The sequence below is a fragment of the Tympanuchus pallidicinctus genome, unplaced genomic scaffold (genome assembly GCF_026119805.1).
Source record: "Tympanuchus pallidicinctus isolate F22 unplaced genomic scaffold, pur_lepc_1.0 scaffold20, whole genome shotgun sequence".
In the NCBI taxonomy this organism is placed as follows: domain Eukaryota; kingdom Metazoa; phylum Chordata; class Aves; order Galliformes; family Phasianidae; genus Tympanuchus; species Tympanuchus pallidicinctus.
Genome location: NW_026294722.1, coordinates 9493099 through 9562600, shown reverse-complemented (window position 1 = coordinate 9562600; position 69502 = coordinate 9493099). Strand labels below are relative to the sequence as shown.

The 69502-nt window shown below is 47.2% G+C and overlaps 6 protein-coding genes and 2 long non-coding RNA genes across 9 annotated transcripts in view; 2 read left to right on the top strand and 6 right to left on the bottom strand.

Annotated features, from left to right (window-relative positions):
- Positions 1-3512, top strand: part of LOC128081151 (perilipin-3-like) — a 4866-nt gene extending 1354 nt beyond the window's left edge. For both annotated transcript variants that reach the window (XM_052684147.1, XM_052684145.1), the window contains exons 3-8: positions 109-304; positions 1109-1191; positions 1372-1630; positions 1803-2002; positions 2140-2271; positions 2390-3512. In XM_052684147.1, coding sequence (XP_052540107.1) covers positions 109-304; positions 1109-1191; positions 1372-1630; positions 1803-2002; positions 2140-2271; positions 2390-2749 — 1230 coding nt within the window. In that variant the 3' untranslated portion in view covers positions 2750-3512. The remainder of the gene's footprint in view (positions 1-108; positions 305-1108; positions 1192-1371; positions 1631-1802; positions 2003-2139; positions 2272-2389) is intronic.
- Positions 3513-8920: 5408 nt separating this feature from the next.
- LOC128081178 (uncharacterized) lies at positions 8921-13046 on the top strand. Its single transcript, XR_008207020.1, has 4 exons — positions 8921-9024; positions 9188-9444; positions 12396-12489; positions 12638-13046. It is a non-coding gene; the product is annotated as an uncharacterized LOC128081178 (long non-coding RNA).
- Positions 13047-31164: 18118 nt separating this feature from the next.
- On the bottom strand, positions 31165-31677 carry LOC128081171 (ubiquitin-conjugating enzyme E2 D2-like). Its single transcript, XM_052684179.1, is given in 4 exon segments — positions 31165-31278; positions 31281-31344; positions 31346-31576; positions 31579-31677. Coding segments are annotated over 4 exon segments (438 nt in total). The 5' UTR covers positions 31666-31677; the 3' UTR covers positions 31165-31222.
- A 1380-nt stretch (positions 31678-33057) lies between these two features.
- On the bottom strand, positions 33058-33571 carry LOC128081167 (ubiquitin-conjugating enzyme E2 D2-like). Its single transcript, XM_052684176.1, is given in 4 exon segments — positions 33058-33171; positions 33174-33237; positions 33239-33469; positions 33472-33571. Coding segments are annotated over 4 exon segments (438 nt in total). The 5' UTR covers positions 33559-33571; the 3' UTR covers positions 33058-33115.
- Positions 33572-34745: 1174 nt separating this feature from the next.
- Positions 34746-35446, bottom strand: LOC128081169 (ubiquitin-conjugating enzyme E2 D2-like). Its single transcript, XM_052684177.1, is given in 4 exon segments — positions 34746-35046; positions 35049-35112; positions 35114-35344; positions 35347-35446. Coding segments are annotated over 4 exon segments (438 nt in total). The 5' UTR covers positions 35434-35446; the 3' UTR covers positions 34746-34990.
- Positions 35447-36851: 1405 nt separating this feature from the next.
- On the bottom strand, positions 36852-37322 carry LOC128081170 (ubiquitin-conjugating enzyme E2 D2-like). Its single transcript, XM_052684178.1, is given in 4 exon segments — positions 36852-36922; positions 36925-36988; positions 36990-37220; positions 37223-37322. Coding segments are annotated over 4 exon segments (438 nt in total). The 5' UTR covers positions 37310-37322; the 3' UTR covers positions 36852-36866.
- A 1423-nt stretch (positions 37323-38745) lies between these two features.
- Positions 38746-39216, bottom strand: LOC128081172 (ubiquitin-conjugating enzyme E2 D2-like). Its single transcript, XM_052684180.1, is given in 4 exon segments — positions 38746-38816; positions 38819-38882; positions 38884-39114; positions 39117-39216. Coding segments are annotated over 4 exon segments (438 nt in total). The 5' UTR covers positions 39204-39216; the 3' UTR covers positions 38746-38760.
- A 3599-nt stretch (positions 39217-42815) lies between these two features.
- Positions 42816-46527, bottom strand: LOC128081176 (uncharacterized). The gene is made up of 2 exons (XR_008207018.1): positions 46311-46527; positions 42816-43230 (listed from the first exon to the last, which is right to left on the bottom strand). It is a non-coding gene; the product is annotated as an uncharacterized LOC128081176 (long non-coding RNA).
- Positions 46528-69502: the final 22975 nt, after the last annotated feature.

Sequence of the window (69502 nt, the reverse complement as noted above, 5' to 3'; positions counted from 1 at the left end):
TCACAGCTAGGTGTTTCAAAAAGATATCTGGGAAGAAGCTTTGTCAGAACATTGAAAGCTCAATGTTGTGTTTTCATGCTTAATGGCCTTTTTTTCCCCCCCACTTAGGATACAGTAAATCAGTTGGCTAACCTGGCACTGATCAGCTCTGCCTGTGACATGGTTTCTACGGTTTATGCCTCCATGAAGGAGAGCCACCCCTACATCAGAACAGTGTGTGACACAGCAGAGAAAGGAGTGAAGAGCATGACTGAAGCCACAGCCAGCTGTGTGCAGCCACTACTGGTTACCCTGGAGCCTCAAGGTAATTCCCTGTGGAAGGGGTGGCCTCATGTCCCTCTGAAGGGAACTGGAGTGTGGAAATGCACAGTTACTGTACTAAAATAACCACTGTGCATGAGGCAGAAAAACTGAGTCCTAATCCAAGTAATGTGACAAAGGGATGCTCTGAGAAGGACTGGGATGGACTTTATTGATGTTGGTTACTTGAAGAATGATCTTGCCAGGTCCAGCGCCTTTAGTTATAATTGCTCATAGTTTAGTTCTTGCCAGTTAATAATTGCTGAAGGAAAAAGCCTGCTCTTGGGCTGCCACATCTACTGGCCTTGTTTGCTATGATCCTTAATTACATGGATGGTTGTCTTCCGTGAAGAAGCTCTAAACCCCTGCATAGAAGAGGGGTTAATTACTGATGTGAAGTGTCTGGTAGAATGTGTGACTGGCCTAGGTTCAGATAGAGTCCAGAGTAGGCATCTCTCTTGTTGGTAACTACTTGATCCTGGATCCTCGTTGTACGGATTACGTAACGGTTATATTATATGGTTATATGGATGTTTGGGCAGAAAGGATGGCTGTCCAACTGTTTCATCAAGAAACCTGGGTAGGGGCACCACGTAGATGGCTGTGTCTGTTAAAGCTTGCTGCAGTCAAAGTAAACAGGTCTACATGGTGATGAAGGCAAACTGCTCTATGAATTCAGCTTGCAGCAGAGCACACCTGGCCTGGATGGAGACCTTCACCTGGGCTCCCTGCAGAACAACATACTTGATCTCTTATATTCCTGAGCGTTAGGAAAAATAAGCTTGAATTTCTTTCTTTTTCTTAACAGTGGCTGCAGCAAACGACTGTGCCTCTAGGAGTTTGGATAAACTAGGGGAGAAGCTTCCAATTCTTCAAAAGCCAGTGGATCAGGTGGGAAATAAAGGCTGCCCTGTTCCTTGGAGGTTTTCTTACTTTGGGAGTAACGTAGGCTCTCGAGGAATGAAAAGCCCCCAGAGGAACAGTGCAAGCTCTTACAGGAGCAGGTAGTGCACAGAGTACTTTCAGTGCATTATATGACCCACTCTCCTTCCTGACATTTCTCTTCAACAGGTTATCTCTGAAACAAAAGAGCTGGTGTCATCCACAGTGGCTGATGCAAAGGATGTTATGAGCAGCAGAGTGGCAGAGGTGGTAGATGCAACAAAGGAGGCCCTTCACAGTGGTGTGGGGGCTGCCAGATCTGCAGTGACCAGCAGCGTGGGGATGGTTAAGGACTTCAGAGTGGGCCAGATGGCTGTAAGCAGAGCAGAAGCTGTGCTGGGGAGAACAGGAGAAGATGACTCTTTCCCCATGGGAAATGAAGAACTAGGTCAGGCACTACGTGTGTAAGAGGATCATAAAATGGGGGACAGCTGGCACTGTTTCTTGCTCTGCTGGTGTGGACTGGGGCAGTGGGAAGTGCCATGTGGGAGACAACTTGGCTCCTGACAAATCTTGGCTCTGCTTGGCAAAAACCATTGGTTTACTGTCTCTTTCCTCAGCCAAACTTGCAGCATCTGGGGAGGGTGCAGATATAATGTCTGTGGAGCTGCAGCAGCAGAAGAGGAGTTATTTTGTGCGGTTGGGGTCTCTCTCTGATGAACTTCTCCAGCTTGCCTACCTGCACTCAAAGGATAAAGTTAAGCAGATCTGGCAGGGCTTGCGGGAGGCCCTTGGACAGCTTCACAGCATCATTGAGCTGGTAGGTAGAGCTTGGTGTTCCTGCTGGAGGGCAGGAGTTGACCAAAAGTTTGGCTTGGCCTCATCTTTGTTGCTTTGATAAGAACCTGTGTTGATTACCAGCTGACCTATCTTGGCACCTTTCCTTACCTCCCTCAGATTGAGGTGTTCAAGCAAGAATTTAATGAAAAGCTTCAGGAGGAGTTGCAAGAGCAATTGTGCCTGATGTGGGTGGACTATACTAGGAAGCTTCCTGATGAGAGTGGAGATAACAGCTTTGCAAAGTCAGAGGTATCTACCTGGGAAGGAAAGCAAAAGGGTTCTGGGCATCTCCTTGTTTATTTTTTTCTTCATATATATTTTTTCTTTTTCTCTTGAAGTAACGCTTCTCATCATCTTCCTGTCTTAGGAGATGGAGTCTCTGGCCCTACTCCTGGCAAAAAGCATCACACAACAGCTGCAAATCACCTGCTCTAAAGTTGTGTCTGCAATCCAAGGCCTTCCCTCAAGCCTTCAGGATAGATTGAAACGCTCTTTTAATACCATAGAGGAGCTTCATGCTGTCTTCTTGGCAGCAAATTCCCTCCAGGACTTGTCCAGCACCGTCTTGGGCCATAGTAAAGAGAAACTGGCTGTAATCTATGAATACATGGAGGAGTTGCTGGACTACCTGTCGGACAACAAGCCTCTGTCCTGGCTGGTGGGACCATTCTCCCCTAGGAAGGAGGAGGAAGCCTTGCAGGAGAAAGAAGTGAGCATAAGCTGCTGAGAACCTTGAAGCTCCACAGGCCTGGCTGTTGCCTAGCACTTGGTCTTGGCCTTACGTACTCAACTTTCTAGCTGAAAGTGGGGTTGACACACTTTGGATTTTTTTTTATTTTTTTTTTTTTTAACACTAGTGAGAGTAAGCCTTTAGCAGCTTCAAAGGGAGGTGGTGGAATTAGCAATGTCACTATGTGGAGCCCAAGGCTGGAAGTATAGACCTAAAGATCTCCAATGCTCTCGCCTCCCTTGGAAGCTGTTCATGGTATGTCTCCATCAGTGTATCCAGATGGTGCCTATATGCAAAGCAATAATTGCATCTTTCAGATGGTATGCAATTTAAAGAATTCCTCCTAGAAAATGCTTGTACTCAGTACCCTGCTTAAAATAAAACTGTCACAAGCAGAAACTCATACAGTATCTCTTATCTTATGATGAGACCCTGCAAGAGTGAGTATTGCTCATCAAATGTGATCTACTTTTCTCTCCTTCAAGAATTTGTGTGCAGCTAAAACAGGACTGCTTTGCTGCTTTAATTTAATTGGAGGGGACAGGTCTGGGTTCAGTGAACTTGCTTCAAAACCTTTAAGCAGTGGTGTTCAGCCTTGTAGGCTGTGCTTCCAGATGGATTACATGGATCATTTATTCTGTAAAGAACCAAGAGAGTAGGTGGCTTGTCCTTATGGTGGCTTCAGCTTGCTAGACATTAACTGTGAACACCACACAGCTGATAGAGGCAGGTGCAGGAGACTTCTAAAACACCTTGATGACAGTAAGTTCTTGCTACACATACTATGGGTAATGACAAGGAATGGTGCTTCTAGATATTTTGCTTTTAAAAAGAAAGACTCCTGTGGGCGATGTGGTGATTGGAGGCTGTCTTGGCCATGGTGGGCATGAAGTAATTGAGTTTAAAACCTTTGATCTGCTGCTATGTGGTGAGCATATCCCAGCCTGCAGCAGGATAGTGGGTTGCAGTGACTTCTCAGAAGGACATCAATAGGCAGGCATTCAGTGGCTTCTCAGACATGGATCTCCAGGTGCCCAGTCCATAGGGGCAGAACCTGTGAGAACCTTACTGGTGCTGGTCCTGCCAGTTCTGACCTGTTCTGGCCAAGAGATGCTGCAGTGGAGCTAGGAGCTCTCTGCACACCATGTATATACATGACTCTCTTTCAAAGAGTGAGAAGAACACACTGCTTTCAGACTTGCTGGACAGTAACGTCATTGAAGTTGATCTTCCAAAAGCCTCTGGAACAGGCAGCTCCACTTGTTACTTCTTGTACTCAATTCTGTGCTCCTTAAATACCAACTGGTTCATGCTGAAAGCAGAAGGGTAAGCCCATTGTGACAGGCCAAGCTATGCTGCAGTCAGAGGAACTGCAGTATCATCTCTCCAATGCGTGTTCTTTGATTACTGCTGTTTGGTTCCTCTCTGGTGAGGAGCTCTGGGAAAGGCATGCTCAGACTGTGTAATGTAATTACAGCTACACTTGTAGGGAGGGAAGGGGGTGCTGACTGCAGGTAGTACCAAGAGCTAGCCCTGATGCTTGGTAGGATGCATGTTGTCTCCTTCAGTATCAAAGCTGTGTCCAACTACCAACTACCTAGGTGCTAAACTTACCAGGAGGAAAGTAAATGACTTTTGTACTCCGCATTAATTTATCAGTGCAGCAGATCAAATCTATATTAATTTAGTGCTTGCCCTAGCAAATCATGCGTGTTCTGCTTATGGATTGCTGGGGCATAGCCTTGCTTACTGCTTAAATCCACTTCCTGCAGTCACTATTGACAGCTCTTGCCTCGGGAACCTGGTGTGCAGTGGGAGGAGGAGGGAAATCACTCAGATGTTCTCCTGAAAAGTTGCTTCCAAGTGTTTTGGTTCATAAGGGAAAGCTATGGGCCATTAGGCTGCTCAGGACTGTGAGTGTCAGGATCTGTCCTCTCTGGGCTCAGTAGAGCAACTCCTTCCCTCCAGCAGGTTCCAGAAAAATATCAGGCATGTCTTAAATGTACTAACTGTTCAAAATTCAAGGGCTAAAAAGAAAACCAACTCGTGACTTATTTTGGAGTTCTATAATTCTACTTTCTACTAGCCAGGGGTTTGTCTGAATGGTGAGAAGTCCTCTGACTGTATTTTGAGGGCCTGTGGCTGCTGGGTAGCAACAAATGAATGGATTTCCTGCAAATGGTTGAAGTGTAAACTCTTCTGAGCTCTGAGAGTAACCAGAACATTCTCAGTTCTGTCCAGACCAGTTTGTCTCTGCTTACTTTTCTTCACTTTGGGTAGGAGTAAGAAATGTTAGTAATCTGACAAGCCTAGACAAGTAGGGAAAGCATGCCTTGAGATGTCTTTTCTGGCTCTCAGTAGCCCTTGGAAACTATGTGGTATTCCTTGATTCAGATAATGATAGCCCAAGTGATTGTCTTACCCTCCTCTACTGCTGTTCATGCCTGCTTAGGCTGTGGCCATGTATGACAGCTCAGTTGCAGGCAGATTTGAATTTTAAATGCAATCACAGGGGCACCTGCTCCTTGTTCCCCTCTTGCTAGATGCCACCTCATTTCCCTCTAGGAGTTTGCTTAGCATATTAATTATTTAATTCTCCGCTCACATTCATGCACTTGTGCCTCTTTCTATTCAGTCCCTGCTGTTGTCCCTTCATTGTTTGATGCCTGACTTCCAGGTCAGTGAATGTGCTGTCATCTTCCCCAGGTTGAGTTAGGAGGCATTAGCCAACATGCTGCTGTGACCTCTACCTGGCAAGGGAAACTGCTGATGGAGGGTTTCCCAAGCAGCTTTGTTGGGAAGGCAATAGATTGGGAAACCAGAAATAGTAGCAAGTGCTGAAAGGCAAAAGCCCTCTAGTTGCTTGCAAAAAGCCTAATTCCACTCTACGTTTCCATGTTTCTGTACATATTAGTACACTGACAGCCTTTACACAATATCTCCACTTACTGCCTGCTGTAAAATAATACATGTATATATTTTTTTTAAAGTTTGTGACTGCCATGAAAGGCTGCTTGTGTAGCTGGGGTCCTCACAGGTGTTCTGAATTGCCTTTTTTATGTGACTTTAAGCTTCTATGTGGAGAAATGTAAGATCCCCAAAGCTGACTGGAGTTAATCTGCAGTGGAAACTGGATGAAGCTTTTGCCGTCTGCTAGAAAATGATGGTGCTGTGCCTGGCCTCTGCTGGAGCAGAATTGGGTGGTGGGAACTCCTCTGCTGCTGCATGATGTAGGCAGAGACTGTGTTCTGTAGCTTGGTTCCTTGCTTTCTAGCCATCTGCACTTGTCCTCTCTCTCTCCTATTACATCTCCTTTGCTTGCATCAGAGGAGCTGGGGAGAGGGAAATGTGGAGAGGATTCCCTGTGCTCTGAGTTGGGTGCTGCCCTGCTCAACATGGGTACAGGAGCAGCTGAAGAAGGACAGCTGCTCTTGGCAGCACTTTGCAGAGCTCCCATGTGCAGCACGTGGGTGCTTTTCTGCCTGAAATCTTTGCAGAAGTCAGCACTCAGCTCTTCCTCCATCCCTCCTCAGGGTCTCTTCTGGCAGCTCCTGGTGAGGCTTAGAGCTGGACAGCTCTGCTGTCCTCCACCCCCTGTGGACGGCAAGGAAGGGAGTCAATAAATCTGCTTCAAATTGGCTTACAAACCAAGCATGTACTTGTGACAATTCCAATACTGCCTTCGTGTGCCTTGTTAAAGCCCCTGGTGCCTCTAAGAGTGACAGGAGCTGACCTGATCGATAGCTCTGCTGCCCTTCACTGCTGCAAAGCAGCTTCTGTGAATACAGAGCACTGCCAGCATATAATTGCCTGCACTGTGGTGCGTTCTGGACACCAGTGCCTGCCCCTATGGTAATGAAAATCCATTTGCAGAAGGAGTTGGTTTGCAGTATTGACTTCCTCACCTCCCTCTGATTCTCGTATTTATTTAGATTCAACGTGAGATGCTCCAGCGGTGGATCTGGGAGGTGATCTGGAGGATAATTAATGGAGTGAGTGCTGACACAGTTGGATTTCAAGCTATTCTGATGACTGATCCTCACTTTTTGTCCATTTGCATTAAGCTCACTTTGTAAACTGCAGCTTGCTATGGGTGGTTGTGCTCCTGCTCAGCTCTTTCCATGGGCATCTCTGCAAGCCCTCTCCACCTCTCTTCATTGTGGATTGCTTCAAATATTTGTTTGTACCCAACTCTTGGGCACCCAAGAGCAGACTCCACCTTTGATACTCCGAAGTACCATCTCCTTGATGAGCTGAGTTGGAGCAGAAATACTTCTGGAGTTCAGCAAATTGGCAGCTTGAGGTGACCCACCAAGAGCCCTGCAGCTGCTTATTTTCCTTGTAGTGCTGGTGGGCAGGAGATGGGATGGTACTGCTCAGCTCTCCCAGCCCCTGTGCCCCCCTCCTACTGCCTTGGATGGGGGGAGGAGGAAAGTTGGCATTGGGTGTGTAAGAGGGGATTAACTGGGAAAGTTAAGTGTGGGCAAGGAACTGTGGGAAGGGGATGGAGATTCAGACAGGAGAGAGCTGGGATGGGAAAACATGAGGGATGTGAGGAGCAGAGGAGAGGCTGGATTAAGAAGAGTGGGTTGGGGTTAATAGTGAGAATTCAGTGCATGTTGGGAAGGAGGGATAGATGGAGCATCCTTAAACTTCAGAGCAGAAAAGCAGGAGTGCTTCACAGGGAGAGGGGTTCAGCTCAGGCAGTGGTCAGGCAAAGCAGAGGGTGCTGAGAACTGGGGAGGAACTGGGCAGAAGGAGGGGTGGCTGGGGATGATGTAGGTGCAGGGTGGGCTGCACAAGCCTGGGAACTGAGCGTGGGGAAGGGGTGGTGGTGTGCTCAGGAGGGACAGACCTGCGGCAGGGAAATCCAGAGGTTCACCCTCACGCGTGCTGTGCTTGCTGAAGCACTGCTCCAGCCCCAGAGCACATCTGTTGGTGCCTTTGCTGCACCCTTCCCATGGGATGGTTACTGCAGCTGCAAGCTGAAGGTCACCATAAATGTCATGTCTATCCAGCTGCCTTCACTGGGTAATTACAGCTGCAGATACAAGATTTACCAACCAAATTACAAACCAAGTGGGTGTTTACCCTATAAGAGGCTGATTAGAAACACCTGCCATTCTGTAGAACAGAGAAAAGAGACTTTGCGAGGTGCTTTTGGTCCCATCACCCAAGAATCACAGTAGTGTGGGCAGCTCGGATGCATCTCTACATCCAAAGCTTGAAAGCTGTGGAATGGAACACCACAGAAGGTGAGGAGACCCCTGCAAACAGCACACAGCACTTACAGGCCTGCTGGTTCTCCAGCATCCCTGCTGTCCAGCATTGCTTGGCTCAAATGAGAGACTGCACTGAATGAAGGAGTAAAGGATAAAGGCCTTGCAAAGGTGCTTTAATTTCCTCAGGTTTGAACTGGCTGTTCCCCCCCCCCCCCCCCCCCCCCCAAGGATCCCATTCACTGATGTATCTACATGAAAAAAATCAGAGAAAGCAAATTCCAAGATCTGGTTTTGTGTTGGCTTTTATTACTTGGTTGACTGATTGCAAAACCATCCTGCCTTGTGACTGCCCACAGAGTGTAGCTGCTGGGACAAACCCTCAGTGCTGATTATTTACCCTGCTGTGAGATGGGCTGGGGAGCCCAGCACAGAGCCAGGTGCAATCAGCACAGCCCTCACCTGCAGAGCCTGTGAGCAGTGGCTTTGCTTCCAGCTGAGCTTTTTGATGCTTATTGCTGCTGGTGGATGGGGGACACAGTGCAAAACCACCATGCTGGGTTTTTGTGCCCATCATTGGCTTTGCTTTTGCACACTGCTTGCTGTGGCTGGGATGCTGTGCTTGGCCAGCCCGTGCTCCAGGAGGAAGCCTGTGGTATTGAGCACTGAGCATGTGTGGATGGCCTGTAGCACAAAAGCACCACACTCGAGATAATTGTTATCTTTTCTGCGTGAAATTGGTGCCTTTACACTCATTTTAATTATTTTCTGGATTTAATTCCTAGAAGAAGGGGCATGAGGGCTGATACCAGCTACATTATTCCCCTCCCACCCAACTGTGCTGTTATTGGGGGGTGGGCTCATCAGGAGGGGAGGGATCTATGAATCACCCACTTGGGTACCTTCCTTCTCTTTGATATCCAAGGGCTGCAAGGCCACGGGGAAAAAAAACAACCCACAAACTCAAAGCCCTGATATATTGTATGATGTTCTGTGCGTTTAACATTGGGAAATGTGTGGCAGATCCAGAAAGAAGCTCCCAGGGCATGCTTGGTATGTGGCACACAAAGTGCTGATGGCACCTCACTGCTTGGCTTGGAGAGAAACTGCAACAATGCTTTTATTTCGTTTTCTTTTTGTTCTTCTCTTTGGATTTTTGGGAAGGGAGTGAGAAAATGAAGCTGCTTATGTTGGATAATGGCTTCTGGCTTTACAGGGCTGCAATTTTGGTGACTTCAGGAGGTGCTTGGCAGCTGTTATGGGAAATCTTGGAGTTTCTTTGCCCTCATTAGGGGTTTATCTGCAACACCTGCTGGCAGGCAGTGGCTACAATGAGCTGGGTTGTGTGATGAGCTCAGAGAAGAGAGCTCCTCACTGATGGAGCAAAATGCAAACAGCAGCATCAATTGGCCTGGGGCTGGCACATCGGGGAAGGGGTCCTATCCCAGCTGGAGTCCATGTGTGCACATACAGGTATGCATAACACAGGTGTTCTGTCTTTTTCCTTGTTCTTCTTGCTTTGGGTTCCTGCACAAAATATTGGCATTATGTGCCCTAGCAGGTGTCATTTTGTCCCCATGGCTCTGTGAACAGGTGGAGGAGCTCAGTCTTTGCCCTGTGTTCTCCTAACACAGCCAAGTCTCTCAGCTCCCTTCCTTGGGAAACTCTTACAATGACATCCAGAGGTCAGTATTAGTACAAGAAAAGAATTCTCTGAACATTTCATTTTTTCATCTAGCCTTCTATGTGATGTGTTATGAGTGCTGCAGGAAATGCACCTCAGTAGGCTTGCAGACAAGCTTTGCTTTTTCTCACTTGATTGCAAGCTGTTTGATTCTGGATGTTGCACTGTTGGAAGGAGGAAGGATGCACCCAGGCTCAGTCGCTGCTCAGCATGGATCCTGAGCTCCTTTCCTACTCAGGTGTTCACTGCAGTCCCATTGGTAAAACAAGGAGAGCCCCAGGGCTGCAAGCCTCTTCTTGAGAGGTGCTACCAAACATTCAGCTACTGCCTCCATCCCTCTGGCCACAGCAGTGATAAGGATAAGCAATGTCTCAGCATCTTGCTTTTAATTAGGAGAGAGCTGGCAAGTGGGCAGCCTGAATAGTGGTCCATGTCCTAAGGAGGAGGTTCCAGCATTTCATAGCGCTTGGCAGGAAACACTTCTGGAAAAGATCTCCCTATGGACACAGGCTTGAGGTTGGTCTCTGCCTTGGTGCCATACCTAATGCACAATGCATGCACACTAAGTGCTGGAGATGTCCTCTCACCTGCCAGGACAGCTTTTGTGTGCTGGGGATCCTCATGTGCACAGTGCTGTTCCACAGCTCCCAGATGCATGGGGATGTAAGAAATGACCCAGACGTGTCCAAACCGCAAGTTTTCCTTTTTTTGTTGCCCTCTTTTTTTTTTTTTTTTTTTTGTACATTTTATTTGTATATAAATAAATAAACTTTTATTACTTCCATACCTTAAATATACTGTATATTTTATATGTGGTCCATGACCATTCCTCTTCAGTGAACATGGCCTAGGCAAGCCAACAGGTTGGACACCCATGGCACTGTGAATGATTAAGACCTATAGTACTGATAACCGTGACCATATTTCCTTTGTGTAACCCGTCTCTCAATGCAGCTCTGCTCTGCCCTGCGGAGACCACATTGGGAGCACTGGGCACAGTTCTGGTCGCCCCAGTTCCAGGCAGAGGGGAGTGCTGGAGAGAGTCCAGCAGAGGGCTGCAAAGATGGTTGGGCCATGGAGCATCTCCCAATGGAGAAAGGCTGAGTGCCCTTCCAACCCCTGTGGTTCTGTGATTCCGTAACTTGCTCTGTTCAAACAGGCTGTCATTTCCACCCTTTCTCTCCCAGGTTCCACAGACCTTTCTTCCCTGTTGAACAGGCGTGTGGTAGTTGTGCCCCAACTCTGCTTTGTGGCGTATGATAAATGGATGAAGTCAGAGGAAGATGATTTCTGAAATGAGAATGGATTTTTCAAATTGGAAAATCATTGCCACGAGTCCATCGGTCGCTGTTAGGGCTGCGGTGGGGAAATAGCAACTTAAACATCAGCAAGATGGTGCCATGTGGGTGTTCGTTTGTGCTTCCAGTGGCAGCACTGGCTTCAGGAGGATGAGTCAACCCCCAGCATTGCTCTTGAAGGGACCGGTCCTGCCAACAGCATGGCCCCAGCAGATGAGACATCTTGAGAGGGTCTGATAGGTCCAAGATGAAGGCAAGGGCTTGGGGACATTGGTGAAGCCCTTTGGTGATGTGCTATGTGCTGTTGCTTTCAGTGTAACTCCAAGTTTTCATCTCCTTTCCTGCAAGCCAGCAGGATTGTGCTGAGCTAGAGGTGGTGCAGAAGAGTATGGACACTGAGCACAAAGTGAATATCCTCACTGCTTTTCCTCTTCTGAAGCTCCTTTTAGTGTTCTGAATAGCTTTCGTTATCCTGTAACTCATCGGCGAGACATTTTTGTGCTTGTACAAGGAGATTTTAGTGTTTCTCTGAAAATCCAAGGTAGCAATTTGGTGCATAGAGAATAACCAGAACCTGCAGTATTCTGGACCCTGGTGGCTGTAATTTGGTATGGGTAATCACTATTCTGCTGCTCCTCTACTAACTCCGAAAGTGCTGTGAATTTAGAGTAGGAATCAATTAAACAGCAAATAGGTTTTTTTTCTTGGTCAAAATCAATTAAGTCCTTCTCCCAGCTAGTGCAGTGGTCTCCCTGGAATTTCATATTCTGCTTGGCTACCATTTCCTTGCAGCTTTTGCTGGATAATGTTGATGTTTTATGGCTTGATTTAAATCATGTGGATCAATGCACAAGCATACCTTATTTGGATTTTCAATTACAACCATATATTTAGCCTAAATGAATTACCCAGGTTATAGTTTCAGCTACACAGAGAATTTTTCATAATGCCCAATTCAATTTTTACTTTCTCAGTAAGCATAACTGATTTCTTTGGAGACCGAGGTCATTACACTTGTTTTGCCCTTGTTGCTGCAATATTCATCTGAACAGTCCAGACCAGAAGTTTTCAAATGCTTTCAACACTTGGATTCTGCCTTTGCTCTGGATGGAGAGGCAGCCTCATTGGATGTATCAGTGGTGAGAACTGCATTGTGGTGTGAATGAAGACCTTTTCCATATCACTTCTCAAGGTCTGTCTGATGCTCACAGCCCACTTTCTCACCCCCTGCTCTCAGCCACTCCTAGCACTCGTGCTCTTACAGCCCTTGCATCTGCATTAAAGATCATTCCTCCTCATGTAGCCATTATGCATCTGGCCACCTGCGTCTGTGTGCATCTCTAAACCCACAAACACCTTTGACAACCTGACCCTTGGTTCCTAAGTCACTGCTGAAAGTGACCCCTTAAATCATCACAGTGTTTTCTGGTTCTTTTCCACAGATAATGTTCTCAATCAGCCTATGAGAATGAAACAATCCTGAATTTTAAGCCAAGCTGTGGTTTGCCTTCAAATCAGAAGAAATAAGCATAAACCGTATGTATTTACTTATTGGGGATGTGCTCTATTCTCAACAACTGTTTTAATGCTTTCTCCCACAGCCTGCACTGTACTGCAGCTCAGCCATACTGGCCATTGAGCAGATTGCTGTGCCTGCAAAGATGTTTCTCCTTGCACTTTTCAGATGGAACTGGATTCATACCGATATCTGTGTGAAACACCCTTGAAAGTTATGACACCTTTCCAGGGCACTTCTGAGCTGTTTGATGAACATCAGCCAGATCCTGATGTATCTGCAGTCTGTGGGTGAGACAGAGCCCAGACCATCAGACACTCATTGCCCATGTAAGTCTCAGCAATAAATGGTTGCTGGAGATGACTGACGTGTTCCCTGTTGTCATCTGTGTGCAGACCTGACCTTGCCTGCAGTGAAAACACCGCTGCAAGAGAGGGAAATTCCACTTGTATTTGTCTGTGTTGAAAATTACGAGATGCCAAGAGGCCCAGAATAATGAAACAGCTATCTCGGATTTGCTTTTACACCAGGGTTCCAATTTAGATAAATTAAATCTGAAAAGGGGGTAATTGCTAAAATGCTGTGAATGATTGATTGATTTTTCTTCCACATGACAGCCAGACCAGAAAAAAATGGTTGAGCTTCAGAGAGCTGAAGCAAATCTACACCCTCCATCTCCCACGCAATGCACATCTCAGGCACTGCGTGTGGATTGATGCACAGTTCTGCTTTTAATGCAGAACTTTTCATGCTGATAACGAGGGCCCGAGGTCACTGCTGCTCAGGAAGTTGGTGCTGCCTGAATTTTCTCTTTGCTTGAGGGGTTTGAGGGATCAGTCATCTGCCCAGGGAAGTGCTCTGACCATTGCCAGCCCAAGGAGATAAACTGCCTGCTGTGTGGTACATCTCACTCTTCAGTTCTGTGAAGCTTTGTATAAACAATTAAATGCTCCCTGAAGCAAACCTACTTCCCAGGCGACTGCTCCTGCCTCCAGGCTAATGAGCTTTTGCTCTTGGATTTAATCTAAAAAATCCTCACAGCCAGTAGAAGTGTCAGCAGAGAGGAGTGAGGGATGTAGCCCTACAAAGCCCTTCTCCAGAGGGGACTGCCAGGAGTCAGAAACAAACTCGTCCTCATCCATGCCCAGAGCCAGGACTGCATCCAGGCCTGGGGCTTCCAGCACAGGAAGGACGTGGAGCTGTTGCAATGGGTTCAGAGGAGGGCCACTAAGATGGTCAGAGGGCTGGAGCTCCTCTCCTATGAGGAAAAGTTGAGGGAACTGGGCTTGTTTAGCTTGGAGAAGAGAAGGCTCCAGGGAGACCTCAATGTGGCCTTTCAGAGCCTGAAGGGAGTGTATAAACAGGAGGGGGAATGGCTGTTTATGAGGGTGGATGGTGATAGGACAAGGGGGAATGGTTTAAACTGAGACAGGGGAGGTTTAGGTTGGATATGAGGAGGAAGTTTTTCCCCCAGAGGGTGGTGAGGCACTGGAACAGGTTGCCCAAGGAGGCTGTGGATGCCCCATCCCTGCAGGCATTCAAGGCCAGGCTGGATGTGGCTCTGGGCAGCCTGGGCTGCTGGTTGGCGACCTGCACACAGCAGGGGTTTGGAACTGGATGAGCACTGTGCTCCTTTGCAACCCAGGCCATTCTGTGATTCCATGTGTCACAGGGCCCTTCAACCACCCCATCGCAGGCAGGTCCAACCCACCTGCCCTGCTCAGAGGTACTGCGTGCCTCAGCCCATTTTGTGAGCTCACCTTCCTCTCTTTCCCTGTCTTCCCACGCTGTTTTTCCTCAAGCACTTTGCTGCAAGTTGGGGAACAATACGAACCACCTTTTGGGGACTAATTAGATACTAAGTGCAGGCTGAAGGAAAAACGCAGATTTTCCATCACCACGAGTTCCCCTGTTATTGCCACCACTTTCACCTCCCAAATGCCCACATGCTGATAACTGAGTGTGGTATTCAGCCTTGTGCCTGCAGTCGTATGACTTTCCCTTTGTCACTTGGATGCTGCTAGGATCTGGTTTTACAGAGCTCTGTAAAGTCTCTGCCATCTGTTAATTCAACAATTGCCTAATGTTGTAGTATACACATGCTTTAATTGAGCGATTTCCTGGTTCCCATCATACAATCTATTTAATCTGTCAATATTCCTCTAAAATGCTTACTTTTTTTTTCTTTTCAGGTCCTTTTAAAAATAGTGACAATATTACAATAACTTCACTTCAGCCTGGCACCTTGTCAGACTGGCTTCTGCTGCACAGTGAATGCTGTGAAGTCCCTGAATGTCAGTGAAAAGTTTTAAAAAACTTTGTAAGTATGAAAGGAGTATATCCTCATTCTTAGGCATCAGGCTTGATCAGTGCAATTATCTAGTGCATTAGTTACCATCTGACCTATTTAAACTGTGAGGATCATTCTTCCAGTGGTGTGAAATGATGTCAATATAAGTTAAGAAGGGTCGGGTTCATTTTATGTTCATTGCAACGCTGGGAAGGAAAAAAAGGATTACTCCAGAGTGCCACATGTTGGGGACACTAAAAGAGAGATGGATTTACCTCAGCACAGGGCTGTCTGTGCTCACATCCTTCTTCCTGGCTTACGTGAAGCTCATCTTAGAGGCAGATGGGAAAATAAATAAAAATGTGACTCCTTGCTCCTTCCGGGCATACTAAATGTATTTATTGTATACATGCCCCAATTTAACTTTAGTGCCTCGGCTTTAGTGTGATTTTTTAATGCAATTTCTGCCCACCATAGGGCCAAGAAAAGGCCAGCAATTACACACGCTGCCTCATTGAGGCCTCTCGCAGTTCGTCTGAAGGTTTTGCCTTTGGATAACTTTGGAGCTTTGCAAAGTAATGACATAAGGTTTCTCCACCAACCATCATTACTGAACTGCCAAGGAGCCACATTCCAGCCTCTGAGCCAGAGCCAGCCCTTGGCTGCCACGCTTTTGCTTCCTTGCCAGGTGCTCTGAGAGCCTCCATCCTCCTGAAAGCATTCACAGCTCAGTCTCGTCACTGTTGTTAGTATTACAATCACTAAGTGCCTTTCTGCTCCTAAACCAGAGCACAGAGCTCTGAACTAACCTCTGGGACATGGCATAGTGGGGAGGATTTCTTTAACAGTGAAAAGCTGCAAGTTTAATCCACTCTCTTGACCAAAGATCCCTTTTAATGCTCGTGAGGAGAAGTGGCACCATGCGGCAGAACTGCCTCAACCATTCCAGCCATGCAAACAGGAGCATTGCATCCTCCAGGACTCTCTCATCCTAAGAGCTTATCTTGATCCAAATGAACTTCTTCCACCTTGCTTTGCACTTCCTTAGCTTTGCCAGCCATTACACTGTGTCTACTCTGGTTTCCCTGCAGGGAGAACCTGCATTTTGCTCATTTTCTAGCTGGGGTTTGAAGACTTGTTAAGGATTGTGCTGGAAGGCTGCGGCAAGAGGGAACAAAATGCAGATTTCCCAAGCAAAAGACAAATGGGCACTGGGCCATGCTTACTCTTTAGAGATGCACGTTCAGGATTTGCAAAGTGGTTTGGAGTCCTCTGGGATGAATGCTAATGTAAAACGTGACAGTTATTACTATAAACTCACTCAGCAAACTTGAACTCTTCCAAATGTCTATTCATAAGCTTATAAGAAATCAATTCCAAATAATTGCATTATGCCCTTTGTATTAGTGGATTTTCTGCCAGTAATTGAATTTATAGAAAAAGACATCTATCAGCTTAACAAGGAGTTACACCCAGCCCACTGCTAGGGAAATTACACAAGTCTGTGTGCAAAAGCATCTTTAACAGAATGGTTTTAAATGGAAAGCAGCCCTAACAATGCTCTAATTATGAGCATCCCCTCTGGCTAATCCAGCTAACAAAGTGTTTAATGCCGAATGAGTTTTCATCTAGGATTCAGAAGTGTCCTAAAGGAAACTGAAGTGAGAACGTGTAGGTTTGCTTAGGATTAGATCTGTGAAGGTTTGTAGGTGTTCGCTGTTCTGGAGCTGGAATGCCAGACTGTCACCTCCCCGACGGATGCTGGGACGCACAGGGAACATCACCATTCATCTCACTGGAATCCCCAAAGTGCTGAACCTTCTGCCTGCAGACATGCACACACCAGCTAAAGTCTGAGTGGCTGTGAGCAGTCAAGAGCCCATGAGATCTGCAGCTGGAGGACTTTAGGGCTGACTGCGCAAGCCTCAGCTTGGGCTGCTCTTGCTTTATGCCCAGGCGTTGCAGGCCATATGGGAAGGCTCAAGGTTCCATCACTTCCTTGTGCTTCTTACACCTGCACAATGGTACTATGAAGATATTTTGGCTGAGGAATCACACTCAGAATCTCTGTTAACAGAGAGAAAGTAGCAAGGAAGTAGCAAGGAAGTCCATGGCAATGACACATGGCCACGTGTAACCAGAGGAGTGCTCAGAGGGACCCCTGCCCTTCACACCCGTGTCTGTGCACATCTATTGTCCGGGGAAGCTCATAAAGGATCTTTCCAGAAACACTTGAATTTAATCTATGTTCCTTCAACCTTTTGGATCAAACCTGACAGAAATGTGCAGTTGCAGGCACTTGTGGGAGGATGATGTTTAAGCCACTAAGCGATCACCCCCAGGGGAAGCCTGCTCCAATTTCATCTGTATCCCTTCTGTCAGCAAACAAGGAAACGCTGAAGATGTGCTGAACATAAACACCCTGAAACCTGAAAAATCAATTTCTTTGGTAGTTAGGAAGAATCTTTCCTGCATTCACAACAAAGCCAAGACTAATTGGAGAATACCATTCGTTAAGAAAAAAGGAACAAAACTACAAGCCTTTTCATGGATTCCATAATAATTAACATTCTGTCTCAGTAAATCAATTACTCGGAACAGCTTAAAAAAGAGATGTTTGCTGTAGGACCAGCTTAGCAGCTGTGCAAGGGATACTTAGAATCATAGGATGGCTTGGGTTGGATGGGATCCTGAGGATCATCAAGTTCCAAACTGCTGCCATAGGCAGGGCCACCAACCTCCAGGATCATCCCAGTGGTCTCTGGGTGACTTCTGCATCTTGTTTTGGAGTACCACGATGCTGGAGTACCACCACTCAGGTTTCTGGTGCCTTTGCATCTTCAGGATTTGTAGTACAATAGCACAACTTCAGCTTCTGCCTTTTTTGTTTATTTTATTCTTTTCCCATTCTACAGACCAGAGCAGGGCATGTAAAAGGCTGAGTTAAGTGGAGGTGTGAAATGAGCTTCTAGATATCAAACACTTCAGTTCTCACAAAGGTTTCCAATAAGAGATTTTTCTTCAGGTTCACGACCAGCACAAATTGAACACAGAGAGGCATGTGCTGCCTACGTGCTGAAGCTGGCCTTGTTTTTGAGCGTATTTAAAGCATTTGTACACTTAACCACACCTGATCATTCATTCATCAGTACAAATGGAAGATATCGCATACTGAAACAGGAATACGAATAGTGTCAGAATACCAGCAAACCTCCCAATCTCTGGGGATATAAAATGAGATGAAAATCTAGAGGAAGTTGTAATAAATGTGAAAGAACTTTGCTCGCAGTGTTATATTTATAATTTCATCTGTAAGTTTTTGCAAATATGTAATTTGTGAAGTACAGTCTTTGTAAAATCAGAGCATCTCAACATTTTAATGTGTCAGAATGGCCCCTCTGGGACCTCACCTGCATCCTTTCCCAATTCTTCCCCGTGCTCCTCTCAGCAGAAAATACAATTAGGAAAACGTTGTGAGTTTGAAAAGATGTTGCAATAAAATAAATAAAAAAAAAGACCTCAGGAAGGCTTTTGGAGCTTGATAGTAATCAAATCTACTGCAGAAAAGAAAATCAATGTTGCTATCTTTATATATCAACATAAACATTTATATTTCATTACACCAACAAGAAGGACATGCTGTAATGAATCAAGAGGGATTTCAGGAGTGGAATGAAGACGAAGAGGCGCAGCTTGTCAATGTTCCTGTCTTGTGAAGGATAACCCTGTCTCTCCAAAACGCTGTAAATCCTTCACCCTAAGCCTTTGCAGTCAGAAGCAGGATGAAGAACAGACCTCCAGCAACTACACCTGGCCAAATTGCTTCCACTCCAGCAACTCCCTAATGGAGAATATCGATTGGGATTTCTTTAGCGGGGTGGGCAGGGCTGTGGGTGAAATTCCAGGACCTCGCTGCCACCACCGGGTGTTTCCTGGGAGAACAGGTCAGGACGGGGCTGCTCTGCTACCCAGAAGGTGCCAGGAGGGCACCCAGCACCCAGAGACCCTGCAGGCCTCCAGTGCAGCACTGCCAGCGCTCCTTGCTTGTGGGCAGCAAAGACTCAGGCTGTGCTCAGAAGCTCCTGGGGCTCAGCTCCACCATGGGATCGTACCAGGGTACGATTCTGCTTAGAGCATGTTTCAGTGCTGTCGTGAGCAAAGTGGCTGCATTTCTACACACTTGCTCTCTAGGGTGTGCCTTGGACACCCCTCAAATGTGAGATACCTCATAATGTGAGGGATTTTCTACAACGAAAACGCCACCTGAATAACAAGCATCTTCATAAAGGTTCTTCATGGAAAGAAGGCATGAAAAGCTCCCACTTGATATGGAGTTTTGTGCAATCCCACCATGTGCCATGGGCGTTAGGGGGAATTCAGGATGCTCACCTCCACAGCCTTTCCTTTGGGAAACAATCTCAACTTCACCCCAGAAAAGAAAACCAAACTGACATTTCTGTGGCAATGACAATTTCTTTAACTGGAAGTAGGACTTACTACTTACTATGCAATATTCTGTAGCTAGGACTTGGTGTTAAGTGTCTGCATTTGCAATTCACTAATCCTTCGTTTAAAAAGATTTGGGTGGTGGGAACAATACTTTGAGACTCTAATGACCTCCCCACCATGGATAACATTTTGCAAACAAAGCAAAATGCTCCCTAATGCTCTATATAGGCTGAACGTCCTTCACATAACAAGTCAACAAACACGAGGAAGCAATGAATACATTTACAGAAAATGGGTTTGGATCATGGATGGAAGGACTAAATCACTGAATAATGTATTAATTCTACCAGCTCTATTATGAATGAGGAAAGGGATATTTAAATATATGAGCAGGTCAGGCACCAGAAATTTCAGTTTGTGCGAAGTCTGAAGCACAGGATACAGACTCCACTACATTTCAATTAAAAGCAATCTTAGTAATTGATGTTTTAAATTGCACAGGAGCATACTGAGGTTCTTGCAGAAGTTGCAGAATAAGATCGCTGTCCTTGAGAGCACAGATTTCGGAGTGCCTTCCCCATAATTCTGGGGGGGACAATTGCTGTTCTGGACAACAGGGCTGTAGAAGTGCACCAAGTTCAACAAAGGCCAACAGCAATGTGCACTGCACACGATAAGGCTGCTCTTATCCAGCCATCGGTGTATCGGGAAGCACAGTTCGGAGTGAAAGCACAGTGACTGATGCTGTTGAATAATCTTGTTGAGGCTTTGGCTATTCTAGGAGAGCTGCAGCAGTTTGCTGTATAAAATCGTGCATGTCTGGGGGGCAGTCTGTGAATCCCTTCCTCTGCGCTGATGGAATATTCATGACAGTTCCCAGGAGCATAAGTGTTTATGAAAACTTGCCAATTGCAGCTGACTAGCCAGTCCTCTTTCTCTGTGATAGATGGACAGTCTGTTTTTTCAGGGTATTAAGGAAACCACATTCATATTCTAAAGCACTTTAATCGCAGCTCCCTTCCACAAGCTGGCCCGTGGACAACTGCCCCTTGCAGGCACCTGGTGACCAAGAGGCATTCCTCTTCCTCCTTCAGGCTGCTCTCCGGCCCTCCTCACCCCCTGAGCAATGCATTTTCTCCTCTGTACACCCTCTGTTTCTATGAGCAGCACAGTGCTTGCACTCCATGCTGGTGGGCTGCAAGTTTCTCCTTTGCAGCTGCTGGGAGCAAAGCAGGAAGGTCCCTGCAGATTTCTGGCTGTGAGCAATAGGCTGGGAGCTGCTGTTCCAGCTCTTGCTCTACATTTGGATCAGCGATAGCTCCAAGGCTTTCCTCCCACTGCCATCATGCACAGCTCTCAGCCAGCATCAGAACTGTTTCAGAGAACCTGAGGCTCTGACAATACAGGCTTATCTGTCAGGATCTGTGTGGCAGTGCTTGAAGGCACCCAAGATTGCCTTCTCTTTCACTGTTCCCTGTCTCTTTTTAAATAAATGTGACATACCCTTTGCTCCTCTGGGCTGGAAACTTTTTTTTTTTTCCTCTCTGGGCAGCTGCTTTCTTTTACTCCAAGGTCTCAGGAGGCTTTGGGAATAAAGAGACCAACAAATTAGATTGGTTTCACCTAGTGGATGAGCCTGCAGCTGGGATATTGGATTTTTGTATGCTGCGGTTTAATTTCTTTCTCATCCTGTAAGCTGTACAATCTTTTCTCAGTTCTTATCCCTGAGAGCAATGTCAGGATGGCTTCCTCTTCTCCGATACTGTTAACCTCTCTAAGCCTGAATGGGAAAGAAAATAAACAGGAGACTGCCTACTAAAATTCTCTGGAGTCCAACAGCTGGCGTCAGTCTTCTCTTTGGGGGATTGCATTCCTACTATCGTGCTGGGCAGCCAATTCGCAGAGTCTGTAAAACCTCAGTTTCTTTTTTTGCAGCAAATTAAGAAGTGGCAATTTCCTACCTCTACAACAAGCATCCTTTGCCCCCATTTATCTTGACTGAAAGTGATCCAGCACAGCAATGACCTTTCCTCTTCTCCAAACCCATGTGAAGTCTCAGTGCTGTGATGGAGGCTGAGAATGCCCAGCAGCAGCTCCACCTTCACAGTGCAGCACTGCACTTTTGAGTCATGAATGCAGAAGCTTGGGTAATGGCAGAGTCTGGAGCTGAGCCATTCTGTCCCCAGCCCTGCAGAATCAAACCCACAAAGTCCCACCCCACAACTGCTGGTCCCAGTGCTCCTTGCAGCCCCCCAAGATGGAGACATTGCTGTTGCATTGGAAACCTACTCCAGTGCTCCACAGCCCGCATTTTTTTAAAGCTCCTAAATGAGTAAAGTGAATATTTTGTACTTTATTTTATATGCATGAATTCCTATCTTCTACATGCATGGAAGACAATCAGTCTCTCTCTTTGCAGCAGTTACTTCTTTAAAGAATGCTACCACATCATTCCCCTTCTCCCACCCATTCCAGTTTGCACTGAAACTCCCCAGTTTGTTCATCTTTCTTCATAGTTCCAATTATCTGTTTCCAAACGACATGTAAGCGTAAGGAATGCACTTAGCAACTTCGGTTCTACAGAAAATGAAGCTCATGTTTAAGGGCATAATACGTATTTGCCTTCATGATATCACTAAAAAATGAACAGCAAAAGTTTCTGCAAACAGATGCAGCAATTATTAGCAGCATTGCCTAAAACTAGCCACATTTCTTCAGCTACAGCATATTAGGTTCACTCCATCAAGCTCTAACTAGAGAGAAAGGTTTCAAAGCTTGAGTTATTCTGCTGCCGAATTTTATGCGCACAACAGTTACACAGGACCGCTGCAAAATATGCTAAAAGATCTACCTGCAACTCGTTTTGCACTGCAAAACTATGCACAGATATACTGAACAATGGAGATGAGATCCTGCACAGGATTAGAAGAGTCACCCTCCCAGGAAAAGCTCAGAATGGAGCGTCAGCTGTGATTGCTGCTGCAGGGTCTCACACAGGGTCTGCTGCTGGGCTCATCTCACTTCTGCTGCTGTTCTCTCCTGATGAGCTAATTAACAGGAAGGCTGGAATGGACCCTGGGTACAAAAGCAAGTCTTGAGACATCCTAGGAAAAATCAGCTTGAAGATTCTTTCAGATCCGTAACCCTAGAGACAAATAGATGCAGCTCAGACCAATTGCCTTGCTAAGGAGCAAATAGTAAACAATATACTTTCAGAGTTAAAAATTATTCTAATTTAATGATAGCTGTTCAGTCACTGTTTGGAAGTAAATCAGTGTGTGAGTAGTAAAACAATAATGTACTTTAAACTAAATTACTAGTAAACAAATCAGTCTGGTAGGCAATGAATGTCTGATACATTATTCATTTCTATTATCCAAAACACTTCACTAGCTCTCAGAGTCTGGCGATAAAGTATTCAGAATACAGTATCCACCATCCCAGGGAACAGTCTCTAATGTGATATTAAAGTTAAAAGAGAAGTGAAGTATATTCCCCCAAAGCAAGGTATTTGAATAATCCTGGAATGAATCCATCTCATGCTTCTTTTTAAAGCAGGCTTTATTTTTTTTTTTTTAAACTAAAGTGCTTTCATTACAGCCCGAATGACAAATGTTCCCTGCGTGGGTCTCCAACCCACCCGTGAATTTGTCCCAGGGGCTCTCAGCAATGTGCAGGGTGTTTGTGGTGCCAGCCTGGCCCCATTGCTTCCTGCCATCCCAGGTGGAGCCCAGTTCCCTCCCACCCATCTGCTGGGGCTATGGTCAGCCATCTCCTTAGAAAAAAGCCACATGAGGCCAAGGGAGGAAGCAAGAACATTTCCCCTGGCCAATCTTTGATCTCATTTCTGTTGCATCATAGTATGCAATGCAGGAACTGCCCAGGTCACGATCCCTTTCAGACTCTGTAAGTGATCTTGGGTTGAATCCTTCCCCTCAAGCCCTACAGTTCTGCTAGAAGGAGGTGATCACCACCATGATTTAGTGTTTCTCTCCTTCAGCCTCTTTTATTGCAGGATGTTAAAAGGTATCAACTTCTAATGATGATTTTATCTGCCCTTTGCCATAAATGGCATTGTTTCACAGCAACAAAGCCAGGACAATCAGAAGTAGTGATGCCAGACAGAAGCCTGTAAGGCAAATGCAATTGCTCACTCTGTGGTCAGGAGAACCTCTGCAGGTCTCTGTGATAAAACAGGAGGTTACTGGGGCTGTCCTTATCTACTGCTGTGAGCCCACTTGTCACAGTGGAGAGACTCCAATTAACTGTCATTCTTTCAGGTTAAATAACCCAGTCCAGTAGCTTTGTTTGGAAGCACATCACGTGTGTTATTTTTGAGCGCTGCTTTTAGAAAATACCTGTTGCCTTTTAAAAAATTCTTTGGCTTCATACTGAAAAAACGGAGTGACGAATGCAGCTGCCCTTAATGCTGAGAGATTAACCGTGTGACCTCCGCTCCATTGCTGAGAGCACCCAGGACTGCTTCCTCTGGGCTTTCATGCTCTGCAGGAGGAGGCAGGTGGGACTGGGTGTGTCGCAGGCTATTGATCCATCGTAAAAGTTTGTCGGCCATTTCAGATCTGCCAGAAACTGATTTTATGGGAGAAAAAACAGGTAATGAAAGCATGGGAGGACACAGTAAAAGACAAGAAGAGTAACCCCTCTCCTGACTTGTCTCACTTGCCCCCCAGGTGCCCAGCGATGAGGCTGGTGGTTAGGGTTCCCTTGGTTTTGTGGTGAGAAGGAAACTCATGAACACCAAATGGGAGAGAAGGTTGGACACAGTGCTGGGCAGCAGAGCTGTGCTGAAGACAGTCCGTGGGGCAGGCTAGGGCATGTTGTGTGTGTGTAGGGCAGGTTGTGTGAGCAACCACAGCACCCAGAAGGGCTGAAGATGACAATCTGGATGAAAAACTTCCTTTGAAATAAACAGGAGAAAAAATGTTTTCCATCTCCTGCTTTTCACTCCTGTAGAATGAGGGCAAGGAGTCTGCTGGCTGCGGCTGCTACCTGCAGCGTGAGCAGGCTGACAGCTGCCCTACAAGACAGGCATCCACCCTGGGCATCTGGCATAGGTGCAAACCTACATCCCACAGCTGTGGCTTGCAGGTTCTAAGCCAAGAAGCGGACAAAAGACGAAAAGGAATTCCCAAGACTACCAGGTTAATGAGCATTAATTATGCTGGAAATTAAGAACAACTCCCCTCTTTGGATGAGCTGTGGGATGTTACGGGGATTTTTTTTTTTTAATCTTACCAGTAATTCAAATGTACTCCTTGTGATTATTGTGGCATCTTAGGAAAGAAAGGGGCTGTTTTTCAGGAGAAGGATGAGTCACTTTAGATTCTTTGCAAATGCACCCTGCTGCATGTCAGTGCTGGGCTGCAGGACCTGCTGAGTGTGTTCTTGCCAAGAACCAGCACAGCATCCAACCTAGCTGTGAAGGGATCATGTGCAATAGCACTTGACATAAAGCACCCTCAGAAATGAGACGTTCTTGCCATCTACACTCTTCAGTGGAGACATTAGCCTCCAAGTACATTAAGATATATGACAGCTGATCTCTGTGATGACATTTACCTTTGAGAGTTTAGGAGCAGAGGCAGAAGTCATAACTGGATACACATGCCATAAAAAATTAATCATCAGATATTTTATCTGTGCAACGAGCAGAGTATTTTTTTTTCTTCTATTGCTAATCTTTAGAGAGTAAAATCGCTTTCCATGGTGGCTATGAAATGTTCAGGCTCTGGAAAGACAAGGCCAGCTACCCTCTGTAGGTAGTCTGATGGATGCTTGCTTCCTGCTTGTGCAGGGGTCTGATTGCAGGGGAGCACTGGCAGCTTGGTCAATGATCTGAGCACCCAAGTACTGCAGGCACCTGGGCTGTCCAAAACATTGCCAGATCATGCCAAGAGGAACTGGATGATGTTCTACACTACTGGAGCAAGGATGAGGGCTTCAGGTCCTGCCCTTTCTTGGACAAATTCCTCTAGAAGACAAGTTTGCTTCTGGAGCCACATCTCTATAAATCCCACTGGATTATTCAGCCTTTGCCTCCATAAAGGTCTACAGAAAGACCAGCAAAGGAAGAATAAACATTGTTAAGAGTCTTCAGAAAAAATGAAGTAATATTCAACTGAAAAACTGACAGGGTCGTGTGAACACACTGGCTATGTGGAGAAATACAGAAGGCAGCCAAAATGAGAAGAAAAATTTGGAGGAACAGCTTGCCAAAAGCCCCAAAGCTTGTAATCAGTGCATTTGACAACCCAGGTGCAAAAGTACTCAAAGAGGGGAAGGCCAAAGCACAGATTGTTTTGCATCTGCATTCTCCGAGGCCCAGGATGTCTCCATCTCTAGAGAGCCTTTTTGCAGGACCCTTCTGTTGAGCTGCTAGAGGAGGTTACAGGAAAAAATAACAAAATGGACAGCAAAGGACTGCCAGGGCCAGGAGGTGTCGGCTCCATGCTCTGAAGAATGAAGGCCTGCTCACTGTGCAGTGCAATCTTGTTCTCTGCTGTCCCAGCACCAGAGGTTGGAAAAGTGACCGATATTACTCTGTTTTCAAAGAAGGACTGGAAATGTCCCTGGAGTTACTTGTGGCAATCTGCCATCTCTGGCAGGCAACCTGGTGGAAGCCAAGACTAATGAGCAGTGAGTGGAGATGTGGTTAGAAATGGCTTTTTTCCAAAGAAAGAAATCTACAAATGGCTGTAAAATCTTAGCTGATATATAGAGGCTGAATAGGGAATAAAATTAACTGTTTTTCAGTGCAAGGTCTCTTGCTACAAGATGAAACCTGAAGGGAATGGGCTTAAGACCAAGCGAGGGCAGCTCTTCCTTTGCCTTGATGTGCAGTCAACCTATGGAAACCCTGGGTGCTCAAGCAGCAGATGCAGAAAGTTTACCTGGGCTGCAAAATTACACAAATTCATGGACATATGTTTTGGAGAATCCACAGAGAGCTGTTAAGCATAGAAGTATAAAAATACCCTGCTAAGTATATCAGTAAAAAATAAAACCTCTGTATGGAACAGAGATCTTGAGAGCACAAAGTATGGTGCATCTCAAACATATTCAGTGAAGAAACAGATGAACAAGGCACTTAATATAGTTTGTGGAATAAATACCAAATAAGTGCAGCAGTAATAATTGAAATATTTTGTCAGTTGAGCTCAATGAATTGTCATTGATTCTTGGCTTATTTTAAGTAGCTAATTGTGTTAGCAATTAGACTGTTATATTAAATTTTTCATTGTAATTATACAATAAAATTATATATTTACAGAAGACTTCTACTGGTTGACTGCTCATGGGATGTTTACATGCTTTTGCTTATTTTTGACAGATATTTATAATTCAACCTTATCCTCTGACTAAAGCTGCATAATCTTTAATAGAGCTGAGGGTGGAATAAAATGCAATGTATAATTTATTTAATGAATCTGGCGACTTCTCCTGCTCATAAGTTGTTTGTCAGCAGTTTATGAGCGTCTCACGTTCCTTTGTTATTCAAAAAGAACTTCTGGAATAACTGTTAATGTTCCTTCCTGCTCAGTTAATTGCTTGTGAGCAGTTTGTTCAGAGTGCTGGGAAGTCTCAGCTGTGATGCTGACTGTGAGACTCACATGCTTCTGCTGAGGTGGGAGACAGCCTCTGGAGATGGCACAGGCCAAGCCCCTGCTCAAAGCAGGGTCAGCAGAGCAGTCTGCCCACAGCCATGTCCGGCTGGCTTGGGAATACCTCCAAAGGATGGAAACCCACAGGCAGTCCAGACAATGTATTGCAGTGTTCATCTATTATGAGAGGAAAAGTGCTATTTTCTTATGTTTTACCAAAATTTGAGTCTGTCTTGTCCCAGGGCACCACCCAGAAAAATCTTTACTCCCGACTTCAGGTTTTTATACAGATGGATCACATACCCCCAGGCCTTCTCCAGGAAGATCATCCCAGGTCCCTGGTCTCTCTCTGTACCAAACTTTTAATCACCTCCATGCCCTTTACTGGTCTCACTGTACCATGTCTACATCTGTCTGGTAACAGAGACTCCTGAAATGGACTCAAATGGATAACCTGATGTGAAATTCTCTAAAATTCCTTCAAGATCTCTCATATAAACACAAAACTTAGGCCAAGATCCTAAGTAAACAAAGCTGATTTTCTCTAAATGAACAAATACTTATAGGAGCATTTCTTTAATCTGTTCCCCAGGCCAAATTTTAAAGAAATGAACATTCCCATAACACCTACCTATTCACAATTTAAAAATGCTACTCCCATTTCTGCAGCAGTGTTGCCCTACTTTTTGGCCATGTCCTTACACAGAAATGTTGGTCCTCAGATAGCAGCCACTTCTGGGGATCCAGGGATTGCTGGCACAGGGAGTTTGAGATGGGCTTTGGCGTTGCTCTTTCTCCTCCCAACCTCTGGGAACTTCACTGCCATGGTGCAGATTGCACCATCACAAAAATGCTCCCATCTCAACTAAAGCACAGTGGGTCGTGTCCAGCCACCATCTACCAGAAGCTGATGACTCCTGGGAACTGCTACAGGACAATGGTCAAGCAAGGCAGTGTCCTTGGGAGCACAAACTGGCACGACAGCAGAACATTCACAAAGACAAACATCAACATTACAGCTCACTGTCCTCTTTCTCCTGTAATATCTGATGCGATTTACCTCTTCTGAATTTGTTCTAACCTGCACACTGCCTGTGGTAAATGAAAGAGCTTGTGCTTGGAAGGCTAAGATGAAAGACTTTCTGCCCTTGCTCAATTTATGATACTGTGTCTGTAATACTATGTTCCCCTTTACACTAGATTTTCAGTAGATTTCTATAACATCAAAAAAGGAGGAAACACTAGTTTTATAGCCTCTGATGGCTACAAAGAACATTATTAAGTTTGAGCACAAGGGCATAATAAAAGTGAAGTGTTAAGTAAAAAGACTTGATGCAAGACTCACTGTGGTTTTGGGCCCTTTTGGCTACTGTGCTGCCATGAGGGATGACAGAGGAGGGCTGGTTGTGCAGAAACCTTCTGTTCTGTCCAGATTTTACTGACTGCTGGCTTTCTTGTGGCTGTTGTCCTCTTCCACAGTGCTGTTCACTGCTTGTCTGCCATCGTGCTTTGGTACAGGCTCAACTAGGGGTCTGGGGGAACTGGGGGCTGGCCAGGGCTTGGCTGAGGTCCCTGGGGAAACAGAAAGGGTAAGCAGAGTCAGTGGAGAACACTTCCAGGCAGTGCTTTGCTGTTCATTGGCAGGATTTCCTGCTTGTTTGTGCTCGTCTTTATTACCACCTATTTATCACTTGAAAAATCAGCTAGAATACGTTGCTCTGCTAACACTGCTGGCTTATGTAAGGCATCACTGGGTGTTTTACAGCCCTGAGCAGGTAAAAGTGGTGGGTAGCTTTCCAAGTGAATCATTTTTCATAAGAAATCAAAATACAGCAAGAGCAACAATTTCTGCCCTCATCCAAAGCTTTTGCCATCAGGTCTGTGACGAGGCTTTGGCTGTGTTCTGTTTCTGAATGGAGATTTATGCTTGCATCCCCTAAGTAGATCTTAATTTATTTTGTGCAGTCAAAAAGCAGTGTTCCTGCTCAGCTGTGGCAGGGACAAGGCAGGGCAGGATGGGGCTGCAGGGGCCAGCACTGAGCTGTGGATATATACACAACACCTCTGTAGCTTTGACATGGATCTGCTGCTGTTGCGGCCTCTTAGGAGCTCTGAAATTCCTCCTGCAAAGCTGGTGAAGTGGGGGACCCTGGAGCAAAGGGGAACCACACAACCCTTCCCAAATTACAAGGCAGCTCATGTGGCTCATACCCTGGATGAAAGAGATGGGTTGGAGGACAGGGCTGGTGAGGACTCCAGGGAATAACAGACAATGTTAGTATGAGATTTCTTTTTCAATGCTTTTGCAGCTGTAGTGGTCTCTAATTAGTCTCTCTGCATATAGCCTGCTTGCTGACTTGCTCATGGATTAAATTGACCTTTAGAAGAGAGAACTGAGATACCCAAGGGGCCAGATATCTCAAGAACTGGACAGTAGGTGAACATTAATCTGAGAGATATAAATTTTTTATGCTACAATTTAAAACCTCCAGTCATCTGCACAATTTACATCTTCACCTTTCTGGGCTCCAGAGTCCTGCTTGTTCCTGTCCTTCATAAAAGTTCTATGAGAATAAGGCTGGGATGATAGAGACCTTGCAGTCAATTTGTCTATGTCTGTAGATGCCCCGGATGGGCTGTAAAAGAGATATGGTGTATGGCCACCTGGTTCCCTCCCCCCATCCCCCCAAACACTGCTTCCTTTCCTGTGGAATGGGGACAGCAATGTTGTCTTTCCCTGATAAAGCCCCAGAAGACAGGCTTACATGAGAAAAGTTCAGACATCTACACCCCTACAGAGAGACACAGGCAGATGACTCCCAAGAACTCTTGAGGTAGCTTCCCACACAGCCGTCCAGCAATGTGCAGGCCCCAGCAGCGGGGAGCTGCTCCTCTCCACCCTCCCCTCCCCAGCCGAGGGGACGCTGCCTCCTCCCTCCTTCCCAGGGCCATGGGGACTCCACCCTGGGCTGCCAGGCCCCTGCCTGCTGCCTGGAAAGCCCTCCTCAGGAGACCTGTGTTGGTGAACCCAACTTCCAAACCTACTTTGCCATCCTTGGTGACGAGGCCCCTCTTCTTCAGGTTCTGCACGTTGTCTTTGCGGTTGTGGTACTCCTGCAGATGTGGGTCATGCAGGCTGTTGTGTTCTGTGAGGCTGCAGTCTTCTAGTTTAATGTGACCTCTTCAAATTCCCAAGACCATCGAAAAATAATTGAGAAGGGTCTCACAATGGCATCAGTCAGATCTTTGAGTACCTTTGGAAGAATCTCTTTGGTCCTCATCGACATATATGCATCCTGCTGGAAAAGCAAATTTCAACAAGGTTGGGGTTGGCCAGGAGTTTATTGTTAATGCAGTGACAGCCTTCAAACTCAGAGGCTCTGGTGATCCCAGAACCCATCACTGGTGCTGAATCAAAGTCGGCATTAAGTAGGCACTGCTTTGTCAGCAACCCTATTTGCAAGTAGCAATCCTCATTAAGTAATAGATCAATATTATCTCTGGTCTTCCTTTTACTGATAATATATATTAAAAAGCCCTTTATAATAAAGAGAGGTAGTACTTAAAAGAAAAGATCACTTACAGACTTCAATGCCTTGAAAACAAATTCCCAAAATGAGTTAGTAACTAGTTAACAAGTTCCATGAGTAGCCTGTAGTCTGCTTTCCCCATATTCAGGGATGAAGTTTTGGTGGCAAGGATTGTTCCTGTCACCAAAGACAGCCACTGACCACCACATAACACACGAGTCCTTCTTTTTAACAGCAACAAATCTCTAAGCATCGTTCCCAGTCAGACCCCTTATACCTGTACTAATCGGTGTGGGACTCGTGGAGAACAATGGATCCTCCTCCAGCTACAAGGATTCCTAAGGAGCTTCTTGCTTCACAGGAGCAGCAGCAATATGGAACTGATGGACACTGACAGCCCAGATGGCAAAATCAAGCCCATAGATCTGGATCTTGCTCTGGAAGAATAACTGATGGAAGTGGATCCATCTCCAATGGATGACTCCCAAGAACTCTTGAGGTAGCTTCCCACACAGCCGTCCAGCAATGTGCCCCAGCAGCGGGGAGCTGCTCCTCTCCACCCTCCCCTCCCCAGCCGTGGGGACGCTGCCTCTGCCCTCCGTCCCTGGGCCATGGCTGAAGAACCAGCTTTTCACACACACACTTCTCTCCTAGGAGTCAATGCTGGTACGGGGAAATACAGTATTTCTATTTTGTTGTTCCAAGTATGTACAACACGCAGCACTGCTGTATCAGGTAAACATGTGCACAAGGGAAGATGAGGCGTGGGCTCATAGAAAGCAGTCCAATGGAAATCAAAAGGACTTTCTCTTTCAGAGTTCCCCTATCTTTATTTGTAGAAGTTATCCAATAATTTCTTTAATTACATCGCATACTTCTGAGTCCATTCCCGAGCTATTCTGTTGTACTTTTCTCTGTTTTGTAGATCCATGCAATCTCAGGCACTAAAGGATCATCTGGATTGGGATCACACAACAGATAACAAAATGGACAAAAGTACTTTTGAAATAGTTAGTGCCGGGGACCACTGTGATCGTAGAATATCAAGACAAATGCTGCCATTACTGTTAATATTTGGATGATAGATTCTTGTTGTAAATGCAACCTTAGGTGGTTTGAAGGGATAATCTGTTGGGAAGTGAATTGTCAAGAAAAATACTCCACCTTGATAGGGACTGTCGTTTGGTCCCATTATTGTAGCTTGCCAATGTCTTGCCTGTCATCACCGACAGGCCCTGCTGAACACTGTGCTGGAGGATCACGTGCCAGATCATTCAACTCCTTGTGGATTCTCTTCAGCGCCATTGTGTGCGCGGTGCGAGGCCCCTGCCAGCTGCCAGGCCCCTGCCAGCTGCTTGGAAACCCCTCCTCAGGAGACCTGTGTTGGTGAACCCAACTTCCAAACCTACTTTGCCATCCTTGGTGACGAGGCCCCTCTTCTTCAGGTTCTGCACGTTGTCTTTGCGGTTGTGGTACTCCTGCAGATGTGGGTCATGCAGGCTGTTGTGTTCTGTGAGGCTGCAGTCTTCTAGTTTAATGTGACCTCTTCAAATTCCCAAGACCATCGAAAAATAATTGAGAAGGGTCTCACAATGGCATCAGTCAGATCTTTGAGTACCTTTGGAAGAATCTCTTTGGTCCTCATCGACATATATGCATCCTGCTGGAAAAGCAAATTTCAACAAGGTTGGGGTTGGCCAGGAGTTTATTGTTAATGCAGTGACAGCCTTCAAACTCAGAGGCTCTGGTGATCCCAGAACCCATCACTGGTGCTGAATCAAAGTCGGCATTAAGTAGGCACTGCTTTGTCAGCAACCCTATTTGCAAGTAGCAATCCTCATTAAGTAATAGATCAATATTATCTCTGGTCTTCCTTTTACTGATAATATATATTAAAAAGCCCTTTATAATAAAGAGAGGTAGTACTTAAAGAAAAGATCACTTACAGACTTCAATGCCTTGAAAACAAGTTCCCAAAATGAGTTAGTAACTAGTTAACAAGTTCCATGAGTAGCCTGTAGTCTGCTTTCCCCATATTCAGGGATGAAGTTTTGGTGGCAAGGATTGTTCCTGTCACCAAAGACAGCCACTGACCACCACATAACACACGAGTCCTTCTTTTTAACAGCAACAAATATCTAAGCATCGTTCCAGTCAGACCCCTTATACCTGTACTAATCGGTGTGGGACTCGTGGAGAACAAATGGATCCTCCTCCAGCTACAAGGATTCCTAAGGAGCTTCTTGCTTCACAGGAGCAGCAGCAATATGGAACTGATGGACACTGACAGCCCAGATGGCAAAATCAAGCCCATAGATCTGGATCTTGCTCTGGAAGAATAACTGATGGAAGTGGATCCATCTCCAATGGATGACTCCCAAGAACTCTTGAGGTAGCTTCCCACACAGCTGTCCAGCAATGTGCCCCAGCAGCGGGGAGCTGCTCCTCTCCACTCTCCCCTCCCCAGCCGTGGGGACGCTGCCTCTGCCCTCCGTCCCTGGGCCATGGCTGAAGAACCAGCTTTTCACACACACACTTCTCTCCTAGGAGTCAATGCTGGTACGGGGAAATACAGTATTTCTATTTTGTTGTTCCAAGTATGTACAACACGCAGCACTGCTGTATCAGGTAAACATGTGCACAAGGGAAGATGAGGCGTGGGCTCATAGAAAGCAGTCCAATGGAAATCAAAAGGACTTTCTCTTTCAGAGTTCCCCTATCTTTATTTGTAGAAGTTATCCAATAATTTCTTTAATTACATCGCATACTTCTGAGTCCATTCCCGAGCTATTCTGTTGTACTTTTCTCTGTTTTGTAGATCCATGCAATCTCAGGCACTAAAGGATCATCTGGATTGGGATCACACAACAGATAACAAAATGGACAAAAGTACTTTTGAAATAGTTAGTGCCGGGGACCACTGTGATCGTAGAATATCAAGACAAATGCTGCCATTACTGTTAATATTTGGATGATAGATTCTTGTTGTAAATGCAACCTTAGGTGGTTTGAAGGGATAATCTGTTGGGAAGTGAATTGTCAAGAAAAATACTCCACCTTGATAGGGACTGTCGTTTGGTCCCATTATTGTAGCTTGCCAATGTCTTGCCTGTCATCACCGACAGGCCCTGCTGAACACTGTGCTGGAGGATCACGTGCCAGATCATTCAACTCCTTGTGGATTCTCTTCAGCGCCATTGTGTGCGCGGTGCGAGGCCCCTGCCAGCTGCTTGGAAACCCCTCCTCAGGAGACCTGTGTTGGTGAACCCAACTTCCAAACCTACTTTGCCATCCTTGGTGACGAGGCCCCTCTTCTTCAGGTTCTGCACGTTGTCTTTGCGGTTGTGGTACTCCTGCAGATGTGGGTCATGCAGGCTGTTGTGTTCTGTGAGGCTGCAGTCTTCTAGTTTAATGTGACCTCTTCAAATTCCCAAGACCATCGAAAAATAATTGAGAGGGGTCTCACAATGGCATCAGTCAGATCTTTGAGTACCTTTGGAAGAATCTCTTTGGTCCTCATCGACATATATGCATCCTGCTGGAAAAGCAAATTTCAACAAGGTTGGGGTTGGCCAGGAGTTTATTGTTAATGCAGTGACAGCCTTCAAACTCAGAGGCTCTGGTGATCCCAGAACCCATCACTGGTGCTGAATCAAAGTCGGCATTAAGTAGGCACTGCTTTGTCAGCAACCCTATTTGCAAGTAGCAATCCTCATTAAGTAATAGATCAATATTATCTCTGGTCTTCCTTTTACTGATAATATATATTAAAAAGCCCTTTATAATAAAGAGAGGTAGTACTTAAAGAAAAGATCACTTACAGACTTCAATGCCTTGAAAACAAGTTCCCAAAATGAGTTAGTAACTAGTTAACAAGTTCCATGAGTAGCCTGTAGTCTGCTTTCCCCATATTCAGGGATGAAGTTTTGGTGGCAAGGATTGTTCCTGTCACCAAAGACAGCCACTGACCACCACATAACACACGAGTCCTTCTTTTTAACAGCAACAAATATCTAAGCATCGTTCCAGTCAGACCCCTTATACCTGTACTAATCGGTGTGGGACTCGTGGAGAACAAATGGATCCTCCTCCAGCTACAAGGATTCCTAAGGAGCTTCTTGCTTCACAGGAGCAGCAGCAATATGGAACTGATGGACACTGACAGCCCAGATGGCAAAATCAAGCCCATAGATCTGGATCTTGCTCTGGAAGAATAACTGATGGAAGTGGATCCATCTCCAATGGATGACTCCCAAGAACTCTTGAGGTAGCTTCCCACACAGCTGTCCAGCAATGTGCCCCAGCAGCGGGGAGCTGCTCCTCTCCACCCTCCCCTCCCCAGCCGTGGGGACGCTGCCTCTGCCCTCCGTCCCTGGGCCATGGCTGAAGAACCAGCTTTTCACACACACACTTCTCTCCTAGGAGTCAATGCTGGTACGGGGAAATACAGTATTTCTATTTTGTTGTTCCAAGTATGTACAACACGCAGCACTGCTGTATCAGGTAAACATGTGCACAAGGGAAGATGAGGCGTGGGCTCATAGAAAGCAGTCCAATGGAAATCAAAAGGACTTTCTCTTTCAGAGTTCCCCTGTCTTTATTTGTAGAAGTTATCCAATAATTTCTTTAATTACATCGCATACTTCTGAGTCCATTCCCGAGCTATTCTGTTGTACTTTTCTCTGTTTTGTAGATCCATGCAATCTCAGGCACTAAAGGATCATCTGGATTGGGATCACACAACAGATAACAAAATGGACAAAAGTACTTTTGAAATAGTTAGTGCCGGGGACCACTGTGATCGTAGAATATCAAGACAAATGCTGCCATTACTGTTAATATTTGGATGATAGATTCTTGTTGTAAATGCAACCTTAGGTGGTTTGAAGGGATAATCTGTTGGGAAGTGAATTGTCAAGAAAAATACTCCACCTTGATAGGGACTGTCGTTTGGTCCCATTATTGTAGCTTGCCAATGTCTTGCCTGTCATCACCGACAGGCCCTGCTGAACACTGTGCTGGAGGATCACGTGCCAGATCATTCAACTCCTTGTGGATTCTCTTCAGCGCCATTGTGTGCGCGGTGCGAGGCCCCTGCCAGCTGCTTGGAAACCCCTCCTCAGGAGACCTGTGTTGGTGAACCCAACTTCCAAACCTACTTTGCCATCCTTGGTGACGAGGCCCCTCTTCTTCAGGTTCTGCACGTTGTCTTTGCGGTTGTGGTACTCCTGCAGATGTGGGTCATGCAGGCTGTTGTGTTCTGTGAGGCTGCAGTCTTCTAGTTTAATGTGACCTCTTCAAATTCCCAAGACCATCGAAAAATAATTGAGAAGGGTCTCACAATGGCATCAGTCAGATCTTTGAGTACCTTTGGAAGAATCTCTTTGGTCCTCATCGACATATATGCATCCTGCTGGAAAAGCAAATTTCAACAAGGTTGGGGTTGGCCAGGAGTTTATTGTTAATGCAGTGACAGCCTTCAAACTCAGAGGCTCTGGTGATCCCAGAACCCATCACTGGTGCTGAATCAAAGTCGGCATTAAGTAGGCACTGCTTTGTCAGCAACCCTATTTGCAAGTAGCAATCCTCATTAAGTAATAGATCAATATTATCTCTGGTCTTCCTTTTACTGATAATATATATTAAAAAGCCCTTTATAATAAAGAGAGGTAGTACTTAAAAGAAAAGATCACTTACAGACTTCAATGCCTTGAAAACAAGTTCCCAAAATGAGTTAGTAACTAGTTAACAAGTTCCATGAGTAGCCTGTAGTCTGCTTTCCCCATATTCAGGGATGAAGTTTTGGTGGCAAGGATTGTTCCTGTCACCAAAGACAGCCACTGACCACCACATAACACACGAGTCCTTCTTTTTAACAGCAACAAATATCTAAGCATCGTTCCAGTCAGACCCCTTATACCTGTACTAATCGGTGTGGGACTCGTGGAGAACAAATGGATCCTCCTCCAGCTACAAGGATTCCTAAGGAGCTTCTTGCTTCACAGGAGCAGCAGCAATATGGAACTGATGGACACTGACAGCCCAGATGGCAAAATCAAGCCCATAGATCTGGATCTTGCTCTGGAAGAATAACTGATGGAAGTGGATCCATCTCCAATGGATGACTCCCAAGAACTCTTGAGGTAGCTTCCCACACAGCTGTCCAGCAATGTGCCCCAGCAGCGGGGAGCTGCTCCTCTCCACCCTCCCCTCCCCAGCCGTGGGGACGCTGCCTCTGCCCTCTGTCCCTGGGCCATGGCTGAAGAACCAGCTTTTCACACACACACTTCTCTCCTAGGAGTCAATGCTGGTACGGGGAAATACAGTATTTCTATTTTGTTGTTCCAAGTATGTGCAACACGCAGCACTGCTGTATCAGGTAAACATGTGCACAAGGGAAGATGAGGCGTGGGCTCATAGAAAGCAGTCCAATGGAAATCAAAAGGACTTTCTCTTTCAGAGTTCCCCTGTCTTTATTTGTAGAAGTTATCCAATAATTTCTTTAATTACATCGCATACTTCTGAGTCCATTCCCGAGCTATTCTGTTGTACTTTTCTCTGTTTTGTAGATCCATGCAATCTCAGGCACTAAAGGATCATCTGGATTGGGATCACACAACAGATAACAAAATGGACAAAAGTACTTTTGAAATAGTTAGTGCCGGGGACCACTGTGATCGTAGAATATCAAGACAAATGCTGCCATTACTGTTAATATTTGGATGATAGATTCTTGTTGTAAATGCAACCTTAGGTGGTTTGAAGGGATAATCTGTTGGGAAGTGAATTGTCAAGAAAAATACTCCACCTTGATAGGGACTGTCGTTTGGTCCCATTATTGTAGCTTGCCAATGTCTTGCCTGTCATCACCGACAGGCCCTGCTGAACACTGTGCTGGAGGATCACGTGCCAGATCATTCAACTCCTTGTGGATTCTCTTCAGCGCCATTGTGTGCGCGGTGCGAGGCCCCTGCCAGCCGCCAGGCCCCTGCCAGCTGCTTGGAAACCCCTCCTCAGGAGACCTGTGTTGGTGAACCCAACTTCCAAACCTACTTTGCCATCCTTGGTGACGAGGCCCCTCTTCTTCAGGTTCTGCACGTTGTCTTTGCGGTTGTGGTACTCCTGCAGATATGGGTCATGCAGGCTGTTGTGTTCTGTGAGGCTGCAGTCTTCTAGTTTAATGTGACCTCTTCAAATTCCCAAGACCATCGAAAAATAATTGAGAGGGGTCTCACAATGGCATCAGTCAGATCTTTGAGTACCTTTGGAAGAATCTCTTTGGTCCTCATCGACATATATGCATCCTGCTGGAAAAGCAAATTTCAACAAGGTTGGGGTTGGCCAGGAGTTTATTGTTAATGCAGTGACAGCCTTCAAACTCAGAGGCTCTGGTGATCCCAGAACCCATCACTGGTGCTGAATCAAAGTCGGCATTAAGTAGGCACTGCTTTGTCAGCAACCCTATTTGCAAGGGGGCAATCCTCATTAAGTAATAGATCAATATTATCTCTGGTCTTCCTTTTACTGATAATATATATTAAAAAGCCCTTTATAATAAAGAGAGGTAGTACTTAAAAGAAAAGATCACTTACAGACTTCAATGCCTTGAAAACAAGTTCCCAAAATGAGTTAGTAACTAGTTAACAAGTTCCATGAGTAGCCTGTAGTCTGCTTTCCCCATATTCAGGGATGAAGTTTTGGTGGCAAGGATTGTTCCTGTCACCAAAGACAGCCACTGACCACCACATAACACACGAGTCCTTCTTTTTAACAGCAACAAATCTCTAAGCATCGTTCCAGTCAGACCCCTTATACCTGTACTAATCGGTGTGGGACTCGTGGAGAACAATGGATCCTCCTCCAGCTACAAGGATTCCTAAGGAGCTTCTTGCTTCACAGGAGCAGCAGCAATATGGAACTGATGGACACTGACAGCCCAGATGGCAAAATCAAGCCCATAGATCTGGATCTTGCTCTGGAAGAATAACTGATGGAAGTGGATCCATCTCCAATGGATGACTCCCAAGAACTCTTGAGGTAGCTTCCCACACAGCTGTCCAGCAATGTGCCCCAGCAGCGGGGAGCTGCTCCTCTCCACCCTCCCCTCCCCAGCCGTGGGGACGCTGCCTCTGCCCTCCGTCCCTGGGCCATGGCTGAAGAACCAGCTTTTCACACACACACTTCTCTCCTAGGAGTCAATGCTGGTACGGGGAAATACAGTATTTCTATTTTGTTGTTCCAAGTATGTACAACACGCAGCACTGCTGTATCAGGTAAACATGTGCACAAGGGAAGATGAGGCGTGGGCTCATAGAAAGCAGTCCAATGGAAATCAAAAGGACTTTCTCTTTCAGAGTTCCCCTGTCTTTATTTGTAGAAGTTATCCAATAATTTCTTTAATTACATCGCATACTTCTGAGTCCATTCCCGAGCTATTCTGTTGTACTTTTCTCTGTTTTGTAGATCCATGCAATCTCAGGCACTAAAGGATCATCTGGATTGGGATCACACAACAGATAACAAAATGGACAAAAGTACTTTTGAAATAGTTAGTGCCGGGGACCACTGTGATCGTAGAATATCAAGACAAATGCTGCCATTACTGTTAATATTTGGATGATAGATTCTTGTTGTAAATGCAACCTTAGGTGGTTTGAAGGGATAATCTGTTGGGAAGTGAATTGTCAAGAAAAATACTCCACCTTGATAGGGACTGTCGTTTGGTCCCATTATTGTAGCTTGCCAATGTCTTGCCTGTCATCACCGACAGGCCCTGCTGAACACTGTGCTGGAGGATCACGTGCCAGATCATTCAACTCCTTGTGGATTCTCTTCAGCGCCATTGTGTGCGCGGTGCGAGGCCCCTGCCAGCTGCTTGGAAACCCCTCCTCAGGAGACCTGTGTTGGTGAACCCAACTTCCAAACCTACTTTGCCATCCTTGGTGACGAGGCCCCTCTTCTTCAGGTTCTGCACGTTGTCTTTGCGGTTGTGGTACTCCTGCAGATGTGGGTCATGCAGGCTGTTGTGTTCTGTGAGGCTGCAGTCTTCTAGTTTAATGTGACCTCTTCAAATTCCAAGACCATCGAAAAATAATTGAGAAGGGTCTCACAATGGCATCAGTCAGATCTTTGAGTACCTTTGGAAGAATCTCTTTGGTCCTCATCGACATATATGCATCCTGCTGGAAAAGCAAATTTCAACAAGGTTGGGGTTGGCCAGGAGTTTATTGTTAATGCAGTGACAGCCTTCAAAGTCAGAGGCTCTGGTGATCCCAGAACCCATCACTGGTGCTGAATCAAAGTCGGCATTAAGTAGGCACTGCTTTGTCAGCAACCCTATTTGCAAGTAGCAATCCTCATTAAGTAATAGATCAATATTATCTCTGGTCTTCCTTTTACTGATAATATATATTAAAAAGTCCTTTATAATAAAGAGAGGTAGTACTTAAAAGAAAAGATCACTTACAGACTTCAATGCCTTGAAAACAAGTTCCCAAAATGAGTTAGTAACTAGTTAACAAGTTCCATGAGTAGCCTGTAGTCTGCTTTCCCCATATTCAGGGATGAAGTTTTGGTGGCAAGGATTGTTCCTGTCACCAAAGACAGCCACTGACCACCACATAACACACGAGTCCTTCTTTTTAACAGCAACAAATATCTAAGCATCGTTCCAGTCAGACCCCTTATACCTGTACTAATCGGTGTGGGACTCGTGGAGAACAAATGGATCCTCCTCCAGCTACAAGGATTCCTAAGGAGCTTCTTGCTTCACAGGAGCAGCAGCAATATGGAACTGATGGACACTGACAGCCCAGATGGCAAAATCAAGCCCATAGATCTGGATCTTGCTCTGGAAGAATAACTGATGGAAGTGGATCCATCTCCAATGGATGACTCCCAAGAACTCTTGAGGTAGCTTCCCACACAGCTGTCCAGCAATGTGCCCCAGCAGCGGGGAGCTGCTCCTCTCCACCCTCCCCTCCCCAGCCGTGGGGACGCTGCCTCTGCCCTCCGTCCCTGGGCCATGGCTGAAGAACCAGCTTTTCACACACACACTTCTCTCCTAGGAGTCAATGCTGGTACGGGGAAATACAGTATTTCTATTTTGTTGTTCCAAGTATGTACAACACGCAGCACTGCTGTATCAGGTAAACATGTGCACAAGGGAAGATGAGCCCCTGCCAGCTGCTTGGAAACCCCTCCTCAGGAGACCTGTGTTGGTGAACCCAACTTCCAAACCATCCTTGGTGACGAGGCCCCTCTGCTTCTTTTTCAGACGTTGCTCTGAATTCACAATGCCCAGGGAGCTGTGTTTTTGTTTTTGAGGCAGCAGCAGTACGGATGCTTCTGTGGAGTTCGTAGCCTTCCCTGCCCAGCTCAGGTTTGGGCAACTTCTCAGGGAGCTTCACTGCACATCCTGTGCTCGGTGAGTCTCCCTGAAGTTTGTGCTGCATCAAAGCCACATTCCTCAGTCTGCGTTGGCCAGCCTGGAGATTATGGCATGTAGGAGAAGGCCAGCTGGTTTGTGAGGCTCCATGGGGCTGGCTTTCTTGACCACAATGTATTCCACGGGCCGGAGCTCGTCAGTGCTTGCCATTGATCTGAGGGCACATTTCTTCAAGTTGGACATCTCCTGAAGAAACATTTCCTGGAAGGGAACAGCAGGTTTAGGCTCGGCCTTGTCTCGGAAAGTGCTTGCCACGCTGCAGGCTGATGCTTTACGCCAACGAGGGCCAGCACTCTGCTTCAGCCATGCAGTGAGGGCAGAAGAGAAGAGCTGCCTCAGTGCTCTGTTTGCAAGCAAGCAGCTTTCCAGGTCACCTGCACGTCAGCACGCTGTGCTAGCTCAGCTCTGAGCTGTGTTGTCCTTTCCATGCCTCCATGCCTGCACCACCAGCCCGGCCCTCACCTTTTCTGCATTCCCCATCTCCCTCAGACCCATCAAGTCAAGCCCGTGCCCTCGGTGCCGTGCCACTGACACGTGCCCGCCAACAGCACGTTTGGCCTACCTCTTGGTGAGGGTGTTTTTAATAGTTTTGATAGTTTTTAACCACACTGGTGTACTGTTATGTCTCTAGCGCGTCCTCAGAGTCCAGAGACTTCCCCACATGCTGATACACCTGAAAGCAGCATCGAGCCCATGGAGATGCACATCCTGCTAGAGGAGGAACCCATGGATGTGCATCCACCTCCATCGAGGCAGACAGGCACCCCAACATCGTGTCTGCATGGAGACGCTGCTACATCCACCGGCAGCACACCAGGGGCTCTCGATTTCCACCCTGGCCCTGAAATGTCACTACCTGCCAGAGAGCCCTGCGCCAGCTGCTGCTCCCTGCCGCCCTTTCTTCCCCGTCCTCCATCCTCATCCTTCCCCAAGAGCTCTCATCTCTTCTTTCCCGAGCTCTGAGGAATCGGGAAGGACCGGGACTGCCGTGCCATAAGCTGCTGTGCTGATAGGAGACAAGTCCAGCGGATGGCCCTGAGCTCCTCGCAGCCTCACGTGAGCCCCGAGAAGGAGGCGGGACTGGGACTGGTGTCCCGTGAGCTGCTGCACCAGCACAGCCGGAGGAGCCCAGCGATGGCGCTGAGCTCCCTGCGGCCTCCAGCGGTGTCACAGAAGCTTCAGAGGTGGCTGTTCCTTTGGGGAAGCGGAGGACTTTGGTTAGGACGGGAAGAAGGGCTGAAGTGCAGCACGAAGGTTCATAACAGTTGTTCCGTTAGGACTTTTGTGTCAACATTGCGCCTCCGCGGCTGCACGAACCGCCGCGGCCCGACGGCAGCAGCAGCACCGCTGCGAAAGCCGCGGCCGGGGCGGGAAGCGGAGCTCAGGCTGCGGAATGGAGGGGAGGAGGCGGGGCATCTCGGAAACATCCAGAACGTGGATCTGTAGACGGAGCTGCCGGGGGCGCGCAGTTCTGCCGCTCCTTAAACGGTTCCGCGACGTGGAACCAGAAGGGGGAGCTGGCCTCTTGGTCTGCTTGTCTGCTGCCCGATGGAGGCCGAAGGAGCCGGGCAGTGCTGGTGATGGACAGCACTCCTCCCTCCTGGGAGGCTGTGAGGGTGCTTTGTCAGAGGCTTCCCTTGCTCTGGTTTGCCTGCTTTGAAAGTTATTCCAGTGACGGACTGCTCCCACAGCCTGGCTGCTGGCCTTGGCTCAGGTGCACTGGCTCTGCTGGATTCCAGTCATAGAATCATAGAATCATAGAATCACCAAGGTTGGAAAAGACCTAAAAGATCACCCAGTCCAACCGTTCACCTATTCCCAATAGCTCCTACTAAACCGTGTCCCTCAACACAACATCCAGCCTTTCCTTGAACACCCCCAGGCTCGGTGATTCCACCACCTCCCTGGGCATTTTTTTATTCTTTTTTTTTAATTATTATTATTTTTTTGTTATTTTTTTGTTTTTTTGTTATTTTTTTGTTTATGTGTGTACTTGTTTTATTCCTAATTTGAGTCATCTTGGGATACCAAATGTATTTCTACGTAAGGTGATTTGACAGAACCGTTGACCTCATTTCAAGATATCCACTGATTGATTTTCCATTCAACAGCAATATTGAATGTTAAAAGGAACATAAAACAAGCATGCACACAATTGTACAGTTTTCTCAGATGTCTATTTCCTTATTTGTGGGTAGCGCATTGAACAGTTAAATACATTTAAGTAATGTTTAAGTGACTGCGCTAGTGCAGACTCGTAACTAGACGGGTAACCAATTTAACTAGAAACCAGCTAACAAGTAACTGCCTAAATACAAATACAGCTCTTGTACTCGTTTTGGGAAAAAGCCTGCTGGTCACATTGGAAATACGTTTTAAGGCCAAATTCTTCTGATATCCCTTCTCTGCAGCAGTTTCTTCACCTTTTTAAGCTTCCAATTCCAGACCTAGACCAAGTTTATGGCCACCAGCATTGATGCTCTTTCCATCTATCAGGGCAGACAAAGTAAGCTTCACACCTGGCCTCAGGGTCTGGGTGTAACCCACTCCAACTAGACTAGAGTTGTTCACTTTAGCAGAGAGGGAGGCAGTGGAATCCAACTTGTATTTAGCTGCAATTCCAAAGCGAGTGCTGTTGCTAGCAGTCAGTGCTACTTCCAAGCTTTCTTCAGTATTCGCCCTGCAACATCCCAAGCCAGCCGTGCCATTTCCTGCTCCTGACTGAAACGTGGCGTCTTTGAAGGCTCTGCTCTTTTGGCACTCCTAAGCACTTCTGGACTGCTCTTCTGGGGAGCCCTCCTTGAGGAGCAGACAGCATGAGCCAGTGCCTTCTGCTTCCCTGTTACTTCTCTCAACACAGTCCCACTCTCCCCTTCAAGTCTCTCTGCTTCTTTTTCAGACATTGCTCTGAATTCACAATGCCCAGGGAGCTGTGCTTTTGTTTCTGAGGCAGCAGCAGTATGGATGCTTCTGTGGAGTTCATAGCCTTCCCTGCCCAGCTCAGGTTTGGGCAACTTCTCAGGGAGCTTCACTGCACGTCCTGTGCTTGGTGAGACTCCCTGAAGTTTGTGCTGCATCAAAGCCACATTCCTCAGTCTGCGTTGACCAGTCTGGGGATTATGGCATGTAGGAGCAGGGCCAGCTGGTTTGTGAGGCTTCATGGGGCTGGCTTTCTTGCCCACAGTGTATTCCACAGGACCAGGTCGGAGCTTGTCAGTGCTTGCCACTGGTCTGTGGGCAGATTTCTTCAATTTGGAGGTCTCCTGAAGAAACATTTCCTGGAAGGGAACAGCAGGTTTAGGCTCGGTCTTGTCTCGGAAAGTGCTTGCCACGCTGCAGGCTGATGCTTTACGCCAACGAGGGCCAGCACTCTGCTTCAGCCATGCAGTGAGGGCAGAAGAGAAGAGCTGCCTCAGTGCTCTGTTTGCAAGCAAGCAGCTTTCCAGGTCACCTGCACGTCAGCACGCTGTGCTAGCTCAGCTCTGAGCTGAGTTGTCCCTTCCATGCCTCCATGCCTGCACCACCAGCCCGGCCCTCACCTTTTCTGCATTCCCCATCTCCCTCAGACCCATCAAGTCAAGCCCGTGCCCTCGGTGCCGTGCCACTGACACGTGCCCGCCAACACCACGTTTGGCCTACCTCTTGGTGAGGTTGTTTTTAATAGTTTTGATAGTTTTTAACCACACTGGTGTACTGTTATGTCTCTAGCGCGTCCTCAGAGTCCAGAGACTTCCCCACATGCTGATACACCTGAAAGCAGCATCGAGCCCATGGAGATGCACATCCTGCTAGAGGAGGAACCCATGGATGTGCATCCACCTCCATCGAGGCAGACAGGCACCCCAACATCGTGTCTGCATGGAGACGCTGCTACATCCACCGGCAGCACACCAGGGGCTCTCGATTTCCACCCTGGCCCTGAAATGTCACTACCTGCCAGAGAGCCCTGCGCCAGCTGCTGCTCCCTGCCGCCCTTTCTTCCCCGTCCTCCATCCTCATCCTTCCCCAAGAGCTCTCATCTCTTCTTTCCCGAGCTCTGAGGAATCGGGAAGGACCGGGACTGCCGTGCCATAAGCTGCTGCGCTGATAGGAGACAAGTCCAGCGGATGGCCCTGAGCTCCTCGCAGCCTCACGTGAGCCCCGAGAAGGAGGCGGGACTGGGACTGGTGTCCCGTGAGCTGCTGCACCAGCACAGCCGGAGGAGCCCAGCGATGGCGCTGAGCTCCCTGCGGCCTCCAGCGGTGTCACAGAAGCTTCAGAGGTGGCTGTTCCTTTGGGGAAGCGGAGGACTTTGGTTAGGACGGGAAGAAGGGCTGAAGTGCAGCACGAAGGTTCATAACAGTTGTTCCGTTAGGACTTTTGTGTCAACATTGCGCCTCCGCGGCTGCACGAACCGCCGCGGCCCGACGGCAGCAGCAGCACCGCTGCGAAAGCCGCGGCCGGGGCGGGAAGCGGAGCTCAGGCTGCGGAATGGAGGGGAGGAGGCGGGGCATCTCGGAAACATCCAGAACGTGGATCTGTAGACGGAGCTGCCGGGGGCGCGCAGTTCTGCCGCTCCTTAAACGGTTCCGCGACGTGGAACCAGAAGGGGGAGCTGGCCTCTTGGTCTGCTTGTCTGCTGCCCGATGGAGGCCGAAGGAGCCGGGCAGTGCTGGTGATGGACAGCATTCCTCCCTCCTTCTGGGAGGCTGTGAGGGTGCTTTGTCAGAGGCCTCCCTTGCTCTGGTTTGCCTGCTTTGAAAGTTATTCCAGTGACGGACTGCTCCCACAGCCTGGCTGCTGGCCTTGGCTCAGGTGCACTGGCTGTGCTGGATTCCAGTCATAGAATCATAGAATCATAGAATCACCAAGGTTGGAAAAGACCTAAAAGATCACCCAGTCCAACCGTTCACCTATTCCCAATAGCTCCTACTAAACCGTGTCCCTCAACACAACATCCAGCCTTTCCTTGAACACCCCCAGGCTCGGTGATTCCACCACCTCCCTGGGCATTTTTTTATTCTTTTTTTTTAATTATTATTATTTTTTTGTTATTTTTTTGTTTTTTTGTTATTTTTTTGTTTATGTGTGTACTTGTTTTATTCCTAATTTGAGTCATCTTGGGATACCAAATGTATTTCTACGTAAGGTGATTTGACAGAACCGTTGACCTCATTTCAAGATATCCACTGATTGATTTTCCATTCAACAGCAATATTGAATGTTAAAAGGAACATAAAACAAGCATGCACACAATTGTACAGTTTTCTCAGATGTCTATTTCCTTATTTGTGGGTAGCGCATTGAACAGTTAAATACATTTAAGTAATGTTTAAGTGACTGCGCTAGTGCAGACTCGTAACTAGACGGGTAACCAATTTAACTAGAAACCAGCTAACAAGTAACTGCCTAAATACAAATACAGCTCTTGTACTCGTTTTGGGAAAAAGCCTGCTGGTCACATTGGAAATACGTTTTAAGGCCAAATTCTTCTGATATCCCGTCTCTGCAGCAGTTTCTTCACCTTTTTAAGCTTCCAATTCCAGGCCTAGACCAAGTTTATGGCCACCAGCATTGATGCTCTTTCCATCTATCAGGGCAGACAAAGTAAGCTTCACACCTGGCCTCAGGGTCTGGGTGTAACCCACTCCAACTAGACTAGAGTTGTTCACTTTAGCAGAGAGGGAGGCAGTGGAATCCAACTTGTATTTAGCTGCAATTCCAAAGCGAGTGCTGTTGCTAGCAGTCAGTGCTACTTCCAAGCTTTCTTCAGTATTCGCTCTGCAACATCCCAAGCCAGCCGTGCCATTTCCTGCTCCTGACTGAAACGGGGCGTCTTTGAAGGCTCTGCTCTTTTGGCACTCCTAAGCACTTCTGGACTGCTCTTCTGGGGAGCCCTCCTTGAGGAGCAGACAGCATGAGCCAGTGCCTTCTGCTTCCCTGTTACTTCTCTCAACACAGTCCCACTCTCCCCTTCAAGTCTCTCTGCTTCTTTTTCAGACGTTGCTCTGAATTCACAATGCCCAGGGAGCTGTGCTTTTGTTTCTGAGGCAGCAGCAGTATGGATGCTTCTGTGGAGTTCGTAGCCTTCCCTGCCCAGCTCAGGTTTGGGCAACTTCTCAGGGAGCTTCACTGCACGTCCTGTGCTCGGTGAGTCTCCCTGAGGTTTCTGCTGCATCAAAGCCACATTCCTCAGTCTGCGTTGGCCAGCCTGGAGATTATGGCATGTAGGAGCAGGGCCAGCTGGTTTGTGAGGCTTCATGGGGCTGGCTTTCTTGACCACAATGTATTCCACGGGCTGGAGCTCGTCAGTGCTTGCCATTGATCTGAGGGCACATTTCTTCAAGTTGGACATCTCCTGAAGAAACATTTCCTGGAAGGGAACAGCAGGTTTAGGCTCGGCCTTGTCTCGGAAAGTGCTTGCCACGCTGCAGGCTGATGCTTTATGCCAACGAGGGCCAGCACTCTGCTTCAGCCATGCAGTGAGGGCAGAAGAGAAGAGCTGCCTCAGTGCTCTGTTTGCAAGCAAGCAGCTTTCCAGGTCACCTGCACGTCAGCACCCTGTGCTAGCTCAGCTCTGAGCTGAGTTGTCCTTTCCATGCCTCCATGCCTGCACCACCAGCCCGGCCCTCACCTTTTCTGCATTCCCCATCTCCCTCAGACCCATCAAGTCAAGCCCGTGCCCTCGGTGCCGTGCCACTGACACGTGCCCGCCAACAGCACGTTTGGCCTACCTCTTGGTGAGGGTGTTTTTAATAGTTCTGATAGTTTTTAACCACACTGGTGTACTGTTATGTCTCTAGCGCGTCCTCAGAGTCCAGAGACTTCCCCACATGCTGATACACCTGAAAGCAGCATCGAGCCCATGGAGATGCACATCCTGCTAGAGGAGGAACCCATGGATGTGCATCCACCTCCATCGAGGCAGACAGGCACCCCAACATCGTGTCTGCATGGAGACGCTGCTACATCCACCGGCAGCACACCAGGGGCTCTCGATTTCCACCCTGGCCCTGAAATGTCACTACCTGCCAGAGAGCCCTGCGCCAGCTGCTGCTCCCTGCCGCCCTTTCTTCCCCGTCCTCCATCCTCATCCTTCCCCAAGAGCTCTCATCTCTTCTTTCCCGAGCTCTGAGGAATCGGGAAGGACCGGGACTGCCGTGCCATAAGCTGCTGTGCTGATAGGAGACAAGTCCAGCGGATGGCCCTGAGCTCCTCGCAGCCTCACGTGAGCCCCGAGAAGGAGGCGGGACTGGGACTGGTGTCCCGTGAGCTGCTGCACCAGCACAGCCGGAGGAGCCCAGCGATGGCGCTGAGCTCCCTGCGGCCTCCAGCGGTGTCACAGAAGCTTCAGAGGTGGCTGTTCCTTTGGGGAAGCGGAGGACTTTGGTTAGGACGGGAAGAAGGGCTGAAGTGCAGCACGAAGGTTCATAACAGTTGTTCCGTTAGGACTTTTGTGTCAACATTGCGCCTCCGCGGCTGCACGAACCGCCGCGTCCCGACGGCAGCAGCAGCACCGCTGCGAAAGCCGCGGCCGGGGCGGCAAGCGGAGCTCAGGCTGCGGAATGGAGGGGAGGAGGCGGGGCATCTCGGAAACATCCAGAACGTGGATCTGTAGACGGAGCTGCCGGGGGCGCGCAGTTCTGCCGCTCCTTAAACGGTTCCGCGACGGGGAACCAGAAGGGGGAGCTGGCCTCTTGGTCTGCTTGTCTGCTGCCCGATGGAGGCCGAAGGAGCCGGGCAGTGCTGGTGATGGACAGCACTCCTCCCTCCTGGGAGGCTGTGAGGGTGCTTTGTCAGAGGCCTCCCTTGCTCTGCTTTGCCTGCTTTGAAAGTTATTCCAGTGACGGACTGCTCCCACAGCCTGGCTGCTGGCCTTGGCTCAGGTGCACTGGCTCTGCTGGATTCCAGTCATAGAATCATAGAATCATAGAATCACCAAGGTTGGAAAAGACCTAAAAGATCATCCAGTCCAACCGTTCACCTATTCCCAATAGCTCCTACTAAACCGTGTCCCTCAACACAACATCCAGCCTTTCCTTGAACACCCCCAGGCTCGGTGATTCCACCACCTCCCTGGGCATTTTTTTATTCTTTTTTTTTAATTATTATTATTTTTTTGTTATTTTTTTGTTTTTTTGTTATTTTTTTGTTTATGTGTGTACTTGTTTTATTCCTAATTTGAGTCATCTTGGGATACCAAATGTATTTCTACGTAAGGTGATTTGACAGAACCGTTGACCTCATTTCAAGATATCCACTGATTGATTTTCCATTCAACAGCAATATTGAATGTTAAAAGGAACATAAAACAAGCATGCACACAATTGTACAGTTTTCTCAGATGTCTATTTCCTTATTTGTGGGTAGCGCATTGAACAGTTAAATACATTTAAGTAATGTTTAAGTGACTGCGCTAGTGCAGACTCGTAACTAGACGGGTAACCAATTTAACTAGAAACCAGCTAACAAGTAACTGCCTAAATACAAATACAGCTCTTGTACTCGTTTTGGGAAAAAGCCTGCTGGTCACATTGGAAATACGTTTTAAGGCCAAACTCTTCTGATATCCCGTCTCTGCAGCAGTTTCTTCACCTTTTTAAGCTTCCAATTCCAGGCCTAGACCAAGTTTATGGCCACCAGCATTGATGCTCTTTCCATCTATCAGGGCAGACAAAGTAAGCTTCACACCTGGCCTCAGGGTCTGGGTGTAACCCACTCCAACTAGACTAGAGTTGTTCACTTTAGCAGAGAGGGAGGCAGTGGAATCCAACTTGTATTTAGCTGCAATTCCAAAGCGAGTGCTGTTGCTAGCAGTCAGTGCTACTTCCAAGCTTTCTTCAGTATTCGCCCTGCAACATCCCAAGCCAGCCGTGCCATTTCCTGCTCCTGACTGAAACGGGGCGTCTTTGAAGGCTCTGCTCTTTTGGCACTCCTAAGCACTTCTGGACTGCTCTTCTGGGGAGCCCTCCTTGAGGAGCAGACAGCATGAGCCAGTGCCTTCTGCTTCCCTGTTACTTCTCTCAACACACTCTCCCCCACTCTCCCCTTCAAGTCTCTCTGCTTCTTTTTCAGACGTTGCTCTGAATTCACAATGCCCAGGGAGCTGTGCTTTTGTTTCTGAGGCAGCAGCAGTATGGATGCTTCTGTGGAGTTCGTAGCCTTCCCTGCCCAGCTCAGGTTTGGGCAACTTCTCAGGGAGCTTCACTGCACATCCTGTGCTCGGTGAGTCTCCCTGAAGTTTGTGCTGCATCAAAGCCACATTCCTCAGTCTGCGTTGGCCAGCCTGGAGATTATGGCATGTAGGAGCAGGGCCAGCTGGTTTGTGAGGCTTCATGGGGCTGGCAGATGGCGACAGTAAGGATCTCCCAAATCAAAGTATGGAGAGGGCTGGTGAAGCTGGAAGAGATGCGTTGCAGAGTGTGAATGGGGAAGGAGAGAGCAGCAAAGAGACAAAGAGGCTTCACAGCTGCTCACAGACAAGGCTGGCCTCTTGCATGCCCAGCTGGAGGAGGAGCATGCTGTGTGCATTTCCCAAACAGACACGTCTGGGTTTTTCTAAGTCCTCCAAGAAGGTGAGCAGGAGAAGGCTGCACCCTCCTCCAGGAATGACCTGGTCTCCATATTTCTGGCTGTGACAGATGGGTGCCTGGCCCTGGTACCCAACAGCAGCTTTGGGCAGGGGCCAATTCATTGACACTTCAATGATTCCCTTGGATCTGCACTGAGTCTGCAGCAGGTTTGTTTGCCAAGTGGAGCCTTTGGAAAGATGACTTAATTCGTGTGGAACTAGAAGCTAAGGCTGTGATCCTGCTCTCTCCATGAATGGAGAACAGCACTTTGAAGTAAGAAAAACCCCATTTTTATTGACCTTGCACAGAGGCAAGCAATCTTGCATCTAGTTTTAGGAGAGCAATATAACCAGCTCTGACAGCCTGACCCAATAATAATAAAAAGTCCTGTCTCCTCGTAGTGCATCCTGATAGCAAAACCGGAGTGCGAATTTATCCCATAAAAATTCATCTACCATGGCTAAAGCCCTGTAAATTGAATTCTGTATTTTGGTTGTTAAATAAAAAGGAAAAAATGAAAAAAAAAAGAAAAAAAAGAAAAAAAAGAAAAAAAAAAAGAATGACAATATAATGATAGAATTGCTCAGCTTTTGCAATCGTATCTTGTTGAAACACCACCTAGAGTAATCTGAAGGGTTTGATTAAAACATGCATTTAAATGAACTATCATTTCCCATCCCATCTCTCCCACCCAGCCCTCGGGATGTAAAACATTACACAGAGGCATTTCTCCAAACAGAGATGATGAGCCTATTGCCCCTCACAGTAAAATCTTGCCCTGCTTTGGTGCTGAGCACAACCTGTGCTGTCAGCAGGCAGTGAGATGCTGCTGTGTGCCCACAGCTCTGCCCACCTTGCTGGGCTCACTGTTGCTCCCTGCATCCACTTAGGCTTGTGCTCAAACGTGCTGTGGAGAGTCTAAGATGGGATGCTCGGAAGCATAAAATCTGAGCAAAAGGAGATAAATTCTTACTAAAGTGCTTGTAGACATCAGAGAGTGAATCCCATGATTGTGCTCTGCTGAGGTCAGCTGTATTAAACTGGAACAAAACCCACTAAGTGCACTGTCTGCCTTTGACAGCAGACGGGAGGGGGCCAAATATAATGATTCTTCCTTTGGTCCCGAAAGCCTGAACACACAGCTCGTGCACTTCCTGAGACAGAGGCTGGTTTAATTGTTGCTGCTGTTGAGTTTGAATACCTTCAATGAGTTTCTTCTACAAACCTGTCCACTGCTTCTTGAGCCTGTATAAAACTTCGTATCTGTTGGCTGCCTCAGTGAGAAGTTCCACAGCAGGGTGATGCAATGTCAGAAGCCTCATTTTACCCATTCTGAGCCTTTTGGTTACTGGTTTCACAAATTATTATATTAGAAGAGACCACAGTCATTTTCAAGTTCCCTGTTTGCTTTCTGTTTCCTGTGCCTCTCAATTCTGGTTCCTGCTTCCCATCCTGGAAGGTCCCCATCTGTTTAGCTGTTCTCATTGGAAGATGTTTCATTCCCTTGATGACTTTTGCTGCTTTTCCCTGGATTTTTTTTTCAGTTCCACTTTATTCTTCTTGAAACAGAAGGAGCAGACTGTACCCAGCTGTCAGGGCGCCGGCAAGCCTTCGATTGCTGCAGTGGTGCAAAGAAGCAAAATAGATGTCCTGTTTTTAATCCTCCCATTCCTACCATTTCCTGGTAGGTTATTACTATCGCTATTGCAAATTTCCCAAACTGTTTCAGCCTCGTGACATTAAGTGCAGTTCATTATTATTTGAATCCAGTTGCATTTTAGACAGATCTCAATCCATCTTCTTCCAAGACAGCTGTTAGAAGCCCTGATTATTCCAAACCTTTAATTCTGTTTGCACGCTGTCACTGCTTCCCTGTGAGGTGCATTCCTGGGAGATGTGAATTTTGTAATAAAACACATGCATTTACAATAAATCCTTCCAGGAGTGGTATCCTGAGAATTTTCAGTTAGCTGCTGGCAGTCTGCAGCAGTGATCTCAGTGGCAGCAGCAGTAAATGAAATGGCCTTTTCACAGCTGCCTTGCACTGGAACCCACAAATAAGTCTGAGCAGTGCTCCTCAAGAGAACAGGGACGTGGACAGGCTGAGCAACAATGGTTTCTGGGATAAAGCCAGCACAAAGCTAACCTGAGTGGATCTCAGAGCTATGTTGGTCCAGTGGAGGAAGCCTGCACTGTCTCTCATTGTGCAGCTGTGGCATATTATATCTTTTATGGCACTAGACCCTCACAGCACCAAGGCTGAATGTGGGCTCTGAATCCCACTATCTCAGGGAAGGGAAAACGTGGGGACAGCAAAGCCTCTGCCCCAGCCAGGAGCATCCTTTTGTGAATGACTGCATCTCCAGCTGTGCTGAAGGCAGATGGGGGTCCTGGCTGTTCTGACACCCCCCAAGCATCGCATCCTCCAATGTGGGGAAGCTGCTGAATGCTCATCAGCTGAAAAAGCTTTGAAGAGCTGAGCTTTATCCAGTGCTGTTTTTTTTTCTTCTTCCTTCCCCTTTTTGACAGCAGCAGCAGGGACCTCTGGGGTTTTTGAAGATGGGTTTTAATCACTTACTCAATTGAAGCGCTTGCCACTTTTAGCTTTGATATTCCTTGTCATTAGCCTACTGACCTCCGGGATTAAGGTATTCATCTTCAGAAGCCGAACCAGCTTTGTTTATGCTGACGCTGGGGGTTTCTGTACCTGATTTTCCCTGTGTTGGATTCATTCCTCAGTGCTGGTCATGGGGTTCTGCTCTGCCTGGTACCCAGGGGATGCTCTGAGAGGCAGCGTCTCCCCCAGCCCCATCATCCTCTTTCTTTAACTGCTACAGATATTTAATTCCATTGATTTTAGAGTAGGATTAAAGAGGTGAATGTGTTCCTTCCTTCTGTCGACTTCAGGGAAATATGTTCTTTTAGTATACTTATCAGGGTTTTGTGCATGATCCTTATTGTTTTGTATGTCAGAAGAGCTGGGTTTAGCACTGGGATTGTGCTCTCTGCGATCCAGAGCTTGCTTTTCTCACTGCAGTAACAGCTGTAAATCCAGAGGTGTTGTCTCACATCCACCTTATGCTGGGTGCTCTGCAAGAGGCAAGTGAGGTCCAAACAGCTTAAGGTGCAAACCAGAGCAGGTAGAGCTGTCAGAGGGGAACCAGCTGCTGAAACCATTTCTAGAAAGCACAGGCTTGTAACACTGCAAACCAGCCCTGCCTCAGTCAGTTACTGGTGGAGTTGAGCATGGACAAGGGCTCATGCTTCCCACCAGCCCTTTAGGTGGTCTTGGAGCCCCTTTCCTTTGCACGGCTCTGGCTGGTATGTGGCCACGGTAAGTCTGGTTTCTCTCTGTGGAGGAAGACCATCTAACTTACTTTTTACACACCAGACATGTAGACCATCAGCTAGACGTAAATCTGGAGCAGAACTCCTCTGTCTTTGCTGTGCTTGAGGACTGGAGGGATGTTACCTCTGCCTCCATCTCTGAAAAAGAAAACTCCTTTGCGAGGATACAACATCTTGTTGCTGTAAGAACTCAAAACCCCACGGATCCAGTGCCACCACCAGCTTCTTCCTGGTTAAAGTCCCATTTTCTCTGATCCTTTCCTATCTATGCCCAAAATTGGATTAATATTCCAGATGGGACTGTGTTCTCCAGGGTCTGTTCCCTGTCTGAACTGAAGGAGCTGCCAGGCTGATCTCTGCACCTTGCCCCTCTACCAGGATCACAGTACCATAAGAGAACACCAGAATTAGCTGGAGGTCCAGAAGAGGGAATTACTGAGGGGTATTTGGGCTGTCTCTCTACAGGGATGGATGTCACCCTGCTGAGTGGAATTGACTCTTTGCTAAATGCATCATTCATGATGACATCTGTCTGCAGGGGCTGGGAACAGTGGAAAATAATGATTTTGGGGGTGATTCTTTTATTTATTCATTTTCATTTTGTGCATTATGACATTTGAGAAGGAAACCCATTCCCACTGTGAGCCACAGTGAGAGGTTGGTTTGCTCTGACCACTCGTGTGTCACCCCTAGGTCCAGGTCCCACTGTGCCAGTAGGAAGTTTTCTTCCCCAGCCCATGTCCTGTTATCCTTTAGGAGCTGAGCCAAGAAGCCTAAATGAGTTTTTACACTATTGAGCACCCGGGGAAAGTGGGGGAACCCAGGTGAGATACAGCTTTACTGGGGCTGTGGAGGGGCACAGGGATAGTGCAGGAAATGGCTCCAAAGCAGAACTGTCATTCTGGCCTGATTTTCTAAGGCCTGTGATCCTCCAAAATACAAATGTTCTGAACATTTGTTTCTCTCAGCAGGAGCCATTGTTCCTGACATATTTATCTAGCTCAGCGCTACCTTGAGATTATCACTTTTGACAGATAACCTTCTTAAATTAAACATACAAATGTGCTGTACTGAGAGGGAAGATATGAGCACTAATGCTTCTGAGGATGATGGAGAAACCTGCCCATTAGCTCCTCCTCAGCTACTAAATTTGCTCCTTTATTAGGAAAAGAAACAATATGCCAGCGTGATCAGATGAATAATGGGGAAAGAGATCACAGATTTGGGAGTTAAGATAAAATGCAATTCAAACTGAGATGTGGGAGGGGTCATGAAGAATTCACATCTCTGCTGCATGAAGACTGTAACACATATAAAACCGTGACACTAATGTTAAAGATGGGCTTCGATTCATGTCACATGCTTGGATTTTTAACCCAGAACCAAGCCTAACAGCCAGACCCACCAGGGGAGCCTGTCCTTGGTGTGAGGTGGCAGTGTGGGATGGAGCAGGGTGGCCCTGCAGCTGGGCCATCCCAAAGTCGTGTCTTTTTCCTTTGCCTTCTTGCCCACGTTATGTCCAACCTGTCCCAAATGCTTTTGAGCAGGGACAGTCTGCATTATTCATCTGTGTGATGCCTGGTAAGGCCTCACATTTGATCAGCAGCCGTGCCTTCTAACATTAGCCAGGTGATTAAATTATACCAGAGCACTGCAATGGGATGGTTTCCCATTCAGATGCTGGAGAGGTCCATGGGACATGGACACATGGACACTGCTCATCAGCTCTTAAAAGAGCAAGCGAAGGAGTTCAGACACATGAGATTTGAATTGCTTCATACATGCAGTGTTGCTCCAGGAAGCTGTCAGATGTGTGTCTATCTGTTCATCTGCTGCACAGCCTGCCAGGCTGACATCCTTGCTCAGAGGACTGACGGACAGGAAGGACCCAGGAATGTTCTGGCTGCTGCATCCCATCCCCCTGCTCCTCCCTGGGGGCACCACATTGCCCTAAGCTGCCAGCAGGGAAGACGGGCTTTCACTGGGAGGTCACAGAATGGCCTGGGGCAGGGCGTGAGCCTGCAGCTCCTCCCCAATTCCCTCACCAGAGGGCGCGGCGGTGGAGGTGGATTTTTTCCCAAATGAGAAACGATTGCTTGTCAAAGCCTGAACCGAATCTTCCCCTCTTTCCAGTTATTGCACTGACTATGAAATATATTTAATTTATAAAATTGATTATAAAATCTGCTTACCAGTTATTCTAAAGTGGAATTGGGCTATTCAATTTCCACTGAATTGCTGCCACTACCTCCACGCTGCCCCACTCACGGGATGGTTGATTTCAGTCTCCTCTTTTTCTCCTCGTTTCCTCCAAGCTCTTAGCATTTTTCTCCACTGCCTCCCATTTCTCTCCTCTCATTGATGAAAAGGCTTTGAGCGATCCCCGCCTCCCTCTCCCAGGTGCTATGGCCAGTTCTTTGACACACCGAAATTGCTCAGAGTCCTCGCTGCTTCCTTTCCTAAGCGGAGCATTTTTGAAGAATTAGGTGGCCCAGCCTCCATCAGCTCCTTGCTTACATACAGGGCAGGCAGAGCATCAGTGCTGCCCTACCATGCCAGTGTGTGTCTGTCATTAAGCTGGAGGTTGATGATTCAGTGTCTAGGCTTTGTTTTTCCTTGCTGAATGGTGAGGAACTCTCTGGAGGAAGCATTTTTTGCTGTTTGCTCGACTGCAGTTATATGTGCTCCCCTTGATTTCCCTCCCCACGTAATGTCAAGAGCGCTCTTTTGAAAAATGGATAATCTATATGGGGAATTTTACAGCCAGGTTCCATTTTTAAAAGTCAAAGATAAAACCTAAGGAAATGAAAAGAAAAAGAGGAAGTAAAAGAGCAGAAGAACGGAAGGAATGAGGGAAGCGACTGTAAAAAGTGGGGAGAGAAGAACGAGAGAGAAAAGGAGATGAGGAAGGAGATGGAGCTCCGACTCTCACAGCAATAAGGTGCAGAAATGAGGAACAGGGAGATTTGGCAGTCTGGAAAAAAATGGTGGTGCCCACCACCACTATTTTGCAGTGGTTTTCAATCTTTTCTCATTTCTGAGTCTTTGACAATTTTGCTGTCAGGGTGTTGCTCTCGTTGGTGCTTTCCTACACTCAGGTCCACGTACAGGGTGCAGCTGCTTTCCTTGCTGAGGGACATAGAGAGCTCCTGCTCAGGCACCAGAGGGTCCTTCTCAGCTCCTACCAACTCATCCCAAATCCCTCACCAGCGATAAAACCATCCCATATGGTTTTGTTGTACTGTTTCATAATGCCCACAGGCTTCAGAGAAAATGTACGGAGTAAAGAACAGCAAATACAGAAGAGTGAATGGAAAAAGCAGCTCCGATTTCAGCCAGAAAAAGTTTTCAACAAACCCACTGAATGTTATCTGGGAATTTCCTGGATGAAATGTGTTCCTTTAGAAACAGCAGCACGTTAGATCAGCAGGCTTGCATAGGAAAGCCTATGTTGTGCATGAGGTGGGTATCTTTCTTTATTTCTAGTGAGTTTTTAAATTTAGGAATTGGATTAATTGGAAGAAAAGGTGTTAAAGGACCAAATTGTTCCTCGGAAATTAATTGAGCTAAACAGAAATATTCTATATATTGCAGGAGAGGCTGGGCTGGGGAGAAATGTGTCCAATTTTCAGGGACGGAAGGAAGAGGATCTCAGGCTGAGGAACACATTTCAGCCACATCTGAAAAAAGGACAACATTAAAATAGGTGAAAACCACTTACTTTCTGGTTCATCCTCTGATATCCTCCAAAAGATGCTTTGTTTTCTCCCTCTTTTTGCCTAATTTAAAGTTGTGAATAGCTGCCCATTGCTGTGTTATCCAGAGCAATGCCCTGGGGAAGGCTAGGATTTGGGTCAGGGCGGTCGGGTTGCAGAGGGATAGTGACAGCCATCAGTGCTTGCCTGGGATGAGGAAACAGCCCCTACACCTTGGCCTTCAGGTTTATGTCTCTACTGGAAAGGAGACATAGGATGATAGAATCATAGAATGGCCTGGGTTGAAAAGGACCACAGTGATCATCTAGTTTGAACCCCCTGCTGTGTGCAGCGTCACCAACCACCAGACCAGGCTGCCCAGAGCCACATGCCTTATAGTTACACTTGTGCAAAAGGCGTTTTTTACCAGCCTTGAATAACTCAGTTTCAGTCTCTCTGTAAAACATTACAAGCCAAATCCCAAGCGCTTCTAATTTCTCTGCCCTTCTCTTTGCTCACTAACGATGGCTGCAATAATTGAGAGGCTGGCAGCGCGAGCCGCTTGTGTTTCTGCCTGAAAGTGGCTCTTCAGAAACAAACAAACAAACAGAAGAACAGGGGAGAAACAGCTTTGGCAGTTCCTTCCCCTGCCTGCTGGGTTTTGCATTAATTGTGGATGTGCAATAGTGGCACGCTTAGGCTGAATGGCAACATGGAGCAGAGGTGATGGGAGACTTCAGGGAGGGAAGGGGCTGAGTAGCAGCAGCATGGCAGCAATAATTACAAGGCCTCTTGGGACTCTTCGGGTGCTTCCAGAGCAGTCCCTCTGCAACGTGGAACAATTAGTTCTACTAAAGCTAAGTGTCATTTCGACTAATTGGACACCTTGCCAGCAAGCTAGAAAGACTAGTGAATGAGCACTAAGCAAAGCCCTAGTGTGGCTCATGAACTGTAAAAATGCTGTAGCTAATAGGATGCTGGCTGAGTGGAAAGGCTTGTGTGTTCAGTAAGTGAGCTCAGCTGGGGGCCCAGAGGAGATGCAGCAATAGTGCTGGGCATCCTTCAGCGAGCACAAGTGACAGCAGCTCCACACCGTGCTGCCCGTGCCAGCACTCGCAGCCTGCCCTTGTCCCCTGGCTGTGTGAGATCCTGCTCTTTGGCCACTCACCTGGAATACAGTTTTGTTCCTTTGTGTTTTGAACCAAAAAAAGGAAATTGTTGCATGTAGTCTAGCTGAATCTGGGGAGCCTTGTTTTCCTTGTTTTGCTTTTAATGGTGTTTGTTTTTTTTTTTTAATCCCATAGGGAAGACAGAGTAAAAATACATTTGAGCCAAAATGAAACATTTTTCCCTTTCAGGGATCTTTTTTAAAAAGCAGAAGGGTTTGTTTGATCTGGCTCTCCCTATTTGTTTTTGGTCTTAGTGGCAATCTCCAAAGGAAAGATGATTGTAGAGAAATATAAAGACTGAAAGCCACCATTAGAGGCTCTGTGAAAGCTTCTGTCCTGGCATGGGGCAGTGAGAGGTTCTGGGGTACAGATGGACAGACCACAGGGTGCACACCATGCTCCACCAGCCCACAGGCAGCTCTGCTCCACCTCTGCTCCCCACGGATGCTGCCTGCTGCTCTGCAGCTGGGTCGAATTAGTTCTCATCCTATACAGCATGTGAATCCTACTGGATGCTAGGGGCAATGTATTCTCACCTGTGCCAGGCTGCAGATGCACTGGGAAACTCAGCAGCTACCGTCTGCTTTGGCCAGCCATGTTGCTTGGGCATCCCAAGGGCTGGAGACACAGGGCTTGTAATAATGCTTTCTTCACTGAGGTGGAGCCATCCTTTACAGAGAGGCTGCCTCCTAAGCAGAAATGATGTCTCCAGTGGAGACAGCACTAGCAATGAGAAGAAGAGCTGCCCAGGCCACAGGGTATTTCCACTCACCCCAAAGGCAAAGTGCAGACAAAAGCTGTCTGCTCTCCGGCAGCCTCTGGCCTCACACTGGCTCCATTCGGGTCCTTGTAGGGTCCTTCCTCCTCTTTCAGACAGTGTCTCACTTAAATACTATCACTTCTAGCCCTGTGGTGTTTTTTTTATAAAGTTCTTGGAAGGCAGAGTTAGCAGCATTGCATGAGGTCATGGCACTAAAATGTTTTCCATTCTATTTTATCACCTAGGGGGTTGGTCTCCTCAGCAGCCCAGTGTGGGGACAGCCCAAAGGGCATCCCCACTGTGAGCAAACCGTGGAGCTGCAGGAATCCAAAATGTGATCCTTTCACTGAAATGACATGTGAGAGCAACTTCCATTGATCTGCATCAATGTTTTGTTTTGGCACAAGCTAAAACAAAAACGCAACCCCTTGTAGGCTTTGCTATCTGCACTGCCTTCCATGAAACCTGGGTGGAAAGTCCATCTCCTGAGTTTCATACAGACCTCAGGAGCTGGATCATTTCCACATTGATCTGGTGGTCTTGGGTGACACCCAACAGCATCCTGGATGCTTTGAAATCACAAGAGTGGGGATACTTGTACCAGTATGTGAAGGGATTCAGATGTCACCTTGTACCCACAGCCCCTGGCAGGTGGATGCCCTGGCCTCTGGGTGCACAAAGGGCTGAAAAAGAGTGGATGGGTGGACAGAAAGGATTTGGGGTTGAGTTTGTGGTACTAGAAATACCATGCTTGCTATGCCAAGTGATTGAGAGCCAGAAATGGCCCTAAATCTCATTATGTTGCCTATAGGGGATACAGCCATTTTTTATATGCCCTTTGAATAAATAGAGGTTTTCAGAGCAGCCTCCAGGAACCTTAATTTTTCACCCATCCTAATAACCATAAAACAGAGACAAGCAAGTAATAAAACGTCAAAACCTATGTGTTTTAAAATCTGAGAGAACTCTCAAATGTCACTGAAATATGGAAGGGAAAAATGGAGATTGGAGAACTTGCAGCTGAGCCATTACTTCACGGACTCATGTCTGCAGTGGTGGCAGGCAGCCATCACCCCATGCCCCCTCTGTTTTGGCCATGCTTTGTGGGACGTGAGAACAGATTTAGAAGCTGTTTCTTCAGATATTGCTTTTGTCATAGAGTGAGAAGAAATTCCTAAATTTTTCTACGTCAAATTTTATCGTGGCAATTTGAGCAAAAACTGCAAGACATGGGTGCCAGCCCAGAGAGAAGGTTTGCTCATACATCCTTGGTTCAAAAGCTCTCCTTGTACTTTGGCCATAGACGTACTGCAGTTGATACCCTCCACCTCCCCACTTAATGCTCCCCATGCAGGCAGCACAGGGACTTCTTGGGCAGCTGAAGCAGGACCCTTCCCAGGACCCCCAGCCCATTTGTCTCCCTGCAGTCCCATCCCAGTGACTCCAAACCTGAACTTGCTTTCAGGACCAGCCTGCAAAGCATTTCAACACAGCTGTGCAAACACAGCCCATGGCTCCATCAGTGCAGAGTCTTTGGCTGCCAGCAATAGTCTGAACAAACACCCCAGGAGCTGCTGAAACCCTCAGTGGGCCACACCAAGTTCCCACTGCTCCCAGTTTTTCAGGCTGTTGGAAGCTATGGGTGGGGAGATAGTTTTGGTCACGTAGGATGGAGATGAGGTTCTTTGATAGTTCAGTTCCTGGAGTGATGAGATGAAACAAAGCTGCAATTCCTTTGCTATATCAATCCCAATTTAATTCAGTCTCCATGGGAGCTCATGATAGACACGGGAGCTGTGTGAGCATTTTGCCCCTTGTTCTGTGGGCTGTGTGGATGCCCTGCCAGTCCTGATGCACTCAGCTTGTTAATGCTGTGTGTCAGCCCATTGCTGCACGTACAAGTTAACGCAGAAGGTTCTGGATTTCTCTCCACTCCTTTCTCCCATCAAAATCTTTTATAAAAATGGTTGTCACAGTGCTAACTGGAGCATAAATGGGAAATGGTATTCTTGTCTGGTAAAAATTCTTCAGATTTCAGAAAAGAGAAATATCCCCATGTCAAACCAGGATAAAAAGTGGAGATCTCTCTTTCCCCCCCCCCCCCCCCTTTCTGTATTCCTTTCTTTTTGCCAAGCACAGTTTTCTTTTGGAAACCATGCATTTTTTTTCTGCACAGCAAAGTACAGCTATGGGCTGTCAGACATCCCACATTCACAGACTCCAGATGAATATGATATTTGACTTCCCTTCCTCTTTCATTGTTTGATGGTTGGTCTGAGTTTCACTGTGTTTTGAAAGAAAACCCTTTCTCAGCTTAGAAACAAAAAATGCCTGAAAATCAAGATTGGAAAGCTTTAAAAATGCCAGAAGTTTTCTCCCAGCTGATTTTTTCTTATGCTGGATTGGTTGGTCTGGTCCTGTAGCTCTCTGAAAAATTCATTGCAGGTTACAGTGATGCTCACAGGGCAGTGGGTCCATGTGCAGAGCTGTGGAGCTCTGTGCTCTGGCCCAACCTCCTCTGCAGTCCTGGCCTTGCAAGAACCAGCCAGGACCACGCTGCCTAAATGCCATCAAAGATAGAGAGGGGCAGAGTTTGTTGTAATGACTTTAGTGGCGATGCTAAGGTGAGCACAGAGCGAGGCAAAGTTATCCCTTAAAGAAATAAGACAATATAAACCTGTCAGGAGGACGTATTGTAGTGTGTGAAGCCATCTGGTTTTACTGCTCAGGGAAGTCCTGTTCTATAAATACCCAATAAATGAGTTAAAGGCTAAATAAAATACCCCATATACTACAGAGAGAATCAGGAATCCTAAATAGAGAAAACACGTTCAAAGGCATAAATCTGCTTGGTGTCAATTTCTGTTAATGCTACACATGACTGAATCTATTAGAGCAAATAGCCAGTAATAAGATTTTAGATAAACTATGAACTGATTGCGTTGGAGGTGTTTAATGGGGCTCTGCCTCTCCTGCATCTCCCACCTCTGTGCCTCTCCTGCATCTCCCACCTCTGTGCCCTTTGAGATGGAGGCAGCATCCCTGTACTCACTGTGCTTTGGGATCCAGGCTTAGCGCTGGAGCTGCAGCAAGCACACTGCCTCCTGCTGTGCTTTGCAAGTCTCTGTGCATGGCCACTACCTCTTGCAATTCCTGTTTCCAGCGCCTGGTGGGGACAGGAGGGTTCTAGATGGCCCTGAGAAACCTTGGTAGGGCATGTGGAGGTAGGACGGGTGCTCCTCCATGGCACAGTGCAGAAGGCTCAGGAGACAGCCTCTGGCCAAAACGTAGTGGTGAGGACTGACTGTGACTGGAGAGAGGGACAAGCCAGCCTGAGTGTGGTCCTGATGCTGCATTGGATGTCTGCAGAGGGCAGGGACAGGCAGGAGCAGAACCTTTTGGGAGTTCCAAGCTGGAAGATGTACAGATGCAACTGGATGAGCTTTCAAAGACACAAACTCCCTCCAGTCTTCTCATCTGTATGGTTTGGGGTGTCTTTGCTTTAGCACTGTGTCCTCCCAGTGGGGCAGAGATCCTGGAATGCTGCAGGAGGCTGCCTAGTGAAGATGTCCGGCTTCTCCCCTGCAGGGTCAGAGCATCACACAGCCATCAGTGGGCTCTCCCTAAAGCCATTCCCAGGACACAGAGAACCATATATCCCATTTATAGGGAGGCCAGTGGTGGTGCTGCAGCCCCACCAGCCTCCCTGAGCCCCCAGCCTCTCCTCTGGCACCAGCTTCGCCCCATGCAGCATTTCCCTGGAGGCATTTAAAGTCCCACCAGCCTGTGGAGTCAGGTTCCCCTCAAATGCTATGTGGGAAGTGATGGGAGCTCAGCAGTTACGTGTATATGAATATCAGCCTTGATCAGAATCTGACTCCTGCTACACAGAAGAGATTGCATAGGTGACATTCCTGTGACACTGCTCTTCTGTGAGCCCAGACAGATGGGCCAACATACAAACAGTGCTTGCTCAGTCCAGAGCTGTTCCCATGTCACTTTTCAACTTAGCAATGCACATAAACATATTTTACGTGTAAACTGGGCAATTAAGAAGGCAAATGTTTTAAAATACGAGGATTTATTGGCATAAAATTTGCCATCTATCAACACTGCATAAATAGTGTTACATAAAAAGCCATCTGGAATCGGGTTGTTTATCATATTTATTCAGTTACAACTTGCTGGTTTAGAGCCCATGCCTAGCTCATTAACTGTCAAGACAGTTTGACGCTGCCGACGAGAGGTGGATGTATTTGATATGTCGCACGATGCGTGAATGTTAACTTGGGCTTTTAGGCAGCTGCACTATTTCAGACAGCTTGGACATGCTCTGCACTGGAATTGCTTGGCGAGAAGAAAGCAGGTTGTGATGCTGCTATTTGCTTTAGACTCTCTGCATCAGGCTGGAAGCCTTGGGGTCAGGTCTAGGCGTGCATCTGAGCCTCCCAACTGGAGTGGAAGGATGTGGGTGGAAGGATTATCCATCCGTCAGGAGCAATGTTGTTGTTGTTGTTTTCAGACAGCATTGCAAAAATCAACACTTGTTGCATACCCTGAAGAGGTGCTGGGTTCTCCTGGACTGTGAGCTCAGCAGGAGAAACCAGGGGCTGCAAACCAGTCCTGTGCCTGCTGCAGATCACGGGCAGCAATTCAGGAGTCGCAGCATCAAGCCAACAGCCACTGGCTTTTCCTGACATTTGCTGTCTCCCTTGGTTTCAGTAATTAGATCCCCTGTTTTTAAATGTCAGATCTCATGAGGTGATGCTATTGTATTTAGTGCTGTGCCCTTCTACCGATTCCAAAACACCTTGCAGAATTACTATAAATAATCCAGTAACAAGTGTGAAATAAGTAGTTGCAGCAGAATGGGAGAGGAAGTCAGTGCATCTCAGCGTTGCTTAGAAATGAGGGAAGAGCTTCAGAAATGCTGTCCCATGGAGCAAAGCTGCCAGGGAGATATTTTGTCCATCCCACACTGCGGGGTGATGGGGGGAAGGAGGGAAGGTCAGCTGCTGACATCTCAGGCAGCTCTGCAAAGGGGCTGAAAGGAGATGACAATCGGAGGGGAGCTGGTCCAGCTGCAGGGCAGCACTGTGGTGCTGCTGGGTCTTTGTGTCCTCGGCAAAGACTGCCAATCCATGCCCACATCTTAGTGCAGTTCCTCATCAATAGCACAGCAGAGATACCTTCTGCCAGCCTGCTGTTTGACCCACTTGTTGGTTTCATGCTCCAAGCTAGAACTAGCTGAGCTGCGTGCCAGGTGGCTGCCTCGTCTCCATTTACAGTCACTGGATCAAACAGCTGTGTGCTCTTCTCATCCCGGTGCAGGTGTCACTTTTAGGAAGCAGAAGAAGAATCCCTCCTGTGTTTTGGCCATGGGCTCCTCTAGCAGTGGGGTTCATCCTACCTTGCAGAGCACAGAACTATAATCTGAATCATGGCACTTACAGGAAGATTTCAGCAACAGGACATGATTTCAGCTGGCCAAGGAGTAAGATTTTGAGCTGTGGATGTGCATTTATAACCTTTACAGGTCTATTTCTTGGCAGGTGCTGGGACCTGCAGCTGCTTTGGGACCTCCCAGCAAGGAAGCTCTCCTATCTCAAGCAGGAATTAAGTGAGATTTTGATCTTTGCAAAGTGGTTTCAGACAAGAGATGAAAACTAAGAGAAGCATCGTGTATCCTTGTTTCGTGTTCCCTGATCAGACTTCTCAGGAAGAGCTTCAGGATGTGCTGTTGAGCTGTTTTGAGTCACACCTCTTTATAGAAACAGAAGAAATTCTGTCAGCTGAGCAGCAGCATGCTCCAGCCTGAGGACTGCTGCAACTGGCAGGATTTTCTATCACTGATGTGTTTTGTTCTACGCTCTTTCAAGGGAGGTGAAACTGGAGTTAAAATATAGGCTTGCAGATATTTCAGAAGAGTTGTTACTGAAATATATCATGGTTGTGAAAGAACTGTTTATCTTTTCTCGATAGGGTGTATTCTGCCAGGGTGCCTCACTCAAGCAGTCTGGTGCTTTACAGAGAGGAACGGTGATTGCTGGGATGGACAGCACTTTCCCATCATGGTGAAGAAAAGCAAAGGAAGCAAACCACACTGTGGCTGTGCTGACAGCTGCTCCGGCTCATGGGAAGGAAGGGTCTCTAGCACGTGGCATAGAGCAAGCTGTTTAGCAGCAGCCTTTGGTATCGGGCTGCACTCATGCACGCTGATTAGCAATAATGTCCTCACACAGTTCATTCGAGCTGTGCAGCAGTAAGTCCCAGGATGGATCCCAGGTAGAGGGAATGTCTTTATCCATTAAGCTGCTCCTGTTGTTATTAATCATGTAACAACTATATTGAGGAACTTTATGCCTGTCACTGCATCACATCACATGCTGATGGCTGGTTGTGAATACAAATCTCTGTTTCCATGGCACAGCCAAGACCCTGGAGCTCCTACACTGGGCACGCAGGACCAGGCTTACTAAACAAACCAGCACGGTGCTGCTGCTGGGCATAAGACCAGTGGGGACCAGCACCCCACAGATATCAACCACCACCTCTGTGCAGGCAGCTCTGATAAGTGGTTTTTGCTTGGCCTGTTTCCCAGCCCCCTGATGAATTGAGGATTTTGGCTGCATTTTCAGCTGTTCAGCTTAAAACACTACAACAGTCTCAGGCTGGTGAGCTATAAAACACAAGGGGTGCATCTGCCAGGTGACAGAGAGGACTGGAGAGAGGCTGCAGGTTTTGGCTGTCTTCTTTGGTGCCTCTTAGGTGTGGGAGAGCAAGCTCAAACTTCTCATTTCAGAGCAGAAGCAAACTTTTAACAACTTAGTGCTAGGAAGCAATTAAGTAATCCCTCTCCAGGTGAGTACAGGCCCTAACAGCTCTGTTGGTACCACTCAGAAAACATAAGACATGCTGGCCCAAGGACATGAAGAAACCAGCCAAAAAATGCTGTCACTGAGGACTCCCTTAAATACCCTCACTGGGAGAAAAATCACAAGTGTCCTTAACTCTGCTTCTAAGTAAAGTAAGCAGAAGCTCAGCAAGAAGTGATTGGATGTCTGGCCAGCTAGAGAGCAGGACTAAAATGGAGATGTTTCAGTGTCCCAGTCATCTTTCCTGGAATTACTGGATTCTCCTGTGTGGATGCAGAATGTCAGAGTAAATGGACTGTGAACTGATTCAGTGCCTAGATGTCAACTGCTAAGTAGTCTGAGATCCTCAAAAAAAAAAAGGTCTCACACGAACACTTAATTACTGACAGTGTGAGCCTTCCCTTTGAGTACTTCTTGCTGGTGCTTCCAGCAGAGCAGAGCTCCCCACTCCCCCACTTCTCATCTCCCCAGGCTGCTTTTGTTTCATGCTGGTGTGTGTTTAGGAACACAGAAAACAGCCTGTGGCATTTGTGCAGAGGCATAATGGAGGTTGTTTCTGTTATAGCCACACACATCCTGTAGACCTGGGTCGGCCAGCAGAACCTTGTCCCCCTGGGGTAGCGTGATGTGGAGGAGTTATATGCTTTTCTGATGTGAAACCACCAAACCTGCTTTCTCCTATAGCTAATAAGGGGCAAGGAGGCAAAAGCACATGTATTAATGCAGCAGGCTGACAGACACAGCTCTGATAGAATTGGAATGGAAGAAATCATCAAGGGAGTAGAATAACAACCTAGCCAGGAGATAATAATAATAAAAGCCTGATAGCATTCGCAGAAGTTTATATAATGTGTTTGTCACTGGCCTCCTTCCTCCCTTGGCATTGGTGATAGGGAACAAATGGCATGCTGATTTCTGAAGAGCATGTTGCTATCCAAACCATGAGGGCTGGCCACGGAGGAATATCTTGCCTGCTTTCTTTGGCACAGCTGCCTGGCCACCACAAGCCCATGATATGGAAAGCACTACATACCATGAGGAAAGTAGGACCTCCACCCATTCAGGTCAAGACCACAGTGAATTTGCTGCCCAGAGCTCACTGCAAACTTTAACCACTGCAAAGATGCATAATACCTGGGAACCTTTGGATTTTCTTTGTTTAGGCACCATTATCCAGGCTTCCCATGTGGGCAGAAACTCATGAAACCACCTGCAGCTGTGTTTCTGCAGCTCTGCCAGAGCTAGAAACACTGGAAATTGGGAAAAAAAAAAAAAAAAAAAAAGAAAAAAAGAGCCAGTTCTAATATTATTTTTCCTGGACAGATAAGCACACCAACACTCAGATCCTTAACAAGACTGATGTCTGGAGCAGCCCACAGCAAAATTGCCCAGGCTTTCCTAGCAGCTGTGGGATGTGACAAGAGGGACAGGGCAGCTCTGTGTTCAGGCAGGGAGAGCCTGATTATAATTTTGTAATTCAGCACCAGAATTATTAACATACGTCACATTTAAAGCCCTTTACATGTGTGGTAGGCGTATTAACAGACTAATATGAAATCAGTGCCATAGCAGCAGCCATGAATCATTCAGAGGCTGTCCTTCCCTTCAATAAGCAGCGGAGCAATAGGCTTTCAGTTGGCATAAAGTGAGAATATGGAGCTCTAGAAAAGCTGTACCCAGTCCAAGTCCAGCACAAAACAACTGGTACTACAGATCTGGACAAGAATAATGAACATGAGTGCCTGCTGTCCCTACAGCACACTCCCAGGAGGCATTTCCCACACTTTACCCATAAGGACACGGATTTTGATGACGTGGGCCCTCAATACCTGGTGGTTGGTGGGATGCCCGACTCATGCTCAGTTCTTTGCACATGCAGATAACTGGCAGTTTAGTCTGCTCCAATAGCTCCTCCTCCATCTTACAGTAGGGGCTCCAGGCCTGGATGCAGTACTGCAGGTGGGGCCTCACAAGGGCAAAAGCAGGGTAGGATGGTCCCCTCCCTGCTGCTGACACCTCCGTGTTGATGCAGCCCAGAACGCAGTTGGCTGCAGGAGCCACTGCTGGCTCACATCCTGCTTTTTGGCCACCACGTCCTTCTCTGCAGCCACTTCTCTCCTCGCTACTTCCAATGGTCTGTTACATTGGGTCTCGGCCTGATGGAGGCTGGAGGAGGCAGGCACATGAGAGAGCAGAACACAGGGAAAATCCACGAGCACAGCATGGCCTGGATTGAATAAATATTGGCACAAGGAAGCACTATGGATGTTAAATTTTTATTGTGGGCTTTGAGAAGGTGCTCTGAGCTCTTTGGGTCTGGACAGCATGGCCTTGACACGCACCCCTCGGAGGGGAAGATGCCAGCGGTGCTCCCCAGTTCTGCTCCGTCTGGGTTTCCCATGTGGGTGTGGAAGAGGTGCAGTGCAGGGACATCTGAAGGTCTTCTAGTATGACTTGAAGCCTGGAGGGAAGCCTGCGAGGATGCTTTGTCAGAGGCTTCCCTTGCTCTGTTTTCCTGCTTTGGAAGTTCTTCCCGTGACGGACTGCTCCCACAGCCTGGCTGCTGGCCTTGGCTCAGGTGCACTGGCTGTGCTGGATTCGAATGAATGCTACTTCCAAACTTCCTTCAGTATTTGTTCTGCAACATCCCAAGCCAGCTGTGCAATTTTCTGCTCGTGATTGAAACGTGGCGTCTTTGAAGGCTCTGCTCTTTTGGCACTCCTAAGCTCTTTTTGACTGGTCTTTTGGGGAGCCCTCCTTGAGGAGCGGACAGGATGATCCAGTGCCTTCACCTTCCTTTTTACTTCTCTCAACGCAGTCTCAGTCTCCTCTTGAAGTCTCTCAGCTTCTTTTTCAGACATTGCTCTGAATTCATAATGTCCAGGGAGCTGTGTTTTTGTTTTTGAGGCAGCAGCAGTATGGATGCTTCTGGGGACTTTGGAGTCTTCCCTGCCCAGCTCAGGTTTGGGCAACTTCTCAGGGAGCTTCACTGCACGTCCTGTGCTCGGTGAGTCTCCCTGAGGTTTCTGCTGCATCAAAGCCACATTCCTCAGTCTGCGTTGACCAGTCTGGGGATTATGGCATGTAGGAGCAGGGCCAGCTGGTTTGTGAGGCTTCATGGGGCTGGCTTTCTTGCCCACAGTGTATTCCACAGGACCAGGCCGGAGCTTGTCAGTGCTTGCCACTGGTCTGTGGGCAGATTTCTTCAATTTGGAGGTCTCCTGAAGAAACATTTCCTGGAAGGGAACAGCAGGTTTAGGCTCGGTCTTGTCCCGGAAAGTGCTTGCCACGCTGCAG